The 72,089-nt window shown below is 38.3% G+C and overlaps 2 pseudogenes; both read left to right on the top strand.

Moving 5' to 3' along the window:
- Positions 1-32,998: 32,998 nt before the first annotated feature.
- On the top strand, positions 32,999-40,351 carry LOC144251533 (syntaxin-binding protein 3-like; annotated as a pseudogene).
- Positions 40,352-47,425: 7,074 nt separating this feature from the next.
- On the top strand, positions 47,426-50,524 carry LOC144251532 (mannosyl-oligosaccharide 1,2-alpha-mannosidase IB pseudogene; annotated as a pseudogene).
- Positions 50,525-72,089: the final 21,565 nt, after the last annotated feature.

Raw genomic sequence — 72,089 nt, 5'->3', positions numbered from 1 at the left:
GGATAGGACCCTCCCTGTTGGAGGGGGATATGTCCCTTCTGATGCTGCATCCTGCATCCTGCATTAGCGAGGTGGCCTATTCCTCCCTCTCAGATCTCACCTCCTCTGCCCATCAACTCAGTCCACGTGAAGTGCAGAAGACAGAGGACCCATGTAGGAGTGACCTAGTCACAGTTACTGGAAGGGTTTGGTGCACTCCTTGGATGGTCTTTGAACAAATAACCCCAGGCTGTTTTGCATCTTTGCCTCTGTTCTTCCCACTTCCTGGACTGTCCCTTCCTCTACACCTGTCTTATCTCTAAGGTAAAAAGACCTGGCATCTATAGTCAGTCCCTATTAAATATGAAACATGTATTTTGCTAGAGTACCAAAGTAATATAATTTGGAGAAAGAAAATCTCTATGATTCCTTGTATAATTCTGAAAGAGTTTCTGATGACTGAGTTCTGACTCCACTAATTTTAGATATATGTGGCCTTTTAATATTTAAAATAGAATACTAATGCTAAAATAAATTTTTTTTTCTTAACATGTTCATTTCCTAAGAATTTCTTTAGTTTTGCATTAAAATAAGCACTTTCTATCAAAACACTCTGGATTTATTATACACAGCTTTCCTCACCACTCAACTTGCACAGCTGTATGAGTCCTACTCTAGTAGCTCCTCCTGTGCTCAACCTGGATGTGACTCTGCACTTGCAGTGACAGTTGGGCTTCCATTACTGCTGGTTATTGGCAGTACTTTCCATATTTATTCTCATAATTAATGCCCATTACACATTCATAACACTACAAAGGGAAGCATTCCTTAGCAAACTGTGGTAAACACAAAGAAGAAATACTAAATTTTAATACCATATCAGGAGATTATATGACAAAATACACAATCATTAGATGATTCTTGGGAGTATCCTGAGTATCCAGTGCATGACTTTCATCCTCTATAAACACCAAAAGCTGCAATTACACATGAAAAAATATTGTGAAATCATTTCCAATATTATACTGAGAATGATTAACTCAGAATTTAGTAGCTCACTATGAAACACAATAAAACAATCTTTGATATCTCATAATAAGTTAAATATATAAAACCATCAAGCAGTAAGATCTCACACAACCTTTTAAAAAGACTCATGACAGGCCAAACTACTTTAGTTGGTATTTAATCCTTATTTGTAAATACATTTGTTAAAACCTCCCGCTTGGCCAAACTGCAGCCAATGTTCCCTCCATACCATAGTCCAAGAACCGCATGTCCACCACTGAACCTCAGTGCAGAGAATTCTCCAGAAAGATCTTACACAGACCCGAGATATTAAGAGCATTTTATTTCTCCTTCCATGCCTGTTGACTTTCTGAGGATGTTTAAATATCTGCCACTTCTTGAACCCTTTAAATCCCAAAATACAACCTGGCTCATTAGTTCAATCTAATTATAAAACTCAATGCTTCTATTTTTCTCTTTCCCCCTTACTCATCAGGACAAATTAGTGAGATGATGCTCTCTCAGAAAAAACTCAAAGGCTACAATCCAAATCCCTAACTTATGCTTTAAATTGTGACTGACAAAGTAAAAAAGTGAAACTAGCTCCAGCTTAGACACATTTGTTTTCAGTTAGTTCACATCTCTCAACCTGAAAAATTCTTTAATACAAACAGAAAAAAGTTGTCTTTACCTATGCATGAAAATGAAAACCAACAAATATTTCATTTGTCTTTTAGTCAAACAATTATATTTTGAGTGGTGGTGGAGGGGTACTGGGGATTGAACTCAGTAAGCACTCAAACACTGAAATACATCCACAGCCCTATTTTGGATTTTATTTAGAGACAGGATCTCACTGAGCTGCTTAGCACTCACTTTTGTTGGGACTGGCTTTGAACTCAATACCCTCCTGCCTCAGCCTTCTGAGCTGCTGGGATTATAGGCATGTGCCACCATGTCCAGCTCAAATAATGATCTTAGAGGATAATATTAAACTTTTCTATTGAAAATCAAGCATTTGAGGAAATATGCAAATTATATAATTTTAAAATTAACACATAAGCTGTCTCTATTCTGGGTATACAATAATATTCAAATATTCTGAGTGCCAGAAAGCTAAATGATATATTTGGAATTTTATTGTAGTTTCTCTCAATTTCTCTTTATGTTAATTTACTATCAAAGATGTCTAGATCATTCCTATGCCTGAAAGTGAGGCAAGAGTTCAGCTTTTAAGAAGTCTGGATTCTTAGACATACTAATCAGTTTTGTGAACAAACTAGTCAAGGCAAGATTGGAAAAATAATTTTATTTTCACAGTATTAACTACAACTATAAAAACTTAGTAAAAGAATCAATAATCTTTAAAACTTTTCCAGTCTCCTGGGAGACTGGATGAAAAGAATCTTTATACTTCTATAGTATATCAAGGGTCAGAAAGAACATTTACATTATATAGAGACTTTTTGAAAATATTCAGGTAGTTGGTTTTGAATGTCCTTTTTAATGTCCATTTCGACCCCTCATTTGTACAAGACCAGTCTATTGGTTTAAAGATAGATGTGCCAAAGATAAACCTGCTAACTCCTACATCCTTTATTTATAGATTTATTTTTGGACAAATGTAGAGAAATACTGGACGATCTCAATGAGAAATAAAGCAATGAGAACATTGTCTTGCCCTCTGAATATTTTAATGCATAAGAGATTTTAATACATCATGGTACATATATTGATGAAAGATATAATCATCTAAAAGTGTACTTGGAATGACACAGAAGAACATGAAGACTAGCTTCTTTTAGGGAGTGATGTGTTAGGCTTTGAAATTTAGTTTTGTCTTATTTTTGCTTAACTCAGTCAGAACCAACATCTCTAATAGTCTTCCCAACTGCAAAAGGTCCTTCACTTTTTTCTCATTTTATATCTATCCATCAGCTAATGATTAAGTGTACTTAAAATAGAATGCCATATTTTCATACTTTCCACCAGCTAATAATCACCATCAGGAGAATCAGAGTTTTGCTTACTTTCATATCTATCCTCAATCTGCTGGTTTATGAATTTACTGTCAATGTTAAATGGGCCTGGCATTAAAACACTAACAAAGAAAAACACCAATGGAGATCTTGTCTACCTAACAAAGAGTAAATGTCCTCACCCCAATGAGTTTAACCATGAAACTTTTTACAGAGTTTAACAACAATTTTTGGGCTAAACACAAGTTTCCCGACAAGGATTTAAAAAAATAATTAAATAGAGTTGACAGTTGAAAACCATTTTTGTTCTATTATAAAGGATGGATTTGTTAATTGAAGAGCTACAGAGAATTAAGATTTGTTCTCTCACAAAAATAATTCCTTCAATAAATACTGAGTATTTATTATGAGACAAGAATACCTTCACTAAGAGATCTGGGCAAACATCATTTTAACAAATGGAGAAGTTTAACATGTGAATATTAAATCAGGCCCATCCATAATTCTAATTGTTCTTTTCAGCAGAGAATATGCATGTTGTCCAAGACCTGAGCTTAGTTTCCCTCTTGCCTCTTCTGGACTTTTGTTTCTATTTCTCTTTTCTGTGTGATTTATTTCCAGAAACAACCTTCTATACTTTTTGCTTATGTCTAAACATAACTGGGTATGCCTCTAAATTCCTGTCCCAATAGAGAAATTATTCCTGATATTTACATACTATTTCCTTAAATTTGCTAACCAGATTCCACAACTTGATAAAAGGCAAGTTGACTGTCTGTAGGTCCTGTTGTAACTTTCTGGAACAGATGGTCCGACCCTGTATTTTATACGTGGCCAGTCCATATCACTCAGTTTCAAGGAAGGCCCTAGGCTGTAATAACATGCAATAACTATTACAGATCATGATAAGCTGGGGAGGCTTGAATTCAAAGGAGCTTCACTAATCTGTACCATTTATAGATCAATATTTTTAAATATTTATTTTTTTAGTTGTACACAATACCTTTATTTTGTTTATTTTTATGTGGTGCTGAGTATCAAAAACCTAGGCCTTGCTCATGCTAAGTGAGTGCTCTACCTCTGAGCCACAAAACCAGCCCTAGAGATGAATTTTTAGTAGCCTTTGATTGGTTGCATTCTACATTATTATAAAAAAAAAACTACCAAATAATTAAAATTGTTCAATGAGCCCAGTTTTTCTTCTCCTTTGACTCTATTTCAATTGTGGCCTTCTTCATCGTTGCAGTTTCCAGTGTCCAAGGTCCAGAACCATATACCAGCAGTCCAAAGAACTGACCACTGTACCCCCATACTCTCTCCCCCTTGATTACTGTCTTCATAAGTACCCAAAATTTTTACATTACTTCTCTTTCCTCAACTCCAGCTTCCTAGGAGTGATCAACTACAAAAACTATGAAGTATGAGTGTTATTATTAAGATTGTCAGAACAGTTATTTGGACACAGGTGTGAGGAGAGAGTTACTATTTAGAACTGACCTTATTGGGTAATCCAGATGTTCAGTCTAATGCATACCTCAAGACCATTTTTCAAAATTGCATTTTTAGTGACCAGACCTATAGGAACAGTGGAATCTCTGACCAACCTAGGTTATAGGGTACCTTTTCTGCCACGACTCAGCTAAGCCTGCAGATATTGACACTCAATATGTTGGAGACACTGCCACAGCTATTGCAGAAATCAGCTAGGAATCCAGGCCCAACTTAGATAGCTATTTATGAGAGGGTCCCTGCAGTATGACCATGAAGGACATTACAGCTGAGAACACACCTCAGTTCCTCATGTAACGTGCTTTATTCCAGAGTCTTGATTTTGTTTTCTATTCTTTAATGTGTAATCCACATTTGGGAACATTTTACTGATGCAATATGAAGAATTCTGAAGTCAGTTTCAGAAGCACATCACTATGGAGAAAGAAGATACTGAAAAATGATTATATTTTTCTTAGGTTACATGCTTGAGCAGAAAGACTCAGTGTATCTACAATGGATTCCTGTTTTCATATGAGTAAACATATCTCTTTTAACAGATTGAATTTTTCTTCTCTGAAAGTTTTCCAAATCTCATCAATGCTGACACTATGGTTCTATTGTTTGTAATAATCTTGGCATTCGCTGTGATGTTGTGTCATAAAGAAAATCAATGAGGAGATATTAGCTGCCATGATCAAAATCAAATGTAGGAACTCCTACATTTTCTCTCCACCGAGATAAAGCAGAGAGATGTCAAATGGACACACCCATGCCCGATTTGGCTTTGCCAATTTGAAGCAGAATTTTGTTCTTTAGGAGTTATTTGCTAAAGTGTAATTCCATTTTCAATTGTATATGGTTTTGAAATTATATACTGTGCTAGTTTTACTTGAATATGCCTTTTAGATAAAGTGTAAGGTTTTCCTCTCAGTGCCTTAGTTATGGATTCAGAGTGTAAATCTTAACTATTAAGAAAACACAGAAGGGGGAAATAAATGTAAATGCACTTAAAAATATTAGAAAATGAAAGATCACTTAGATTAGAACGTTAGAAAATTTTGTGATATCTTAAAATTTAATGTGATTAAGGCTGAAGGAGAAACACAGTGAGCAGGAGGTCATTAATTAGCTTTAATGCCTATGTGACCTTTACTATTGTGATCCCTATAGCTTGAATACCAGTAAACATCAGAGTTTCCCAGTAAGAGATGCATATTGGAGATGTAATAAGGCCTTGAAATTTTTATATAATCATGTATGCTCATGAGCATATAAGAAGGAAAGTAAGAGAAATTTTGACTCTTAAGCTTCATATGTTAAAAGTAATAAGCTTTGCTTTAGAGATTTTTTTTTCCTGAAGTTTTCTAACACATTTTAAACACATGAATTATAAAGATATCTCTTTAGCCTGTCAATCATTTGACCTAATGAGTCCAAGAGACAAGAGCAAATTTGAAATTGTGGATCCAATAAACAGTCCAAAGTCCAATTCAAAACTGTTCTTGTTATATTAAATCCAGAGAAGACAGTTTCTGGATTAGTACCATCTAGCAGATCTCTGGAACCTTGACCTCTATTTTCAGATCTCATATTCAGACACCCTGTGTTGTCTTGATGAACACTTTGGCCCTTCACATCCATTCTGCAGCTTCCTCCTCCTCACTTCAATGGTGTGCTCAGGCCCTATGAGAAAGCTGTCAGCAACCACAACCCCCAAGTTTACCAATATCGTGAGAGGAGGAGATTCAAAACCCTTAAAGAAACACAAAAATAGTGTCCAAATTTACATTGTAAACAGTGTGGTGTAATTTGTTTATTTGAAGAGTTCTAGAGTGAGCAATGGTCAGATAAAATGTGCCCTGTGAGTCTTTGTGTTGGCCTAGAATTGGAAATTCCATGAGAGGTCACTTTCTTGGGATCATCCTTAATGATAAAGTTAAAAAAATGGGTAGAGAAAAAAGTTCTGATAAAGATGGAGTAACAGAAACACTCATTTCAGAATTATATTTTGAGAAATTTAATTTGCTCGGAAAAAGAACAAGGCACAAAGATATAAGTCCAAAGTGCTGCCAAAAGGAATATGTTTATCCTGGAAAAAGTAACTGTCAATTACATTGAGGTTTTGGAATATTAAGAATTTGTAGGTGGAGGTTAAAAGAACACTATACAGAGAAATTATCTGAACACAATTAACATAAAGGAAATTGATAAAGCCTTCCCACCTTTAATCACAATAAGGTTGAGTGATTATCCCCTGGCAGTTTCTGGAAGGGTGATAGGACCCATGAACCAGTGAAACAGTTGATACCAAAGAACAAATAAAACTGTAAGATCTATGTTGACCACCTGTAATGCCAGTGACTTGGGAGGCTAATGTGGGAAGATAGAAATGGACTGGAGATGAGCTCAGCAGTATAGCTCCCTGAAGTTCAACCCACAGAACAAGAAAAAAAAGTCAACTACAATAAACTGTGTCATCTCTAGCTATATAATACTGTGCTGGAGCAGGTTGGTAATGGTCTAGTGAGAGCAATACAGGACACACAGCTCTGTCTCCTGTGAGGAAAGCAGGAATATAGCCTGTAGTCCTATTTTGCAGCACTTTGGACAAACTTTTTATTGTTACCACAAATTCAAATTTTCTGGTGTCTCTTGGACTCATCAGGTCAAATGATTGACAGGCTCAAAAGATATCTTTATAATTTGTGTTTAACATGTGCTGGAAAACTTCAGGAAAAACACCCCAAGCAAACCTTATTACCTTTTAAAGTATGAAGCTTAAGAGTCATAATTTCTCTTACTTTTCTTCTTATATGCTCTTTAATTCACATGTGCCCAGAGATAAAAATTCATTTTTCATGTAATTATTATTTTCAGTATCTTCCAAACTTATATACACAAAATGCCACATCATTGTTCCTTAAAATAGAAATCTAATCACCCTAACAATGTTTATTTTTTGAAATTTATTTTTATTAGTTCTAATCAGTTATACATGACAACAGAAAACGTTTTGATTCACTGTACATAAATGGAGCACAACTTTTCATTTCTCTCCTTGTAAAGGATATAGAGTTACATCACATGTGCAGTCATACACCTACATAGTGTAATGATGTTCATGTCATTCCACCATCTTTTCTAGCCCCATGCACACTCCCTTTTCCCCCTCCCCTTGGCCCAATCAAAGTTCCTCCATTTTCCCCTGCATATCCCCCATTATGCATCATTAAAAAAAAAAAAAACTTGGGAACTAACTTAACAAAAGAGGTGAAAAACTTCTACAATGAAAACTACAGAACTAAAGAAAGAATTAGAAGAAAACCTTAGAGATGTAAAGATATATGGGCAGAACTATCAAAATGGTCATACTACCCAAAGGTCTATACAGATTCAATGTGATTCCAATTAAAATCCCAACATCGTTACTGATAGAAATAGAAAAAGCAATCATGAAATTCATCTGGAAAAGTTAGATCCAGAATAGCTAACACAATCCTTAGCAAGAAAAATGAAGCAGGGGGCATCACAATACCAGACCATAAACTATACTACAAACCTGAAATAACAAAAAGAGTATGGTATTGGCAACAAAATAGACATGTAGAACAATGGCACAGAATTGAAGACACAGAGACAAACCCACATAAATATAGTTATTTCATACTATACAAAGGTGCCAAAAACATACATTGGAGAAAAGAAACCATCTTCAATAAATGGTGCCAGGAAAACTAAAAATCCATGTGTAGCAAAATGAAATTCAACCCCTATCTCTCACCATGCACAAAATTCAATTCAAAATGGATCAAAGACATAGGAATTAGACCACAGACCCTGCACCTAATAGAGTAAAAAGCAGGCCCAAATCTTCATCATGTCAGATTAGGCACTGACTTCCTTAACAAGACTCCTAAAGCACAAGAAATAAAATAAAAAAATCAATAAATGGGATGTACTCAAACTAAAAAAAGCTTCTTATTATTAAAAGAAATGATCAATGAGGTAAAGAGAACCTATTTTGGGGAGCACATTTTTGCCACATGCACATCATTTAGAGCACTAATCTCCAGGATATATAAGGGATACAACAAACACCAAAAAAAAATCACATCAGTATGTGGGCTACGGAGCTTAACAGATACTTCTCAGAAGAAGATACACAATAAATAAATACATAAAAATTTCTACATATCTAATAATTAGAGAAATGCAAATCAAAACTACTCTAAGATTTCATCTCACACCAGTCAGAATGGTAGTTATCAAGAACAGGAACAATAAGTATTGGCAAGGATGTAAGGGAAAAGGCACAATTTTACATTGCTGGTGGGACAGCAAATTGGTGCAACCACTCTGAAAAGCAGTATAGAGTTTTTTTAGAAAACTTAGATTGGAACCACCATTTAACCCAGCTATCCTACTCCTTATCTATACCAAAAGGATTAAAAACGGCATACTACAGTGATGCTACCACTTCAATGTTTATAGCTGCACAGTTAATAAAAGCTAAACTGTGGAATCAACCTAGATGCCTTTCAATAGATTAATGGACAAAGAAACTGTGTATATATTAACAATGATTATTTATTGTCTTGACAGTACAAAATATCACATTACGGATATATGCAAATAAAAAATGTCATGAAATTATTTCCAGGAAAATCAAAGGTTCAAATTTGAGTTGGAAACAAAATCTATATTTTTTATTTTAAATTGATATATACATGGTAGAATTTGCTGCCAATAGGACACTCTATAGGTACAGAAAACACTGAGTGCAATTTTAAAAGTAAAGGAGCTTACCAGAAATAAACAAGCAACTTCCAAATGCCTAGTCTATTAGTTAACAGCTATTAATTTCAAGGAGAAGCTATAAACACAGGCATTCATTCACATCTTTATTCAGTGTTTTCTGGAGATCACATCAAGTGACAATACTCCTGGAAGCATTGGAGAAAACATTTTATCATACTGTAAAGCACTGGGCATTACTATTAATAACTCGATTTTTGGTAGTTTTTTTAACTTTATTTACTTTAAATATATTTTTAGCTATAGTTGGACACAATACCTTTATTTTATTTATTTATTTTTAGATGATGCTGAAGATCTAACAGCACCTTGCACATGGTAGGCAAGCATTCTAATGTTGAGCCAAAACCCCAGCCCGTTGGTTGTTTTTTTTTTAATTAGATAAAAATCATATAACTGCATATAATATTTTTTACCTCAGGTTTTATTGAACATAAATGAAGTGGAAGGGAAGGGAGATACTGTAATAAAGTCAGGAAGCCAAAGAACAAAAGGCTTCCATCTACAGAGACTCAAGGGATACACTTCCCCTTCTTTGAATCCATGATTTGGAAATCTCAAATTCCCCACCAGAATTCCCACTATTGTTTCTTTCCAAAGAACCTTGAATCCCACAATTTAATCTCAATTTCTTCCCTCTTTGCTTTCTCCTTTCTGTCTCTCCTCCTCCCTCTTTCAACACCAAGTGAATATTATATGTTATCATATAAATTCCCATAGGTAGGGATTTTTGTCTTTCATTCATGGATGTGTTGTAAGTCCTTAGTATTGAACATGTACAGGTGCTCAATAAACAGTTACTAAACTGAACTGAATGTGCCATTCCTGAGAAGAGGGAGATATATAAGAGAGTTCCAGTTCTTAAGGCAGCCATTATATATCTGAGGAAATAAACAGGGTTATCATATCAACAGATGTGACATATTAGTGGAGCTGTTCACAAAATGTTCTTGGAATATTGAAGGGCAGAAAAATAATTGTACTTCTGAATAGCTGGGAATTATTTCAGAGATAATGCTTTAATCTTGAGTTGGGAAAGTGGAATAGCAGGTACCAAAACATACAAGGCAAGGAAAACCCTTCCTGGCAGAGGAGCCAGGATATACAAGGACATGGAGGATGAGACTGCAACACTGCCTGGGGACTTTTTAGAGATGAGGGTACAGCAGTGTCTGGGCATCACAGCAAAAGTGCAACTATAGGAAACCCTCAAGAATTTCAAACAGGGCATACATTTCTTCAGATTGTGATGCTCAAAGACAGTTTTTATATAGGAGGACGGGGAGGGTTGGAAAGTTTGGAAATCTATGACTTAATTAAGGATCAATAACATTTAGCTAGGCAAGAAATGAGAAGTGCCCATACTAGGACAATGGAGGTATCTTCAAGAGAAAGGTGAATATATGAAGTATTTAAGGACATAATTGATGAGGCTGCATGACTGATTAAAGGATTTGGTTAGAGCTGAAGCAGGAGAATTAGGTGGCCTGTGTGTTTCCCAATTTGGGTAACTGAAAATTGCTGAGATCACAGAAAAAAAACAATAGGTAGATCCTTCAAAACGTAGAAAAAGAACAAAATACCTAATATAAGAATATACCCTCTTACAGTCTATAAATAGTGTTCTTGAAAGTCTCCAACTGATGATTATTTAGGGTATTGATGGAGAAGTGGAGTGGACAGCCAGGAAAACAGTGAGAGATGGAGATAGCATTGGGCTGGATAAACACAATGTGAAGTTATGGCTGGAGATTTAGAGGATGAAGTTAAGATGGAGATATGATATCAGAAGTGAGAGGACATGAATAATGAAGGGAACAGAGATCAATAAATGACTAATTACTGAAAGGACCAAGAAAACCATTATGGAAAGCACAGATATTGAAAAATTTAAGTCCCTATGAAAGCAATATTTGAATGTTATGATCTTTAGATAGAAAATGCTTTTGAGTAAATTTATTTACTTTCAATTTTGAAGTACCAAAGAAAACTCAATCATACCTTTAAATTACTAAATGATACCATAATTGATTTCCACAAATTCATTTGTCTTTCTTTTTTTGCACCACATTTTTATAAAATGAACAGCAAAAGTAGCTTTTCAACATCAATGAATAGATGTACTGGCATGCAACTTATAAATGAGAGATCTTGGGGCCACTGTAAACCCAATTAACCTCACTTCACAACAGCCACTCTGCTTACAAACACACCCAGAGCATCCTCATTCACTTTTCACATGACAAGGAGTAGCAGCTTCACTAGCTTCTAATTTGGAAAGATTAATCACAAGTGAAGACAGGTGACTGAAGGAAAGGATCAACACAGTTCAATACAAATGCAAATATTAATGAGTTTTAGACCTATCACACCAGATCATCAAGAGCACAGAATGGCTGTCTAGGTGCCCCTTAGAAGTTATCAGCAAATCACAAGATACTTCAGGTCTTTATCAGGAGATAAGAAAACTGCTATAGTATGACTGAGCCGGTCATTACTACATCAGAGGGGATTTTGAATCTGAGTTTCTCAACTTTTTCTTCTCCCTTCCACTGCTTCCTCGATAGTCACCACCTGCACACTATGTTAGATTAACATGGTGCTCTTCCTAGCCACTCTGCTCTTAACATCCTTCCAGGATGGAGATGGCTGCATGTACAGCGATGTGATGAGGGAGGGCTCTGCACTCTACACCCTCAGGGGCTTGCTGGGTTTTAGAATGAGCCACAGCTCCAGTTTCCAGCATTTCTCCCAGATGTACACTGAGTGGGACATTAGGGGGCTCAAGGGTTGAAGAAAGTCTTAGGGGTTCAAGCGCAGGTGGGTGGGGGACATACCTGGATCCAGAAAGAGGAAAGCGAAATTAGTTCAGGATTAGAGCCCAGACATGCCATTGATTAATTAACATTTGAAAATCTCTAAAACAGGCAAAAATATCCTTGTCAGCTTAACTTTTCCAAAGGGTACTAGATGTTCTCTCCTTCTTTGTATCAATGCTTAACAAGCTTTTAATGAATTAGGAGTGAGTTATAGCCCACACAGTGGAGTCTGGAGTTCTCTCACTGTCAGGTTCAGAACACAGGAAAAGTGGACCTTACACTATAGTCAGTTTTTCTCTTCACAATGTAGTGATTGACCTTGAAGAGTGGGTTTAAATTGCTCCGACCCAGGTCTATACATAGTAGTTTGAAGTGACAGAATTATTTCTTTGTTAGAAAAGCAGACATCATATCACAGAGCTGTGCTGAACTTGACTAACTGTGTTATTTGGTAGGCCTGCTCAGAGATACAGGTATCTTAACTGGTATTTCATAGGCTTTAAAACTTTTTCTTCAGAATGAAAAATCAATCAAGTAGACTTGATCATCTGAGTAATACTGGCAGAACAAAAAGTCTCTGAGGCAACCCTTATGAATTTATTTTAGGGGGAAATAAATTATGTTGCATAGATTTATTATGCAAATTAATTTTACTCCTAAGGTACATTAGAGCATTTCACAGGCACAGCAGGCACCTGCAAATATTTCATGAAGAAGTAAATTCAATAAATGAATGAATTTCATTAGACTTCTCAAGATGTAAGGATTATGAAAGTGGTGATTTCTCATCCACAGGGGGAAGTCTGGCTCCACAGTACAATATAATTCATATCAGAGGCAGAAATTTGTTTGAAATAAACTCTGTTTTGAGTTAAAAGTAATAAATACATAGTATGATTTTCAATATAATATCAGAAAGTTTAAATGTTTTTATATTATTCAATTAATATTAAAAGTAAGACCGTCCTAGCTATTTTCTATTCTGGTCTGAAAACTCATGTCTTCCAACAAATTTTCCTAACAATAACAACAACAACAATAAAAACTAGGAAACATTCTAATGCAAAAAGAAAAAGAGGAAAAAAGAAAAAAAGAAGCTAAACTCAAATCAGGTTTTACACACACACACACACACACACACACACATATACACATATTCAACACAGATATAGATACATACTCATAAGCATATTTATGTGTATATACACACACAGGTAAAATATATACACATACATATATGTATATGAAACAAACACACATTGGGGGAATTTGTGATTTCAGGCATGAAAACTACTTCTTTATATTAAGTCTACAAAATTCAGTGTTTAATCAATGTTTTCCCAAAATTCAGCCAAACATGGTATGTCTATCATCACCTTGGCCATGACCAGCAAAGTAGTGGTCACATGAAAATCGACCTATTCACCTTGAACCTCTTTTGGACAGATGCATAAGTAGCTTGTGAGAGCTTATAAAGCCATACGCATTTTGAGCATATATTTAATTAATCTGGAGTCAAATGTAAAAATTTTTAAAAAATGTGTAAAGTTAGCAATTATATCTGTTTTTATACAGTGCAAAATATTTAAAGAAGCATCTGGGTGTTTATTTACTTAGATAACTTTATCCAGTTTGAGCACTTAAATCATTTAATTGTAATCCAATGTTCAGCAAGTTTAAGAAGTAAAGAGATAGCATAACCCATGTGCAGAATTTTTGGAAAATTTAATGATGTAAATCGATACATGGGAGGAGAGAAAATTCAAACAGTGAAGATGGGCAGAAACTACTAACATAAGAGAGAAAATAAGTGTCAAGAGAAAAAAAATGCAACCATACTCACAAAATAAATATTCCAGATATAAAGAATCAATACATCATCATCATTGTAAAAGACAAAAGCACATAAATGTTGTGCCTCACACAGGAGTTCTGCAGTGGCACAAGGTTGGCAAGAGAGAAGCACACCCAGCTGGGTATGGTGGCACATACCTATAATCTGGAGGCTGAGACAGGCTGACCACAATTTTTTTTTCTGCATTTCACTCCTCAGGCTCCTCCTCTACTTGTCTCATGAATGCTGGTATTTCACAAAGATCTTTCTTGCCTCAGTTTCTTTAGTCATTCACAGGTTGTATCCCACCTGCCATTTAAGCCCACCACCCCACTTCTCACCCTTCTATATCCTGCCCTGTGCTGCAGGAAGATGCCCTCAGAAATCTCCAGGGGTTTCAGTACCCTCTGGCTTCATGGTATGCTGGGACAGTGGGAAGCCAGAAGTCACAGAGTAGAAGAGAAGGTAGTCATGGTAGGTATTCCCTAGGCTCCTTGCCCACCAAGTCAAGTGCTGGCAGGGTCTGAGTTCCTCCCTGAGGAACACATGTCTACATGTGTGATGGACCTATAGCCATACCCACAGCTCCAGCTTCTCCCTCTTCAAGAAGAAGCCAACTCTCCAGGACCAGAAGTGGTAATGACTCTGCTGGTGCTGCTCCCAGTGTGTTTTCACATCACAGTTGGTTTGTTTAAACCTTGTCCCACTGCAGAACTCCTGTGTGAGGCACAACATTTTTCTTTGCTTTGTTCTTTTACAATGATGATTATGTATTGGTTTTTTATATCTGGTATGTTTATTTTGTGAATATGGTTGCATTTTTCTTCTCTTGACACTTATTTTCTCTCTTCTGTTAGTAGTTTCTGTCCATCTTCACAATCTTTACAAATTGTCTTGCCTTCAAAATTTCTTTCAGTACTTGATTTATGGTTGGCATCTGCTTCCTGCTGGAATCCAGACTAATGCTCCATTTTATTCTCATTCATCTTTAACTCCTACCACATGATAATGATTTTAAGTTACTATCTCCAGATTTCTTTACAATGTTCAAACATGCATTTCCAACTGCCTTCTACATATCCTTAAATAAAACTTAAAATTAGCATGTCCCAAATTGGGTCTGCCTCCCTCATGCACCACTTCTTTCCCCACCTACACCTCCTTTCAACCCATTTCTGAGTCTGTATTTAAAGAACAGACAACCATCCACCCACCTGCACAATCTAGAAGATTTTCAATTACCCCCACCTCCACCATTCCTCTCTCCTTCAGCCAGTAAAAAAATCTTCTTGGTTTTCCTTCCTCTATAGTTCTCAAATGTATCACTGCCTCTACACCAGCATGGTATACTTCAGAGTGAGCCTATGTATGGAGTCTCTGTCATAGTGTCACACTAATTAGGTTGTGAGCAATTTGAGTAAAGAGACAGTTGAGTGAAGGATCAAATGAATGAATGAGTACATGAATGAAAGCGAAACCACAGGTAAAGATGGACACACAAAAAGAAGTTTTACTAGGTGGATATATCAGACTCAAAAGGCTGAGTCTTGCACCACCTGGTCCCAACATTACCCACTCAACCTTAACTGCTAGCACTCCTAAATTACTTACAGTGGAGTTAACATTTCTTCTTCATGCTCCCGTGTCCATCTATTTTTCTGCCTCCAACAATAACACCTATTGCCAAGTTTCCACCATTTCTCAGCTGGATTTCTCCAACACCCCTCAGTTCTCCAAAAGAATCCACTGCTCTGTACAATGCATTTCCCATGCTGCAGACAGTGTGAGTGTTTCTAAATGTCAGTGAGAACATCTTGTGATTGCTGCCACCCTGTACCACCCACTCTTGGGTAGGGTTTCTCAACAGTCCAAGTTCCTGGTATTAGAAGGTTGAAAGTCCTAAATGTGGCCTCCAAATCCCACTATGGTCCCCACTGGCTTCCTCAGTCTGACAGCCCACCCTCCCCTCAAGCCCCAAGAACTTTCAAACTTTCCAGAGGAGTCTCATGCACCACTTCTACTAGTGGGAATATTCTTCCCTAATTTCACACTTCCTACCTTCTGTGATAAGGTCAGACTGCTTTAGGGAATCAGCAAATGATGTAGACATCATTTCAATTATCACTGTGTATTTACTCTCATGATGGGATGGTTAATGTTGGTCCCTAAGTCCCAGAGAGAGACATTTATCTCTTTTTAATTCATGGCTTCATACCTGCTTGTTGAATGAATGCATCACCTGATATGTTCATTTTGACTTCCACATCTTTAAAGATGGTTCCAGTTCCTAAGGACCTTCAGCTCTGCCCAAAATGCAAACCTAGTGTTTCTTACCATGCCCAGCCCAGAAGTCATTTTAAGTTAACAAATAGTCATTAATGAAAGTACGTTCTAGATCCTCTCTTAAGGACAAGGACTACCTGGCTGCCTAAGACCTCAACAGCTCACTGAAGAATGCCTCTTCTGCAAGGAAGAGGAGCCACCATCTTCCTCCCATGGGAGAGGCACAAATGAAGAAATGGCCAAAATCCACAGCAGCACACTGGAGAGATCAATTAGTGTCTCTGGACATTCAAGAGCTTAACAATGGAAGAAACACTTGTATAACATTTTTAAGTTCTTCTTATTTAATATTTCCCAATTTATAAGCAAAAGTTTTGATAATAATTGCTACTTATTGGGCTTCTACTTGGTACCAGTCACTATGATTAAGGTTTTCTATAAATTACTATTTAAATTTACCTCATAGCATTTCTTACTGTACATTTCAGTGACATGATTTTATAACAAAATACCATTCATGTATATAACATGTGGTCATTATTTAAATTGCTTCACTTAATATCACAAAATACTACTCAAAAGCCGAAAACCAAGGTGGTGTGTTTTCTCCATTTGTGTTCTTCATCCACCTCCACATTTCTGTACCAGACCCAGGCTATGTGGTTAATACACACCTCTGGATCAATGGCATCCAGGTGATCTTTAAGGACACATGGTGGAGTTCCAATTATAGTATTTTATACTATTTTATTCCAATTAAAATACTATAAATAAGTTATCATCATCATGAAAAATTTAACTTAACTACGGCTGATTTTTTTAAAGGTAAAATCATAAACACTGCACACCTGCTGTAAAAAAAATGCCTGCCCTAAAAAAAGGACTGAAAAAAACCCTACTTCTAAATAAAATACAAAAATAGGGCTGGGGATGTGGTTCAGTGGTTGAGTGCCCCTGAGTTCAAACCCCAGTACCCCCCCCCCAAAAAAAAATTCTTTAGCCCAGTAAAAAACCTGGCATGAATAGGATGATCTGGCAATGAAGACTTGAGAGTAAAGCACTAGCACAAAACAGAGACATATAGGGATAGGGAACACAGATATGATGCATTCCACAACTGAAGTTCCACACTGTGAGCTGGAATGTCAGAATAAAAGATTAAGAACTCTTAATATTTTCTAAATCATGTTATAATGATCAAATCATGAACGATCAGTAGGCATCTTTAGAAAGCAAGGAAACAATCTATACATAGCGAGTCACATACATGACACATTAAAAAGTGTATAGCTTTTAAAAATTGATATCATTCATAGAGTGTTTTAAAGGAGAATATAATATTTAATTTTAAAAAATGATAAACACTTATTAGCAAAAACATGGAAACATTTATAAAACTAAATACAAATTTATGCCAAGTAATTTTACTCTAACAAAAAGGTCAATAAGATCATTAAAAATGATGCAGTGTAGAGGAAAGAGATTTAAGGTATTTGAATTTTGTAAGAAATTGATCCCCTTTCACACTTTGATGGATAATGTGGACATTGTTAACATTTTTATTGAATGCTAGGATATATGAACAAAACAGATCAGAGGATCCCTGAGTCTGAAAGCTTTAATCATATATAATCTTATCTATTTTTCTACAACTATGTTTCAAAATATTAGGAAGATAAACTAAATAGCTATATATATTTCTGTGATTTTCTGATGCCAAACTTCAGATCCCACTGCATTTATCATCACTAACTGAAAGCAAACTCCAAATGTTGGGACAAGTTGTATTTCCAAATGATCAAATCTATGAAAAGCATAATCCTTCCACTGTCTTTGGAAAATTTCAGTCTTTATGAAAGGCTGGGAAGGAGCTCTTAGTATGGACATAACTGTAGTCAATGGACTGTACTCAAAAGAATTCTCTTGGGAGCTGGGCAACTTAGAAAGTCAGATCCAGTCAAATCAAAAGATTTATTGAGGCAGACATTGGACCATGGACAGCAGAAAGAAGTGTCTCTGTGTTCACAGAGGCAATAAAACACCTGAGATGAGCAATGCAGGACTTTAGACTGCAGTGTGGCTATGCATCTTGCCATTCACTTTCTTCCCTCCTCCTTCATCTCATGCCCTTTTCCATCATACCATCTGTACTTCTAAAATACCATCCCTCCTTCAGGACCTATTTCAGTTGCAACCCCATGCTTACTACACACTGGATTTTCTCTTCCTTCCAATAAACCACCATCCTATAAAATAAATGAGACCTAATGTCAAATCAGCAGCAAGGAAATCAACCACCCAAATGACTGATGATCATGGGCAGTGTGTTCCTTCTCAAAATTGAAACATTGTCCCACTGCAACAACAATAGCACTAGAAATTTCCCCTGAAAAACACTGAGAGTGAAGAAACATGCATGGAAAAAGGTCAGTTCATTTGTTTTTCCAAGAAGCAAATACATTTTAAAGAATTGTACTTTCATGAATTAAAAACTTTCAAAGCTTGAAGGCATTAACAAGAGAATCCTAAGGAAAGCCTTCATATTTCTCCTGAAAATAAGAACAACTCATTTTCTCAAAATCACCAATTGCTTCTAAGACACATAGCATGGCCCAAGAAAGGTGACATTTTTTTGCACAATATTATAGGTCATTTATACAGATGTTGTTCCTTAATCCAAACACTAAAAAGTGGCTGTCCACCAGAGAGGTCTGAAACTTGGGAATCTTGTATCACATTCAATGTATTTTTAATTAAAATATATTTTATATATCATATATCATGCACACAAACTCAACTACAAAGTGATATTCAAACATTAGTAAAAGTCAACCTAAAAATAAATTTTATGCCTCTCTTAAAAACACAGAGGCTCTAGCAACACAGAGTTTGCATTCCTTCTTGCATTTTTAAAGACAGGCTCAAGGATAGTGTTTATCATAGACCTGGATAGGAGTGAAGAAGAAGGGGTGGAGAGTGGTTGGCCAGTGGGTACAAAGCCACAGCCAGACAGAGAAAAAAGACCTTGTTTTCTATTAAACTGCAGAATGGCCAGTATTTCTAAAACTGCAGGGTATAATTCAAAACTGCTAGAAGAGAGGCTTTTGAGGAATTTCAACACAAAGAAATGAAACACGTTGGACTAGGGCTGTACCTCAGTAATAAAGCAAGTGCCTTGCATATGTGAGGCGCTGGGTTTGATCCTCAGCACCACATTAAAAATAAATAAAGACATTTGTGTGTTCATCTACTATATATATATATATATATATATATATATATATATATATATGGAAATGAAACATATTTGAAATGAACATCATCTCACCAAATATCCTCAGTTGATCATGATGTAGTGTATAAATGCACTGTACCCCATAAAGATGCATAATTGTCACCTGAAAATTAAAAAATGTAAGTAAATAAATAAAGGAAGACTCCGATTTGGCAATGTGTAGCCTTCAAAAGGGCATACACTACCTATCTAACCAGAGTCCTCTCCAAGGGGGTAATGTGCCCTTAAGTGTCCCACTGCCCTGCTGCTCCAGGCAAATGTCTTTTAGAACTTCTATTTCAACCCCTAAATGTAGATACATTTTTGCAAACCTTTAGAAAACATTTAGCTAATGTAGCACACATTATAGTCTAGAAAATGCCACTTCATTTCAAATCAAGAAGTAGTGGCATCGAATCTATATAGTTTTTAATTCAGAAATGAATCTTTGGTGAGAAATTAAAATTCTATCAAAAAGGAAAAACTGGGAGTGGGTTGTGGCTCAGTGACAGAGTGCTTGCTTCACACATGTGAGACATTGTGTTCAATTCTCAGCACAACATAAAAATAAAGTAAAATATTGTGTCCATGTAAAACTAAAAAAATACTTTTAAAAAAGGAAAACCTGTTAGATCTGGTTAAGCTCTGGCAAATAGTTATAACAAAATCTGTAGCCTATATTTTTTTTCTTCATCATGTTCATTTGTATAGAGTCTGAAATTTGCTCTATTTTTCCAATTGTCTGTAGTTAAGAGGGAAACCTATGGAACTTAGAATTAATAAATTAATTCTGTGTTGATGTATAAAAATTAAATTAGGAATATCAGAAATAGATGTCTTTAAATACTGAATTATTTCTAATTTGAAATTCCATTCAAAAGATGTGCACATATTTAGAATAAATAAATAAAGTGATATTTTAGTATTCCCCCTCCCCAGGAAGAAAGAGGGTAAAGCATATTCATATATTTCTCTAATTTTTAAATTAAGTTTTTTTAAAAATAAGTTTCAAGTGTGCTTAATACAAAACTTTTATTATAACAGTTGATCTTTCTCTAAATCTTAACCAATTCCATTCATTAATTTTCCCAACTTGCACTTTTTCCCCATGGTAATTTTCCATAACAAAGATTTTTGTAAGTCTCCTTTTCATTCTAGAATCCCTTTCACCTATCAAGCCCATTTGAATTGTTATCCAACTTTATTGGGAAAAAACTTTCATCATCACTATTTACATTTATGTTCAATCTCACAATAACCAGCATACAAAAAGCATCTAAATCAGACCTACAACATAATTACTTTTCAACTAGTAATGTAAGCTTATTTCAATATGGAAACCCCCTCAAAAATACAATGCCTTGGAGCTCCACAGTCATTAATTACAAAAACAATCTCTCTCTCTCTCTCTCTCTCTCTCTCTCTCTATATATATATATATATATATATATATATATATATATATTTCATTGAATGGAGATGAACTATGCAAAGAAAACCTATAGACAGGCTATTTAATGTTAGAAGCATGGGATGGGAACCACTTTTGTTGGAACACACACTGAAGGGGAAGACATGTTCCATATGCATGTGTATCTTGCAATATTGGCTTCCATAACAAGAGGGTGCATCCCATATCAAATCTATCCTATGGTATTTGAAACAGAAAGAATTCATTTTTTAAAAAATTTTGTGGCACAACAATTCTGTCTACATGTACATATTTGTTCTAGATTCCTCATTCTCTCTTTGGAAAAGTACTTACAGATGCATGATCTCTCTCTAAAGCAAATACATAGGCAATGTTTCAAATATATAAAATAGTCATAAATGGTTCACAGAATATAATGATCTCACGATATATAATTATTTGGTCTACATAATTATGAACCACACTTTCTTTCTTTTCAAATAGTAGCCCAGAAAAAAAAGGCTAAAATGGGGCATAGGTTATTTGCCTTTTTGGAATTCAGAAGCCAAGGGAGAAATAAAGGTCTATGCAAAGCACACTGTGAAATAGTCAGTCTGCTTAACAACACAGTTGCTCTGACACATACATTTTTCTCCCAAGGAGACCCATCCATTCACACTGCAAACACGATCAGCAGCATGAGGTAGGCAGCACATATCCTCATGAATTTCCAACAGGTTCATACATTTGCATACTTGTATGCAAATGAAGGTTTGCATGCTTGGCATCTGTTCATTTGTGTGCAATCAATGCCCAAAGTCCTGCTTTCTCTTCATTTCCAATCTGCATGCAGCAAGTGGCACACATGCACAAGCACACAGATCAAGATCACAGCTTCAACATGCACCTAACCAAGTAGACAAGAAGAATCTACTGCTCCAGTCAATTTTCCCCCTCCAAACCTCCACCCTTTAAAAACAACCAGAAATCAGCCTTGCTGTAAGGAGGTTGTGCCTGCAGAGGGTTCCAGAGAGGAGATCAAGTGCAATGCAGTAGCCACAGGTAATCAAGTATAGACTGGCTGGGTGGGTCAAAAAGCGTAACAACACTAAACCTTCATCTGCGTTACTCTAAGAGCCACATTTCCCTCTTCCATCCCTTAAGTGTAATTCAAACAAGCAGCTCCTCCAGGACGTTGACCTGGGTGCTTTCCTAAAGAACATAGAAAATCAAACAAGGACCCCAACTGGCACTCTGCATACAACCATGGACATGCACACAAACACATGTACACAGCTTATGAGCTTCACCAAACCTGATGCTTTTTGCCTTGGATCCCACATGGGACAGAGAGAAAATCTAAGCAAAAGTTTGCTGGGTGAGGTAATCTCATCTATGGCCTGGCCACCTCTTGCCTTATTCATGTCCCATTACAGATACATCCCATTGTTTGTCACCTCTGAATTTCCCACCCTCAGTTGGGGAGCTTCAATCCCACAGCATAAGGCCTTCTTGAGGCTCAAGCCCTACCCCAAGCCTCAAATTAATGGAACAGCCATTTTTGTACCATCTGCAGTTCCTTCTTTTAATTCCTATAGAAAAATTATTTCTTACTAGCACAGAAAAAGTTTTCCTCCTTTAATAAGGAGATAAGCCAAGAAATAGGTCACCTTCTACCACCACCTGCTTCTGAGAGCTGGGTAGTGAGAGCAGTCCTGACCTGGCAGTTTAGCTCCAGGTGGCCTTCCCATGCCAGTTCTCTAAGCTTCCCCCAAATGCCAGGGTTATCAGGTCTACCACATCTTGGTCTTCTGCCTCTTGGCATTAATCAGGAAGCCACTGTCCTTAGGCTCTTGAGTCCCTTGTGAGGTGTCACGCTTCCATGCCTACCTTCTAAGAACCCTGCTGGAATCTTTGTGGAACAAGGAACTGTATGGGAACAGGTATGGCTCTGACTTGCCCCTTGGTGGGTGCCCCTGCCTCCAAGAGTGCTCAGCACATGTGCAGCTGTGGCTTCCTCCAGGCAGCAGCCCAGGCACCTGCACAAATAGCAGTGATCTGGGCTGGGAAGAGCCATTCCCCCCTATGCCCCTGGTTCCCCTGCACGTTCTTGCCATTTCTGGTCAGGCCTCCTCCCACCCATTCCTTTTAACCTTTCCCCTTCTCCTTTCTGTTTTCTTTATTTTGTATTCTCTTTTCCAAAAACAAACCAAAGACACTCCAAGTGGTAGGAGTGTCTCCCCCATCCTAAGAAATCTTCCTCTCTCTGTTAGCTGCAGGCTACTACCCAAACCCCATCCATCTGGTTCCTTATTTCTTGTTTGTTTCAAGGATGAAAAATCATCCCCCACCCCATTTGGTGCAACAGAAACCCACATCTCACCCCTGCCAGGTCTGCCTGAAGGCAGAAAATGACCCCTCAGCAACTACTGCATGATCCATTCACTGTATTCCAACCAGATAATCCATTAGATTTTGGCTATAAAAACTCTCCTGGCAGACCCCTCCCCTCTCTTTCACTCTGCCCTCTCCTCTTATCCTCTCTCTCTCTCTCACACACACACACACACTTTGCTCTCTCTTTCACCCCCACTCTCTCTCTTTTCCAGCTCTTTCTTTTTTCTCTTCCTACCCTGTGAATCTGACACTGCCACAATACAGACCTTTTGGTTTCTCTGAGTGTCCTGGTCACTTTCTTTTCACTCCCTGTGATGGTGGTCATAACTACCACAGACCTGCTCCTCTTCCCCTCCTTCTCCTAGTACTCTAGTAATTCACAAGTTGTCTGATTTGCAAGCCAAACCTGCCTAGCTTCTGTGCATGCCCAGTTGCCCTGCTAGCACCTGGATTGCCAGTCTCCATGGGCCTGCTAGGCTCTGTTTTCTGCCGAGAAGGGGGAGGTGAAAGCCATTCAGGAGATCAAGACCCCAGGAGCAGGGCTCCTGGAGCAGAGTCCCCAGGGACATGGAAAGCCACCAGAGACATAGGATGCTCGCCCAGGGCCACAGCCTTAGGTGCAGAATGAAGCTTCAAGGCGCCTGGAGAGGCCTGGCTCAGTGGCCCAGGGCGGATAGCGAGGGGACAGGGAGGGACTCACTGTTGCTTCCAGAAAGCCGGCTCTAATGCTGATCCCAGAGTTGCCGAGAAGAATGCTCTTCTGGGTCACAGACACACTCTCTAGAGAGGTGAAGGCAGCCAGGTGGAGCCAAAAGTGGTGCACACAGGCGAGTGTGCAGTGGAGTTCATCCAATGGTGCTCCCATGTCACCAGGTGAAATGGTGCAAAAGAGGTAGCAGCCGCTTATCTTGCCTCGCAGCATCAGGAGGATTCGCTGTTGCCCAAGACTTCAGTGAATGCGGTCCATGAGATACCTTCCTGCCCAGTGGGGACCTTTCTTCCACCAAAGGGCACTGCGCACCCGGGGACCCTGGAGCTGTGTGTCACCTAGCAGGGTGTCACAATGTGTGTGTGTGTGTGTGTGTGTGTGTGTGTGTGTGTGTGTGTATAAACTGAATCAGAGGAACTTTTATCTTTTGCCAGATGTTAACAAGAATGAAAAAGAGAATAATGAGATCTATACCGAATTTAAATATATATAGCAAATTTAAAATCGAAAAGCAATAAGCATGAAATCAAATAAATTAGGAAAGAATATTTAGTATGCAAAACTGAGATAAAAATAAATGTGATATTTATTAACCACTGAATAATTAAAGAGTCAAAAGAATAAAAGAAACAAAATTCAAAAAGCTGAATAAATATTAAAAGTTAAAATTATTAAGAAATAATATTCAAAGTTATAAACTAAAATCTTTAGAGCATTAGAGGAAATGAAAAATTTTGGATATAAGTAACACAATTAGAAAAAAGAAAACTCAGATTGAACAAAAGGGAAAGATAAGGAGAAGGGAAAATTCCAGGAAGAAATTAGGGGAATCATAATCAATAAAGAATTGAAGAGTAAAAGAAGGCACCTGTCCCTGAAAATGTTGTCATTTTCAATGTCAAATAAAACTCCAATTTAATTTGTGATGCAAATGTGGCCATTTTCCATACTTGTAAAGATAAACATTATCAAAAATGTTACAATAAATTCATGCCAACTTTTATCACTTTTGCATACTTATTTTCATTTTATTCCGTTTTCCATTACTAGTATTATACCCTTATGTTGCAAGGCTGTACAGTGTGTGACTATTTTTATCCTTTCTTTTATAAGTTGAATATTAAAATTGACATATTTAAAATTAACAATTCAAACGTTTTACTTATTTTACAAATTATAAATGTTGGGGCTGGGATTGTGGCTCGGTGGTAGAGCAGTTGCCTAGCACATGTAAGGCACTGGGTTCAATCCTCAACACCACATAAAAAATAAATAAATAAAATAAAAGTATTGTATCCATCTAAAACTAAAATATTTTTTAAAAAAATGATAAATATTTATTGGAACTAACTTAGATAATGCATTGGGTTATAAAGAAACTAAAAATATATATGTAATTCCACTAACTAGTGACAGAGATAAAATAGTACATTTGGATTAGAATCCTCTTTTTCTAAATTTTAAAGTTGACATACAATTCAACAAAGGAGACAGTGCTCAAATGTACAATTCAAGAATTTTTGTGTATTCATAATGTGCAATCACACCACTATCAATTTTAGAATATTTTCAATCACAACAAAAAGAAACCCCATACCCACTGGTAATCACTCCCCATTGCCTGCCATCTTCAAAATGTGATTCAAGCAACCATCTACTTTCTGTCTGTGGAATTCTCTATTTTGGACATTTTTAAAACTTGTTCTAATTAGTTATATATGATAGTAGAATAATTATAGGATAATACCGTCTCTCTCATTCCATGGTCCTACCCAACCACAAACCCCTCCCCTCTTCTCTCTCCCCTCTGCCAAATCCAAAGTTCCTTCATTCTTCCCTACCGACCTCCATAATGGATCTGTATCTGCTTATCAAAGGAAACATTTCACCTTTGTTTTTTTTTTTTTTTTGGATTTGGCTTATTTTGCTTAGCATGATATCCTCTAGCTCCATCCACTTACCTGCAAATGTCATAATTTAATTTTTCTTTAATATCCTGGACATTGTAATAAATAGAATCAAAATATGTGATCTCTTGTGAAAAGCTTCTTATACTTAGCACATTTTTGATGTTCATTCATGTTGTAGTATGAATTAATACTTGATTTCTTTTTATAGCTTAATAATATTCTATTGTATGCACATGCCATATTTTGTGTATCCATTCATCAGCTGATGGACATTGAAATTTTTTTTCACTTTTAAAAAAATATGGATCATTATTTATTTGTATGTGGTGCTGAAAATCAAGCCCAGTGCTTCAAATATGCTAGGCAAGTGCTCTATCACAAAGCTACAACCCCAACCCCACTTTTTGATAATTATATATAAAGTTATAAATATTCTTGTACACATGTTTTCATGGGCATATCTTTTTTCAGTTCTTTTGACGTGTATGCAAGAGTAGTATTTTGGGGTCTTGAGAGCTGGATCAATAATTCACCATTTTACATTGCTACCAGCAAAGTATAAACATTCTAACTTCTTCACAATTTTTTGCAATAATTGTGTTTTTTTTTCTTTTTAGTATAGAAATTCTAAAGGAGGCTATGCTGTCTGGTGAAGTGGTATTTTCTGTAGTTTTAATTTGCATTTCTCTAATGGTTAGTGAGCATTTTTTCATGTGCTCATTGACCATTTGTATAACTTCTTTAGAGAAATGTCTCAAAGTTCTTCACCCACTTTTTTGTAGTTTATTTTTATTGAATTGAAATAGTACTTTTCTGAATAATAGACTCTTACCAGATATATGATTAGCAAATATTTTCTCCCTTTTCTTGGGTTATCTTTTCACTATATGAACAAAGTCATTTGATGCCAACCACCCCCTTCCCCAAAAGGTTTCACTTTTGATAAATTCCAAGTTTTCTAGTTTTTTTATCATTTATATTTTATGAAGATTTATTTCTTTCTTTTCTCTTGAGAGTTTTAAGGTTTTAGTTCTTATATTTATATTTTTAATCTTTTTTAGTTAAAATTTTGTATATGACATGATGTCAAGGGTCCAAATTCCCTCTTTTGCATGGGAATGTCTAGTTGTACAGCACCATTTGTTGAAAAGACTCTTCTCCTATTCAATGGCTTGAATACCCTTGTTGAAATTAATTGAACATAGAGGTGTATTTATTCTGGCCTTCAATTCAATTCATTGATCTATACATCTATCCTTATGCCTAAACAACCTTGTCATGCTTTATAATAAGTTTTGAAATTGAGAAGTATGACTTTCACCTTTAACCACTCCTTTGTAAACTTTCACTTCAAAAACTTTTAAGTACTCACATTCTCATGTCAACAAATGCTATAACACCAATTTAAATAAAAATGTAAAATCCCACATGGTGAGTTTTGTTACCATAAAATGCAATTAATCTTTGCCCCTGCATTATTTGGAAAATTTTTTGTTGATATTAATATTGCATTAATTTCCATACAGTAATTACATCCAATTTTGTTAACATTATAAATACTGGGGCAATAATATTTTTTTATATATTTTGTTAAGCTCCATTTGAAAAATATCCTTAGACAGATTATTCTAACTCAAGATTTATCAATCGTAGTATATCAATATTTTATGACAATTGATTCACATCATATATGTGTATGTATGTACATGTATTATTTCAAACACATATTGTAACAATTTTTTTTGCTGCTCCAAAACCATACTTCTTTTAGAATTAGTTATTATGTTTTTTTTAAATAATGACATCTATTTTTTGAGAGTTTTACCTTTATTACATAGTTAATATTCTGTTTCAAGTATTTTAAAAAATTTGTTCTAATTAGCTATACATGAAAATAGAATACATTTACACTACTTCAGTGATTAAAAACAGTGCCTCATTTTTGTTTTAATTACCTTTGTAAGATTACTACAGATGTTCTAATCTATGGAATGCTACAATTGTATTTTATTTTTAGTAAATTGCTTTTTTATGAGAATTATCCAATTTTCTGTTAAGGTTTTTAATCCAGGTCTTCAGTCCAGATAGTAAAAACTTTTATTAAAGTGTAATATTGCAAATTAAAACTAAAATCAGATATCAACCCATATCTGAAGATGATTATTATCAAAAAGACAAGAAATAACTGTGGTGAGAATGTGGAGAAAATGGACACCTTGTACATTCTTGCTGGTAATGTAAATTAGTACAGCTAGTATGAAAAACATTATGGATATTTCTCAAATAATTATAGATTATATAGTTACTATATTATGATTCAGCAATTCCACTTCTGCATGTATGTTTAAAGGAAAAGTAATCAGTATGTCAGAAAGACACCTGCATTACTGTGTTTATTGCAGCACTACTCATAGTAGCCAAGACATAAAATCACATAACTGTCCATCAATGGACAGATAGGTAAACAAAACGGAGTACATGTGCCATGGTATACTATGCAGCCTTAAAAAACAAAGAAATCCTGTCATTTGTGATAACATGAATGAACTCAAAGGATATTGTGCAAGTGAAAGAAACTGATCATGAATAATTAAATACTGCATTATCTCACTTATAGGTTGGAAACTAAAGTAATTGAATCCATAGAAATAAAGAGTAGAATAGTGGTTACCTGAGGTATGAGTTGAAGGTGTTGGATCAGGGAGATGTTTTTCAAAAGAGATAAGATTTCAGTTAGACATGAAGAAGAAATATCAGAGATCTCTTGTACACATGGTGACCATAATAAATAATGATGTATTGTACACTAGAATATTGCTTAAAGAGTAGGTTTAAATGTTTTTGACACAAGAAAATAAGTATACAAAGCAATGGGCATATTAATTAACTTGATTTCATCATTACACAATGAATGCTTATATCAGAACATGCTGTTCAATAAAAATAGATACAATTTTTATCTGTTAATTAAAAATTAAAATTATAATTTTTAATTTTAAAAAATGAAATGTAATATAATATTAACTGTTTTATATAATTTTGCTGTAAACAATTTTCTGCCACTTCTGCCTCAATTCTTTCTAAGGTACTTGAATTGAATAGCAGTCAAAGCATCATGCTGGGTTTAGAATAATGTATTTTTGAAAAAAAAAATGAAAATAGGAACAATGCTGATTGTAGATCCATCAAAACTGGCCTTTTATGCAGACTCATACATTTCTGGTGGGACTGAAAATTGGTGTAGCCAATGGAGAAAGTAACAGGTTATTCTTAGAGAACTGGGAATGGATTCACCATTTGACCCAGCTATCCCACTCCTCCGTCTATACTGAAAGGAGTTAAAATCAGCACACTATAGTAACTCAGCCACATCAATGTTTATAGCAGCCCAATACACAATAACCAGATTGAAGAACCAACCTAGATACCCTTCAGTATATGAATGGATAAAGAAAATGTGGTATACATACTCAATGAAATATTACTTAGCATTAAAAGAGAATAAAATCATGGCATTTTCAGGTAAATGGATAGAGTTGGAGAAAATCCAAAAATAAATGTGGAATGTTTTCTCTGATATAAGGATACAGATTCATAATGGGGATGGGGGGACATGGGAGGAATAGATGAACTTTAGATAGGGCAAACAGGAGAAGGAGGAAGGAAGGGGGCATGGTGATAGGAAAGATGGTGGAATGAGATGGACTTCAAATACCCTAAGTACAGGTATGAAAACGCAAATGTTATGACTCTACTTTGTGTACAACCAGAGACATGAAAAATTGTGTTCTATTTGTGTAATATAAATTGAATTGCATTGTCAAAATTAGAATAAATATTTTTAAAAAGTGGCCTTTTATTCATTTTGGGAGATATCTTTATTATTTCATATATTTACTTTGAAAAATAACACTTATTTAGTGTAATATTTTAAAGGTACTAGAGGATAACAAGTGAAAATCCCTCCTATGCAATCAGTTTCCACTTTATAATACCAGTTTCCTCCATCCCAACATAGATCATCCATCATCTGTCCAATCAATATTTCTGTAATTCCTGCTCTGTATAGAGGCAAAATACAGTGGTTCAGAGAGCATTGAATCCCACTTCTGACACCTGATAGCCCCTGGCAGGGGGTCAATCCCCAGCAGTCTCATCTGTGAAGTAGGTATAGCGACAGTTGCCTCAGGAATGACAGAGAGGAAATATATAAGGTGGTTGGTAGAGACTCACGTCCCATGGCTACTGCTGTGAACAAGACCACCTGGGGCCATCCTCAAGAACTCTGCTCCAGAGTCCCTCAGGATTTGCATCTTGGTTCCCCCTTCTCATTTCCCCATTTTGAATTGGGCTACTTCTCTTGCTGCTGACCTAGAATCCTATGTCACCACTTCCCACCTAGGGGCCCATCCAGAGGTCAGGCCCCTCCAGCACCCATGAGAAAATGTCACTGCTTCATACCATCTTTGAGAGTTTTCACCCAAATTCTCAAACTTTGCATTCACCAGAATTATCTTGTTAGGTGCAATAAAAACCAATTGGGTTTTTGCCTAATGTTCTGGACCAGTGGTGTTTAGCCAGGGGAGAGAAAAGGAATAATTGTTTACCTCTTTCATGAAGACAAAAATCAGTTTCCACAATCCCAGAAGCTACCATATAGTGAGGCAGGAAATAGAAGTTTGATACTTCAGACCCTTTTTTTTTTCTAGTGACAGGAGCTAGAAGTCTATAAACCAAAGTATCCCAATAATAAAATGTTATTACTTGGTATTTCCTAAGAAGCTGTCAAGACCAATTCAAGGTCAAAGTATCATTTTGGAAGCCAGACTAGACAATAGATTGATCCCCTAGGGCAGGTACAAAGTTTTATACTTTGTGGGCTGGTTATTCATAGCTGGGAGGTCTGTAAAGCCCAGTGGAAAAGAGAACAGACCTGGCCCATGCCCAGGATCTACCACTTCCTAACTGTGAACCATGAGTGAGTGACTAAACCTTTCTGACCTTCAGTTACCTCACCTGTAAAATGGGGCCACAACTTTCTGCATCCCAAGTATGGGAACCAGTGTGTGGTCACTTAACAAGTTAGCTGTCATTAATCACAGAACACAATTGTCAGTGGGGCAAGGCAAGGATTAAATTGGGCAACATTCTACTGTTTAAAGAAACTCCTCTAATATATACAAGGACTAAAGCAGAGAGGAGCTTATTCCTCAGCAGAACCAGAAATGAGGGCAATTGTCATATCAAGATTTTTCTTAAACCTTAGCTATCAGCATTTTTGGAGGAAAATCTGCTGGCACAGCTGCTATCTACATGGATTCCTTAATGATTGGGATGTCAGGATGTTGGGCTCTGCTAGGGTCCAATAACCAGCTGGGCTTGTGAATGTGAATAATTCAGATTTTTCTTTGTGATCTTTCAAACTTCCGCAGTCTTGTTCCCCAGGTCATGACATATTATGAAAAAGGTGTGATTCCATTAATGGTTGGACCACTCGTTGGCCATATGCTCTTAAAAGACAGAAAAAACAAAATAAATAATAAAATAAGATTCTTTGGAGGTGACTACTTATTCCCATTCTGTGTATGGTTGTTTCAAACTATCTTTTTTTAAAAAAAATGCTTGAATTAGTTATACAAAAACTTAAAATTTAATCAATAATGATTCAGATGTCCTCTGCCACCTAGGGTAATATGCAAATTGATGTTGCCCTCATTTTCATCATTGATATTTTTATAGCAGCTTGTGGGACTTGATAGCTTGTGAAATTAATACAGTCATTACCAAGGCAATTTGATGGGTAATGATCCATTATTGTCTTTATTTCAATGATACTAATTATCCTGGTGGCCCTGGCTGATAGCAAGTGTTATATCTGAAAAACAAGTGAACAGTTGCAACACAGGGTTAGTGCCAGTGGCATGTGCTGATTTTCATCTTTCTGTTGAGAGATGGCTTATAATACGATTGGCAAAATGATCTCTTTTACTGAAAATATGTTTCAGATAATGGAGAATTGATTGAGATCCTTGGTTCTACCTGTAATCAAACTGCAGTTGAACCTCAAGTTGCAGATATTTGTATCCTAATTAGTGAGGAAATGAAGCTTGAGGTCAACACTGAGAAATTGGTGTGAGGGAGACAACTGAGGTCCCAGGTTCAAGTCTAAACTCTGTTGCTCACTGATGTGTGAATTTGAGTCAATTACATGACAAATTCTTTCCAGGGTTGTTGGGAAGGCGAAAATGGGTCATGGGTGGAAAGTCTTGTGAATGTAGAAGCCATGCAGGTGTCAGTTACATTCAGTAACAACAGTGGACTTATCTGGAGTAACACAGAAGGAAAAGAATCATGGCATTTCCCCTCACTAGGGGAGGATCATGGGTGAATGCCCCTGAGCTTTAGTTTCTCCCTCTGTGACATTGCAGAATCACAGTAGCTATGGTACAGGGGATCATGCATGTGAAGTCCCCCAAATATTACTGAATGAATGTCAGGCATTAGCTGATAAATTCACCAATGAAGACAGAGCTTTCCAGAGCCTCCTGAGAAATGGACACTTGAAAGATTTCAAGACACATCTGACCAAGAAAACTACTTGACTGTTCTTAGAAATAAACAGCATAGGTTCATCTGAAAAGGAACTTGTCCCCCGCTGCCTCTGACCCAGACCCCATGTATACAGCATCTTTCCTTTGCCTGTGGGGAGCTGAGGAACCAGAATCACTGACTACCCATACTGTCTTGAGTAGATATGTCCCCAGATTATCAAGTTCTCTCAGAAGAATCATTTAGCAAAAACCTCCAGCACTCTTGGCCTTCATACTTGGGTCACAGGCAGCCTGGGTTTCTGGGTTTCCTTGGTCCTGTTCCCTGAAGCCTATTAGAGGCAACTCTATGGGGAGCCAAGAATCCCTTGAACACAGTGTTATGAAGGCCACCATCCATTATTTATGAGCCACAGCCTGGTGGTGAGTGTCAAGCTATTTTCCACTAGATATTCCAGTCACTGTCATATGGGGAGCTAGCTCAGATTCACCCTTCCCAGGGCTAGGAGAGTGGCCCTCACCTCCCCTTTCCTGGTGAGGCATGGGAATCTGTACTTACCACATTGCCTGGGTGAGCCTGGTGCACAGATATTATGCACATCTGTCCTGGAAGTGGTTCCCAAACTAAGATATACATAATCCATCCGCCCTGGGTTAAGTTGCAGATTCAGATTAGTAGGATCAGAGATTATGCACATCTAACAAGCTTCTATGCCTTCCCAAGCTTCTGGTGCCTGGACAACACTGAGAATAGTGCCCAGGACTATACGAAGGGAAAGAGGAGCTATTGGAAAAAAAATTGTTTGATACGTCAGACTCTTAATAAAGGATACTACCAACAGATATTGGGGAAGGAAGTAGATGAGCTGGTGTCTGAGTTGCAAGCACCTCTCACCCCAGTCACCATGATGGAGTCCAGGAGTCACCTGCAGCCTTTCTCTCTCCCAGGTCTTCCTTCAAGGCAGATGTGGTCTCCAGGCTATAGAAGCATTGAAAGAAGCTGGATCTCAGAATATCATTCTCTCCCAGGCAACTTGCAAGAGCTTCTTATCTCACCAGGAGTTCAAGAATCTGAAGGTACTGCTCAGTGTTGACTTGCAAACGCTGATCCTCCAGATGTGGGATGAGCAGGAAGTGCCATCCATCTCCCTGGACAATGCTTAAGCTACTGGCTCAAGGACCACTTAAGCAGTGTGATGATGCTTTGCAAGTAATGTTCTGAAGGATATTTTGATTATTTCTCAGGCATATTTGAAGTGGCAGCCTTGATCTAGGTATACACAATGTCATCCATGCCTTACTGAGCCTATTCATGATCTCAACCTATCCCCTATCTGAGGAAATCATTCTCCAGGGTGAACAGACAGGATATAGGTAGGTCCCAGCTAGAGGTCTTTGGGATGCAAGCTCCAGTTAATTCTACAGATGTGAGTCATCCTGGGTCACAGCTTCAGTGATCTCTGGAATCTGGATTTCCTCTCTGCCACCTGCATAATGGAGAGAAAACAGCATGGCTGTATTTTCAGGACAAACAAGGCCTGTGTTCAAATCCTGCCTCTTTCTCTTACTAACTGGGAAAGGAGAGACACAGAGTAAGGGATTTAGTAAGGAAGGAAGCACATGGCAAATGCTCAAAAAAATCTACCTACTGTGACCTTGACATTGTTATTATGAATGCTACTACCAGAATTCAGTTTCCCCATTACATGCACCACCAGTTCATATGAACTTGTGAACTCAACTATATGCACATGACAAAGGCAGGAAAAGGAGAAAACATAAATAACTGAGATATTGTGAACAACTCCATTGATCCACAACACTTTCAAATATATGTTGCCTTGGGATGATTTGGAAAAGAGATTTGGATTAGGGCCATTTTCTCCTTTCCCAGGGCCACTCCCTGCTTCCTTTCCTTTCTTTCTCTCAGCTGTGTAGGGAGGGACCTCCTCGTGTCCTCTCCATCCCTGGCAGACTCACTGCATAGCTGCCCAGTGCATCCAGAAGAACTTGACCATATTCCTGGCAGTCAAGGACTGGCCATGGTGACAGCTCTTTGATTCCCTTCAGCCACTGCTGAGTGCCACCATCGGGAATGAGCAGCTTCAAGCCAAAGAGGTCAGTCCACGTAGAAGCAGAAGGGTGGATGTTTCTCCCTGTACCCCATCTGGCACCCAGAACCTGGTGTCTTAATGCTGAGCAGTTTTGACCTGGAAATGCTCCTCCAAGCAGCCCTCAATGCCTCCTTCTGGGTACCTCCATTGACACAGGCCATCCTCCAACTTCACTATCTAGGTATGCACAAGCACATGCACACACACACACACACACACACACACACACACTTTGTCCTTTCTTTTGTAAAAAGTGAATACTATGCCAGTTGAGCATCAGCATTCTGAAAATCTCAACAGGTAAAATAAAAGCAAATATTCCCAAATCTGAAAATCTCTGAAATCCAGAGCACTCTGGCCCCTTTTGTTTTGGATAAGGATGCTAAACCTATATATTCTCCTTACCACCTTACATTTTTCACTTAAATATATATTCTGAAACTGCAAGCAGTGGTGCATGCCTGTAATCCCAGTGGCTAGGAGGATGAAGCAGGAGGATCTCAAGTTCAAACCAGCCTCAGCAAAAGTGAGGCACAAAGCAACTCAATGAGATCCTATCTGTGAATAAAATACAAAATAAGGGTGGGGATGTGTCTCAGTGGTTGGGTGCCACTGAGTTCAATCCCTGGTACCAATATATACCTAAATGTGTGTGTATATGTGTGTGTTTATATATATATATATATATATATATATATATATATATATATATATATATATATATAATATTTATGTGTGTGTATATATATATATATATATATATATATATATACATGTTTCAAATCAGTCTTATTCATTTTCCTCTGTACAGTGACATGACTCTCTCTGTGTGGATGTAGTTTATTTCCCCTAGCCTTCAGTGAGCATGTGAGCTTCTCCCAATGGTGGCATCATAGGTTAGGGCAGGGGAACTGGCAGAAGAGTGCTCTACCTTGGAGAATGAAGCACTGAGCACATGTCCACAGCAGCCTGTCCCATCTCAGGGTGAACAACGGACCCCTTCTGGGGATTGACACACATCTCCTAGACTGGGATGCTTTGGCCAGACTGATATAAGAAGATAAGTGGACTTTTTAAAATTTGTTTATTTTTATGTGGTGCTGAGGATTGAACCCAGGGCTTTGCATGTGCTAGGCGGGTGCTGTACCACTGATCCAAAACCCCAGGCCAGATGTGGACTTTTCGAAATGGTGAAAAATAAGTCCTTTGGAACTGAGCATTTAGGCATCATTACGACATGCTGGCTGGTCACCACACCATTCCCCAACCATTCTGTTTTAGATATATTAATTAATTAATCAATTAATTAATCATTTATTTTGAAGTGCTGTGGTTTAAACCCAGGACTTGCACATGCTAAATTTTATTTTTAATTGATAAATAATAACTCCACCTATTTATGGAGCATGAGGTAGTGTTTTCATGTAAATATTAAGAGTGATGAAATGAGACTAATTCATCACCTCATATACTCAACTTTTGAGGGTATGGTGAAAACATTTAAAATCTACTCTTTTAGCAATTTTGAAACATATAAAACATTCTGGTTTATTTGCAAGAGATCACTAAGCCATATTTCTGACTGCCATTTTAATCCTCTGAACAAGAGTGGGATGTGAGTTTCTGGCCTGGAATGGTTTCTGTTAAAGTGTCTGTTTTTGCAGGGGGAGCTAACAATGCTGAAACAGAAGCTAGAAAAATCAGAAAAGTTGAGGACTGAGCTCCAGCAGAACACAAGTGGGTCAGAGAGCCAGGTGTCTATGTACATGCCATCTCACAAGTCCCTTTGCGGGGCTCCATAGGTGTGGAATCAGCTGAAGGGAAGAGTGACTACCTGCCTCATGCTCTGCTTCTTGCTTCACACACCCTGGGAATGATATGTAAGGCATGTGCCACTGTCATGTCCATTTCACAGAGGAGAAAACTGAGGCTCTGTGAAATTGTGTAAAACTAATTTAAAAGTGAGATTCATGCCAACCTCATCTGCTCTAAAGGAAGAATTTCTTAAATGAGTCACAGAAGCACAAATCACAAGGGAAAATGACAATCTGAGTACCCTAAAGTTAAGAAATTCCATTGATCAAGACATAAAGACACAATATGTACTTGGAGTAAAAATGGGCAGCTCATAAAACTGTTAAAGAGAAACCACAAAATGTAAATAACTTCCTCATATCAATTTGAAAACAAACATTCCAATAGGAAAAAAATGGTTCAAAAATATAAATAAGAATAACCTTGGAGTTGTGTAGGAGGCTCTTATTTCAAAAGTTCATGTGGTCACCAACTCATATGGCCAATAAAGTCATGAAAAGATGTTAATTTAACTAGCAAGCAGGAAAGGCAAATGATCACAAAACTAGGTACCAGGTCACATTTCAGACTGGCAAAACCAAAAAGTCCGATGTAGCCAAATGTTGCCCAAGATGCACAGCAGCATGAACTCTCTGCACTACCAAGGGGAATCACACTCAGTCTCACTGCTCTTAACCAATTTGGCATTGTCTATGGAAGATGAAGATGTTCATAGCTGATGGCCAGAAATCTCAATTCTATGGATATGTGCTAGAGAATACCACCCATGTGTCTACGAAAAGCCAGAGAGTTCATAGCAGAAGCATGTGCAGATCAAAGGGATGTAATGCCCAGGTGGGAGTTTGTTAATAGGAGGATGGGTGGGACACAGATATTTACTTTAAAAATGAGTTCCCCAGAGGGAGAGTGTGTGAAGAGATTCTAAGCTATGGCCCCCACATTAAATCCAGTTCATTTCCTGCTTTTTTGCAGATAAAATTTATTAGAGCCCATTTATTAACTTCTAGAATAAGGGCACCTTCCTGCTAGCCTGATTGGGCTGAGTGGCTGCAACTGGAAACCATATGGCCTGCAAAAAACTAAAGATTTACTAGTCCTCTCTTTCTTTTCTTTTCTTTTCTTTTCTTTTCTTTTCTTTTCTTTTCTTTTCTTTTCTTTTCTTTTCTTTTCTTTTCTTTTCTTTCCTTTCCTTTCCTTTCCTTTCCTTTCCTTTCCTTTTCTTTTCTTTTCTTTCCTTTCCTTTCCTTTCCTTTCTTTTCTTTTCTTTTATTTCCTTCCTTTCTTCCTACCTTCCTTCCTTCCTTCCTTCCTTCTTTTTGGTACCAGGGATTGAAATCATGGGTGATTAATCACTGAGCCACACCCCAACACTTTTTCATATTTATTTTGATACAGGGTCTCACTGAGTTGCTTAGCGCTTTTATAAAGTGTTGAGGCTGGCGTTGAACTCTCAATCCTTGTGCCTCAGCCTCCTAAGCTGCTAGGTTTATAGGTATGTGCCATGGCACCCAGCTCTACTAGTTGGATATTTACAGAAAAATTTCCTGATCGTTAGAGAGTCATCAACATGAATTGCCCTTGCAAATATGATATGAAAGGAAAGATTAAACTATAGAGGAATATTTAAAATATTACAGCCTGGATATTTAAATTTGTACATTACTGTTTTAATCCATTTTGTGCTGCTATACCAAAATGCCATAGACTAGGTAATTTGTAGAAAATTGAAGTTTACTTGGTTCATGGTTCTGAAGGCTAGGTGGTCCAAGATCAAGTGGTCGTATCTGACAATGGCCTCTTTCTGTCATCATCCCCTGCTGAAATGCAACACCCAATGAGAGGGCTGGTATAAAAGAGGAAGAGGGACCGTCTTCACTTTCATGAAAAACTGGTTGTAACCACATTAATCCATCTATGAGGCCTGCATTGTCATTCCCTCTGCAAGGTCATACTTCTTAGCACTGCTACACTAAGGATCAAGTCTCCAACACAATAACATGGGAGGGAACACATTCAAACCATAAAAATTACTATATATTTGTTATATGGCTATATAGCTGATGGTGTAAAAAGACTGATGGGAAAAATAAAACTAAATCCAGTGCAGTGGGGCATTGGGAAGATGGCACCACTGGTGACCAAGAGGGGGCTAAAGAGCATGGTGTGGCAGAGTTGTCACTTGATCTTGTCACTTCCTTTGATATGCAAAAGCTTCTTAATTTAAGGGATAAAAGCAACAGTGTTTGATGACTGCAAGAAAGAAGGTGAATGGAAGATAATGCTTTTAGATGAATTTACCACTAGGCTTTTGGCATCATGTTGCAAAATGACAGATCTTCTAGAAGAAAGTATAACTGTTGTGGAGAATATTTATAAGAATCGTGAACCTGTCAGACAAATGAAAGCTCTTTATTTTATCATACCAACATCAAAATCTGTAGATTGTTTCTTACGAGATTTTTCAAGTAAATCAGAGAACAAATACAAAGCAGCATATTTATACTTCACTGACTTTTGCCCTGATAGTCTCTTTAATAAAATTAAGACATCTTGTCCCCCCAAGTCAATAAGAAGATGTAAAGAAATAAATATTTCCTTCATTCCACATGAATCTCAGGTGTATACTCTTGATGTACCAGATACATTCTATTACTGTTATAGTCCAGACCCTGGCAATGCCAATGGAAAAGATGCCATTATGGAAGCAATGGCTGAGCAGATAGTTACAGTATGTGCCACTTTGGATGAAAATCCTGGAGTAAGATATAAAAGTAAGCCTCTAGATAATTCCAGTAAACTTGCACAGCTGGTTGAAAAAAAAAAACTTGAAGACTACTACAAGATTGATGAAAAGAGACTAATAAAGGGTAAAACTCATTCCCAGCTCTTAATAATTGATTGTGGCTTTGATCCTGTGTCCACTGTCCTGCATGAACTGACCTTTCAGGCAATGGCATATGATCTACTACCAATTGAGAATGATACATACAAATACAAAACAGATGGAAAAGAAAAGGAGGCAATCCTTGAAGAAGATGATGATCTCTGGGTGAAAATTCGACATCGGCATATTGCAGTTGTACTAGAGGAAATTCCAAAGCTTATGAAGGAAATTTCATCAACAAAGAAAGCAACAGAAGGAAAGACATCACTTAGTGCTCTTACCCAGCTGATGAAAAAGATGCCCCATTTCCGTAAACAGATTACTAAGCAAGTTTTTCATCTTAATTTAGCAGAAGATTGCATGAATAAGTTCAAGCTTAATATAGAAAAGCTCTGTAAAACTGAACAGGACCTGGCACTTGGAACTGATGCAGAAGGACAGAAGGTGAAAGATGTTATGAGAGTACTTCTTCCAGTTCTACTCAACAAAAATCATGATAATTGTGATAAAATAAGAGCAACCCTACTTTATATCTTCAGTACTAATGGAACTATGGAAGAAAATTTGGACAGGTTGATCCAGAATGTAAAGATAGAAAATGAGAGTGACATGATTTGTAACTGGAGTTACCTTGGTGTTCCCATTGTTTCCCAATCTCAACAAGGCAAACCATTAAGAAAGGATCGGTCTGCAGAAGAAACTTTTCAACTTTCTCGATGGGCACCTTTTATCAAAGATATTATGGAGGATGCCATTGATAATAGATTAGATCAAAGGAGTGGCCGTATTGTTCTCAGTGTCCAGCAGTTTGGAATGGCTCTGGAGCTGTAAGTGCTCACTAGAAACCTAGAACCAATTATTTAGAACTGGACCGAAAAAAATGGATCAAAGCTGATTATTTTTGTAATTGGAGGAATTACATATTCTGATATGCTTATGTGCTTATGAAGTTTCTCAGGCACATAAATGCTGTGAATTTATTATTGGTTCTACACATATTTTAACACCCAAAAAGCTGTTGGATGATATAAAGATGCTGAATAAACCCAAGGATAAAGTCTCCTTTACTAAAGAAGAGTAGCTTCAGGGGAAGTGGTTTAGAGGTTTTTTAATTAACATGTTCAATTAAAAATAAAAAAAGAAAATGTTACTATCATGTAATTTAAACAATGTAAATATTTTATGGAACAATGACTTTCAAATACATTTCTTAAAGGACTGTTTATGATTATGTATTGTTGGATTTGTCACCTTTAATAATTTAAATATTGTTGCTGCTTTATAGGTGATAAGATATTAAAATGCTTTCTAAACTTTTGTTTTAACCTCTGGGACAGAATTTAATTTCTTAAAGAATTTTCACAGCCCCTTGTGTATATATATATTAATCATTTATTAAATACTTATCTATCTTATGCTGAAGTATAGTTTTGGGGGGAAAATGATTTTTAAATGAAGATATAAAAGTAAAAACTGTAAATGTGTATATATGATAGAATTATTTCCTATTAGTGCAGTTTTTCTTTCAACTGAAATTCACAGTTTTATTTGTAAAATAATTGAGTCATTGAGTGATTTCATAGTGAACTGTCTTGCTAGATACTTCTAAAAAACACAATTTTATGTAATTTTGAAATGATGTATGTTTAAACTAGAAAACCAAAAATAATCATGAATATTCTAAGAAAAAATAAAATATATAGTTACAAAAAAAAATCCAGTGCAGTGGTTTCCTGGGTACCGAAAGGGCCATGTGATCGGAGGTCATGTGTTTGTGTGCATGATTGCAATGCTTCTATTTCCCCTTTTTGTTTGAGTGTTATGTTCATGAACTGCAGATGTATGAAAGAACTACAAAGTTCTGGCCCCCAAGAAATGCTCTAAAAATCAAAGGCAAACTCCAATTACATGGTGTGCCCCTAGTAAGCTCTGGGTAGAACAAAGAAGAGCTGTTTGGGCTGGGGTTGTGGATCAGTGGTAGAGCACTCACCTTGCACATTCAAGGCCCTGTGTTTGATCCTCAGCACCACATAAAAATAAATAAAAACGAGCTGTTTGAGGCAAAGCTGATGTTTCAACTAGAATTTTCTGTCTATAACTAGAGTGAGGTGAGGGAAACACTTGTCTGAGGGACACAGTTTAAAGGGTTACCAAAAATATAAGCAAGGTAATTGATATTTTAGTGCAATATCTTTAAATTGCAAATGAATGCAAAAATCCATGATGAGCAAATTATTGACATTTTAAATAAATGTAGAATTTGTGGCTCAGGATTAGGATCAGGAGGATGTGGTGCCCTGTGTGACTTTATTTAATAAAGTTTTGAAGTTTTCATTATTGTGGAAGTTTTTGCACTCATTTAAAATAAATATTGCATTAAAAATATTCACATTTTCTGAGTGTCTTAGAACTTCAGAAAATTCTGCACAATGAAGAGTCTACTTAGCTCATCCAAGGTCCATTTCTGTTTCTTCATAAAGCCAACAACATCTTATAGAGTTCAGATGAATTACAAATGGAACCCACTTATCCATCCACTCAACAAATATACGTGAGTTTCTCCTATGTGTTAGATATTGTGTGAGACAACATGGATGAAGCTAGGAACAAGGTTAAATCTCTGCCCTAACAAACTCTAGAGGCAAATAGACAGAGACAGAACAAATGTCAACTAGCATTAGATTGTGAATTGCTATGAAGATAAAGCAAGGGAGCTGACCATAATGGGAGAGCAAATGAGCAGCTTCGTCTAGGAAGGCTTCCATTGAAGGGGATGTTCCATTATAGATCTGCATGATTTGATGTAGCCATTTATGTTCATATCTGGAAGATAGAATAGAAATAGTGAGTCAAAGATCCTGAGGCATCCTGGGATAGTATTTGTTACCTCAGTGGAAACTATAGTCTTCTCTACCTGTGAGTCCCTGACTTATTATTATTGATATGATTGCTTGGTTTGGATGAAGGAAAATGGAACCTGGAACTGGATTTATGGTACAGCCAACAGAATTTTCTTGTGAACAGCAAACATTGGATCAAGATATGTGATGTCAAGTTCTGGAAGGAGCTATCTCTGGCACCTCTTTATCCTCCCTGGGGGATTGTAACCATGTTCCCTGTACAGATTTCTTGACTTCCCTTGCAACCCCCCATAGCCACATCAACCATGTCCAGCCATGCAGTGGCTCCTGGAAAAAATGGCCACATCCATGCAGAGGGTTAAGAGAAGCTAGGCTGAGATGCTGCATCCTGAGCCTGTCACTCTCATGGAGAACACTGCCATGAGGAGGAGAGATGTCACACATATTCATCATAATCAGTGGTGTCTGTAGAGAGCTGAACTTGCTGGTAGTAGTGGCAATGTGTAGAGTGGGGACATGGGAAATCAGAGTAGGAAGGATGGCTTTGAATCTTGGTGACTTCCTTATAGAAATTTCCTCCTCCAAGTTGACATTTGATGTGGTAATCTATCACAAGCTATCAGGTCAGACATGGGGATTTGCAGTGCATTGGCTGCCTGCCGGGGAGATTTGGAGGGAGGAGAAAAACCTTCTTAGCATTCAGGGGAACAGATTTGGGGAAACTTGAAGAAGGAACAAAGGAAGTTCAGGGTCTAGGACCTGAATGGAACAATTAAGTGTTGGTGCCTGCAGAATGCTCTGCCCAGGTTCTTGGCACCTTCATTTGTGTCATAGGGTGGCAAAAAATATGTATGGGGCTTTAAACAAATGAGATAAACTTTCAAAGCCAAAAATATCAAAGGATAATAAGTTCCAGGAGAGTCACCGATCCTGGCCTGCATTCACCAGATCTCTGGGAGAGGGAGATGGAGTCAGATGGTGGATGAAGCTCAGAGGACAGCAGGGTGGTTATGAGGAAGCACTAGAAGTCAGACAGCCTGGGCTGGACACCCTCTACTCTGATCCTTAGCATATCATCTCACCTTTTGTTGCCTCTGTTTGTATTCTGTACAAAGATGATGATCAAGAACCCTTCTTGGAAGGTACAGGATGGTCTGAAAAGGAAACAGAATTTGTAAAGTGCTGAACATAAGCTCTTTGTTGTGTGCAGGGTCACCAAAATCAGATTTCTGTGCAGAAAAGTACAAGCCAATAATAAAAGGTCACTGTTTACTGCTGTCTGCAAGGAAGATGGTGTGTAGGTTTGAGAGTTCTTTTTTAAATTAAAAAAATAAATTTTTGATTCCTAATAATTGTTCATATTGATGGGAACAGTGTGACTTGTAAATACATGTATGCAGTGTAATGATCAGATACAAGCCATTATCACATCCATCACCTCCAACATTTGTCATTGCTTTGTGTTAGGCATGTTCAAACTCCTCTCCATGAACTATTTTAAAGTATATAGTTAACTATTGTCAATCATAGTTACCTTATTGTCCGATACAATATTAGAAATTATTCCTCCTGTCCATCTGTACTCTGGTACATGTTAATCCTCTTCTCTCTGTCCCCATGTCCTCCACCCCCTCCCCAGGCTGCAGTATGGATTCAATAATTCTTGAATATAAGAGTGTAGGACAGAAGCAAGTCAAGGTGTGGCACCCCTGTGGCTTACTTGTCTTTCTTCCCAACTCAACTGTGAGATCCCTGGTGCACCATAGAAGGCCACAGGATGTCTTTCATATTCATGAATGACCAGCAACAGTGACAGCTTCAGGAAAACATTTGTGTCAGCATTTAACTTCCATCAAATCCCAGTCACCACAGCCATTCCAGGTGGTAGAAGAGACCCACATGCAGGATGCCTTCAACTTTGTACAAAATGTACAGCAAATTCATTCCTCCCTGTCCCTCTTTCTCTCAGAGGTTCTTGGAGTCATTGTCCCTAAGCAGAAAAAGCATTTCTACTGCTTTGGCCAAACTCTGGAGGTTTTCACAATGATGTCTAGTGAATTGGTATTTGAGGAATGTGCAAAGACACTTTTGGATTGGTGAACCAGCCTCTCCCCTTCATTAATTTGTTTTCATTCTGCATTCACCTAACAATCCTGGGAATGATGCCCAACCCTCACCTCCATGGACAAAAGCCCCTGACCCCACAGCATTTGGGGAGGAAGAGGGATTAGTGGGGACCTCAGCACATCAGGGACCACCTGTCTCTCTGAAAGATGTTCTGTCATTTTCTTTACTCAACAAGACTAATAGTCCTGTAGGCTCCAGGCTTTGGGTTCTGTGAAACTCAAAATTAATGTATTAAATTTATCATGTGTTCCCCTTGCACAGGCCATGTAGCACAAATTAAATTTCACAGTAATTGGCTAAGGTGGAAAGAAACCACCAATCCCTGTGTTGGAGATCAATGCTGACTTTAGGGACAAGGTGGTGGAGGTTAGTTAGGGGTGTGATCCTGGGTGTACCTGGGTTGCACTGGGCTGAATTGTGTGGCCATGGCTAAACAGGCTTCCCCCATAACAAGTACTTTTTCACATCCATTAGCCTAATCTAATAATTTGAAGCCCAGTGTGAGCCCAAAATTAGGAGGAGCCTCCTCAAGTTGGATGGTGATAATTTCTAAACTAGTTGTTCAGAAGATCACCCTGGAGCAGGGTGAAATGTGGGTTCCTGGACTCTGCTTCAGAGACAGATTTTGAGGAATCTGAGGGTCCTGAAATTTGCATTTCACAAACACCTTAGGTAATTGCAACCCAAGTACCTCCCTAGTGCATTTTATTCATTTATTTCTGGGGTACTAGGGATTTAAGCCAGGAGTGCTTTACCACAGAGCCATATACTTATCGTTTAAAAAAAAAAAACTTTTTTAGAAACAGAATCTTGCTGAGTTGTTCAGGGTCTTGATTTTGAAAGTTGCTGAGACTGGGTTTTGATCCTTCTGCCTGAGGATCCCAATCCTCCCAAGTCAGATTACAGGTGTACATCCCACACCTAGTTCCCTATTGCATTTTAAAGACAGTTAAAGAAAGGTCTAAGGGTGCTTCATTTAACAGGCAAAAGGAAGGACCCTGGGAGAATCCCTCTATTATTAGCTAACTGGTGGCCTTTACTTGGATCTGAGAGATCTGGGTTCAAACCTCATCTACATGATATATGAGTTCGCAATTCTTTCCCCAAGCTTCCCCTCTTCTATGTTTCTATTGAAATCTGCATGTTGAGCTGAGCAGAAGCTGAGGTGCTGAATAAGATGGGAAATGATGAGATGAGGAGGGAATGGAGGACATGGGGTGAATAAAACAGCCCCCAATTTTGTTGCACAACCTCTTTTTCCTGACTCTTTTTGAAAATTAGCACATTTTGTTTGCTGATTACAAAAGTGGTTAAAAATTTTGACAATATGAAAACATTACAGATAAGTTGGAGTTCCCTGTGAGCCCATTCCTGTAGGAAAAATATGAAATCCCCATGGAGAGTCTGGGAGTATTTTGTTCTGTGCAAACACAAACAAATGCAGGATCACTTGGAACATTCTATTTGGCAGCCTTGGATAATTGACCTTGGGGATTTTTTTTCAGAAAGAACATGCAGATGTGCATCTTCCTTCTTTGTGGGTCTACTGACTGACTTCGAGCCAGACTGACCGATGATGGTATCAATAGGGACAAGCTCAGAAAAGCAGAGCTGTTCCGTGATTCTGGGATCATATGGCTTCTGTCTGTAAAACAACCCAGTCAGCCTTGAGTACCATTCATGATACAGGGGTTGATGGGATGGAGGATCTGGGACATTTTACAACAATTTCTAGGGCATAGCTTCAGCAAACCAGGGGGAATTAAGACCTTATCTAACTCAATGCATTTTGCTCTTCAGGTGACCAAGGCCTGAGAGGCGAGACTGTCCAAGGTCACACAACATGTTTTTCATTGCATCTGGACTTCAACCCAGTATCCTGCCTCTCTTATTTATTTTTTCATTCTCTGTCTTTTGCCTTTACTTTTTGTGAATATTTAAAGGGCATTATGTAATGTGTTAGTATATATATTTGATGTACACAGCAAAATGATTAAAAATGTTACACAAATTAATAGACTCATCATTTCATACAGTTGTTTCTTTTCTTCTTGTGGTGAGAGTACTAACATCTGCTTTCTAGGTCAATGAGCTGCCCCAGGACATTGGCAGTTGCCTTCTGAGGGCTTCTCAATCTCCCCCTCATCTACAGGGCCACTGTTTATCTTCTTGGCAATAAACTGTCAATCAGTATGCATTTTGGTGGCATAAACTTGAAACTTTAAGCCTGCATTTAGAACAATAATACCACTGAAGCCCTGATCCATTGGGCATTTAAAATTGGTCAGTTCATTGTAAAACAATAACAAAAATAAAAGCAAAATTCAAGTTAGTATTACTGGGAATTTGTTAAAAATGTATATTTTTAAACTTAAAACACATACAGCTTCTTACCCTGAGTTACCTGGGTACTGGGTAGGAGTGCATCCTTTTGCATATAAACTTCTGATTCAAGTTCTGCTCTTTTCTCTCTTAATCCATACCCTTAATATATTACCAATATAATTTCCAGCCTTGACTTTTTTTTATTTTTGTATTTTGGGTACTACATCAGGGGCTGGGACTTAGAGAAAACAGGCACAGGCTTCACAGTCACATTCAACAACAATGATAAGCACTGTATAATGCAAAACATATTATCTTCTACCTTTGTTTTGGACCATTTTCTGTTGATATAATAAAATAGCTGAGGCAGGATTCTTTACAGAGGAAATAAGTTTATTTAACTCACAGATTCTCCCCATCATCCTTGGGGGATGATCTTCTGTCCTGCTGGTTAAGAAGAGCATTCTTTAAAGTAGCTATTTTTATTGAGAGTTATTATGTGACAGTCACTGTATAATGCAACAAATATGAAAGATGAAACATTCTGGCTCTGTGAACAAGACACTCTTCTATTCCTAGGACTATTTTAAATATGAATTTTTAAAAAGGTGAAACCTCTGCAGTTACATCTTTTTAATTTCAAGCTTGATTCCATCTTAGTGTACCTGTGACTTCTGGTTAAACAAACAAACAAATAAACAACAACAACAAAAAAAAACCTGTGGATGGCAAGTTGGTCCATGTCCCCTCACCCGCTCCTCCGCCCGACTGCTCTAAGGCTTGTGCCCCAGGGGTGTCAGCCCCGCGGTGGTTCTGCTCTCTGGGCCTATGGAGACTGGGGAATGGGCCCAGGCTGCAGCCCCGCATGCGTGGGAGCACCGCCTCCCCCGCGGCAGACAGGGAAAACCGCTGGGAGGTACAGGAGGCAGCGCAGAGGAGGTCCCCAGTGGGGGCCGGTGGCAGGGCTGGAAGAAGCCAGAGCCGACCTCTGCAAGCTGAGGCGGGGCAGCTCCCTCGGCCTGAGACCTCCACCTCCCCAAGGCGCAGCGAAGAATGAGCAGGCGCCTGTCCCAGGCTCTGGGTCAGGCTTCCTCCCAAGCAGCGTAGGCGCTGGGGTCGGTCTCTGTGGCGGGGCAGGGCACCTTCAGCGGTGACCAGGCTTGGGTGCAGGTGCCTGGTCTACTGAACTGGCCGCTGGGAGAAGGAGGAGGAGGAGGAGGAGGAGGAGGAGGAGGAGGAGGACCCTTGTGGGGGCGGTTGCCAGGCCTCCCCTCCCCCGCACACGTCAGGGCGCTGAGTGGCCTCCAGAAGAGGAAGTTCCGCTCCCTAACTAACAGTGCAGCTGCAGATCCCAGGAGTCAGGTATTTGAGGCATGATTGCCCTGTGGGTGGACAGTGGAGGGTGCAGCATAGGCGCCAGGCGTCTGCGGGGTGGGTGGTGAGGTGCGGGTGATTGTCGGCTCCAACCTCCTTGCTTCACCCACTGCAGCTGCCTCAGCCTTCCTGAGAGGTGGGAGACCTTCCACCCTTTTGGGAAACTTTTGAGGAGACCTGCATTTCCCCAGACACTTGCCCCCTTTTCCCCACCACCACGAATGTTAAGAGACAGTTGAATAGAGACATCGAGGAGATTAAGTGGACCTTCTACAACTTCTTGGACTTCGCCATCCTCCTGGTGGGGGAGGGAGACCACATTTGATCATCTCACTGGGGTGCGGAAATGGAAGAACCCACCTTGCAGTTTTTCTGCAGTGTGGTTTGAGGGATCTACTCCCAGGAATGAAAAGAAGACTTGTAACAACTTGATGAAGTATATAAAGCCTAATGGCAGGAAGATATCACAGGACATAAAACTAGCAATCATTTGGAAGGCCACCCAGGTTTCCAGATGTAATTGGGCGAGCATGAAAGAGATACTTTTTAAAAAACACAACACTCCTGTGAGAGGAAAAAATTGTGTTTATCCTATTTGTCAAGATTTTGAAAACGGTTCAATGTCTAGTACATTTGTTATAAGATGAGAACTTTATAAAATGTTTTGTCCAAGAGCCTAAAGGATGACTACCCCCAGCCCTGCTGCCCCTGTTGGGATGCTGGATTCCACCTCTGAACCTGAGGCCACCCTCCTTCCCACATCACAAGCTACCTTGAGACTTTCTAAGAAGTTTATCCTTCTCCTTATTCTTAGTGCCTTCAACACCATATGTTCTGGGCAATTTCTTCCTTCCAGACTCTTCAAAATACAAACACTTTGATCTGGGTTTAGAAGATGTATTAATTCTTCATATAGATGCCTGCAAAGGGGCTAAAACTCCTGGAGTCTTCCTGATCCATGGACCTGATGAACATAGACACAGAGGAAAATAAGACCACCATCTGAGAAATAAGATGCAACCAGATTATGAGAAGGCCCTGCAAGAAGCAAAAGAAAAATTAAAGAAGTCAAAAGAGGAAATACAGGGGTTGGGGATGTGACTCAAATGGTTGTGCTCTCACCTGTCATGTAGGCACTGGGTTCAATCCTCAGCACCACATAAAAATAAATAAGTGAAATAAAGTTATTGTGTTCCACTACAACTAAAAAATAAATATTAAAAGAGAGAGCAAACCTCTGCCACCAGTCCCTATTCTAAATCTTGTAGGAATAAGTGGTGGAGGACTAATAGACAGTGACATAAGAAAAAGGGGAAAAATTAAAGAGATGATGAAAAATGCCTGGGATAATTATAGGACATATGAATGGGGTCATAATGAACTCAGACCTACTGCAAGGAAAGGACACTATACCAACATATTTGGAAGTTCACAGTTGAGTGCTACCATAGTAGATGCTTTGGATACCCTTTATATCATGGGACTTCATGATGAATTTCTTGTTGGACAAAGATGAATCGAAGACAACCTTGATTTCAGTGTGAATTCAGAGGTGTCTGTCTGAAGTTAACATTTGATTTATTGGACACCTGCTTGCAGCATATTACCTTTCAGGAGAAGAGATATTCAAGATTAAAGCGGTAGAGTTGGCTGAGAAATTCCCAACTTCTTTTAACACACCTACTGGGATTCCCTGGGGAAGGGTGAATCTGAAAACTGGAGTAGGGAGAAACTGGGGTTGGGCATTTGCAGGTAGCAGCATTCTGGCTGAGTTTCATACATTACATATGGAATTTGTCCACCTCAGCTACTTGACAGGGGACCTGATTTACTATAAAAAAAGGTCGTGCATATTGAGAAAGTACTTTAGCAAATGGATCATCCAAATGGCATTTATCCAAATTATTTGAACCCAAAAACAGGGCACTGGGATAAGTATTATACATTAGTTGGTGGTATGGAGGACAGTATCTATGAATATAGATGGTTGATATCAGATAAAACGGATCATGAGGCAAGAAAGATGTATGATGATGCTATTGGGGCTATAGAGAAACACCTTATTAAGAAGTCCCAGAGTGGTCTTATCTTTATTGAATTATGCAAGAATGGACACTTGGAAAAGAAGATGGGACATTTGGCTTGCTTTGATGGGGGAATGTTTGCATTCAAGTTTGATGGTGCAGTGGAGGCTGTGGCTGTCCAGCAGGCTGAAAAGTATTATATCCTCCAGCCAGATGTAATTTAAACCTGTTGGTACCTAGGGATATTTACTCATGATTCAAGATAGAGTCAGTGGAGCTGGGAAGCAGCACTGGCTATTGAAAAGTACTGCTGGATCAGTGGTGGAGTTTTCTGGAGTCAAAAATATATATTCCTCTACTCCTACAAAAGATGATGTATAGCAGAACTTCTTTCTTTCTGAAACATTAAAATATTTCTATCTGCTCTTTTCCAGTGATGACCTTTTACCTTTAGATCACTGGGTGGTTAACAGAGAAGCTCACTCTCTGCCTGTGTTATATTTAGTTAACATCACACTTTCAAGTAATCCTGCTGTTCCATGAAAGCAGGTACAGAAGGAATATACTTATGTTTTGTTTACATGAACCACTACAGAAACTAGTCTGGAGAAGTGGCTTTTGAAAATCCAGACCTCTAAGTCAACATGACAGGGTGAAACCTCCCTGTAAGGCTTTTCAACTTGTAGATATATCAGATTTGAAATTATTCCATTTTATACCTGACCAAAATATGTTCTGGTACCTGTAGGACAGAGAACAGATGTGCTTTGATTCTTAATGAGGTAGTCACACAAGAAGCACTGTCTGTTACTGTTGTATTGCTAGAGCAATCCAAGAACATAGGGCACCTTGCAGGAATTAGATATGACTTTTGGAACCAATTATATAATTTTTTTTCCTCTCACAGTGGAGAAGCTTTTAAATTAGATATTACACATTGGTTATTCCTATTTCTCTATTTAAATAATAGAATAAAATAAGATAAACAAAAACAAAAGAACAGTGTAACTACTTCAGTAGCAAGAAGACTCAAAAATGAAACAGAAGTACCTATCCCTGTCTGAATTTTGAAGTTCCCCATTGGATGAACAGACTGGCAGTCATTTCAATCGCAATGAAATTTCTTGGTTACACTTTATTTTTCCTGGGGTATGATCTCACAAAGAATACTCTTCAAGTATTTTTTCTCTATCTGATATCATTGAAATTGCTATTTATCAGGCTCTACTTAAGAGCCTGGGTGTAGGATTTTGTGCATGTAATTCAGTCTAGTGTTGGTGGCATGACCAAAAGAGAAGGAAGTGCCAGTTTGTTGCTTTACCACATGTTCTTAGAGAAATCCTTGGTTTTGTTGGTAAGATGGTATTCTTCCAAACCAACATAAGTACCAATTAAGTTTTATCCACTTTAATCTCATAATAAATTTAATAGAGTCAGGCAGCTTACAACTTTATGTGGCTTGATAAAATTCACTATTGGTACCTAGGGAGATTTACTCATGATTTACCATGCAGCTCTGAGTTTGCCATGATAAGCTAAGTTACTTTTAAAATTTAGAAAGCAAACCCCAAACACAGTGAAACTTCCTTAAACATTCTATTAGGAATGGGAATAGGGGATCCTTTATTATTTCATCAGATGAGTGAGCTGTTCACAAATATTTTGTTTTTTAGTTTTCCAAGATATAGACTCCAAAGGGTTAATCAGAATAACTTCAAAATAATTTTGGTGAAAAGAATGTGATTAATTATATTACACTGAAATTGGTTATATCTAAAACTTTTCTTTTACTGTTAATAGATTTTGCATTGATTTAAACAAAACTATTTCTTTATATTTTGGCAAAAGAAACTTAAATTTTATCAAGAATTATATAGTATGTTACTATATAATGATTATAATTTTTTGTCCCTTGAATTTCTGTGACAGTGAAAGATACTTTTTTCCTCTTGATTTAATATATTTTCCACTGACATTAATAAAAGTTGAAAACAATATAACTAGTATTTACTCTGAATTTAAATATTTTATGAAACAAGTTTGTACAGGAAGCTCACCTTGGAATTCTGAAAGCTTATTCCCTTATTTAGTCGTTTGATTTTTTAATCCTCTAATTAGCATGTAGTAGATTTAAGTTGAGAAAATATTTAATAAATTAATTAAACATTTTAAAAAATATTTATTTATTTTTTAGTTGTAGTTGGACTCAATATCTTTATTTATTTATTTTTTATGTGGTGCTGAGGATCACGCCCAGGGTCTCACACGTGCTAGGCTAGTGCAATACTGCTGAACCACAACCCCAGCCCAAATAATTAAACTTTTTCTAAGGTGGATCATTTTATACCACAATCATCAGACAATCCTCATAGTTCAGTCAATGATCCATAAATGATAGCCACCCCAAAGTTGTTTAGTGTACATAGAAAATAAAGATGTAGAGCCAGGTGTATTAAATTTCTAAGAGGGTTAAATTTCAGTATCATTACTATTTGAAAATTTAAAATTCTTGCAAAGGGTAGATGACTGTAACTTTAGAAGAGAAAGGGAATATTTGATTCTCAGAAAAAAAAATAGCTTTCCTCCTAAAAGTAGCACAAGCCCACTTATGAGTGACTGAAGAATAGTAAAAAATTTGAGTTGGAAAAAACCAAGAGTATCTGTGCAGATAGCAGTAATGTCCCCTGACCATCCTTCTACCTCTCTTTCTAGAATAGTGCAGAGTAAAGGGGCTTTATTGACTCACAAGGTACTCCTTACCAGAGGAGACAGAACTCCTAACCCAAGTGCTCTATATTACTTGGATGACTGGAGCTTAAGAGTAGTCAAGGAAGTGTACAAGCAGAGCCAGTTCCAATTTGAGAGGGACCATTGAAGAGTCTTCTTCACCACTCCCTACCGTCTTTGTGATGATAAGTCTAGAGATTATAACAGTGCTTTTCCTTCTCTGAATACTGAAGGCAATTAAAGTTAGATACAAATGACTGGTCAGTGTCATCTTTTGTTTTTGTTAAAGACTTTGTAAATAACTTTCACTGAGATCAATCTTCATCCAATATTTTGCTTAGTTTCCAATAGTGTTCTTTACTGTCTTCTGTCCTTAATTTTCCTTTGTATTTTGTAGATTTTATTACTCAGATTTGGAACTCATTGATTTATAAGACCTCCTGCAAGGAGCCCAGAAAAAACCTCAAAGAGCTGAATCTTCACTTTGTGTCCATGGCACATTGTACAAAACAGCTAGATGGATTGGTACATAAAAGAAGAAATGAAACAGAGATATCAGACACCTTCTACATTTATTTCTCTTAATATTAGAATCAAAAGTTTTGGTTCATAAAAGACTTTTTGTTTTGTTTTATTGTTTTTTATCCAACCCATGTGAAGTTGTTAAAACAAAGGGAATGGGCTCTAACCAAAAAGAAGTCTCATTGCAGAAAAATAAGTCCCCAGTCACAGGGTTGTTACTTTCTTGGTGGTTGCACATGTAATGTCTAGCACCAACACATTCCTGTCTTTGAGCACCTGTGTCACTATGTAAAACTTATAAACCTCTCACTTTCTCCATTCTCCTTTGCCAAAGTCTTTGTCAAAATTCCAAATTTGTTGATAAAAGCTTACACTTCCCATTCTCATTATAAAAAAAAACTGTGATGCCTCAGTTTCCCCTTCTTCAAATGGCAGAAGTTATGATAAGTAGAAATTGTGGCCCCATTTGTTTGCTGCAGACACTGACAATGTTTGCTGTTGTATCAACATTGTTATGAGAAATCATGGGGTCACTTCCTTTCTTCATATCAACCAATGGGAAAGAAGCACTCCTGTCTCCTTTTTATAATAAAAAAGCTGTATGAGGTCCTGCCATGAGGTGAGGGGACTTCTCCCTTCTCCAGTGATAGATGCATTCAGTAGTGCCAGGATTTTCTGGGCATGCCCTTTTTATTCATTCACCTGAGGACATCTCATGGTTGGATGGCATGGTGACATTGTTGTCAGCTTGCCACTCTGCCTCCTAATTCTCACAGCCTAATGGAGTCAGGTGAGGAGGATAGCCACTGTGTCAGCATCTATAAAATGCCAACATAGTGTCTTTAGTGTCCCCAGAGAACTTATGCTCTTCAAATGTCCGGTACATTCAGAGGTACAGAATTCAGGTGGTCACAGAGAGGATGCAAGGTGTGCTGGATTTCTTCTGCACTCATTTCCTGCACACATCCTGGACATTCCTGGGGCAGACATTTCCCAGGAAGATTAGCACAGAGAAGTTTAAGTGTCTCTAATTTGGGAGACCCACCAAGGCAAGTTCCCCAAGAGACTCTCAGCACCAGCTGCATCTGACCTAGATGCATGTCAAAATGACATTTTCCAGGTTGGTTTCCTCTGGAAAGACTAGGGAGTTGATAAAATGAGAAGACATGCTGAGCTCAAGAGCAAAGCACTCCCAATACCAACTATACTAACTAGGCTCTCAGCTTTGAATACTCATTTCAGGAAGGCAACCCACAAAGATTTTGTTTTACATTATGAAAGTAATACATAGTCATTGTATAAACTTTCTAAATAGAGGAAAGTTGAAAGAAGCAATACAACACTTTATTAATACTGCCACAGTGGCCCCACACCCACCTCTGTGGATCAAGCTGGAGTATTAATTATAAAAAATAAACTCTTTCTTTATGCATGCCTAAATATTTAAAGAGAATCATTGAAGATATTCACCCAGAACTGAACTGAACAATGTGGGGGTTACAGGAGGATTTTGGTTGGGAATTAATTTTGAGAAATTTGAAAAATAAATGGGAGATCAGATAAATCGAGGGAAAAATTGACATGATAATAAAAGACTGAATCATACACCCTGATTGACAGGGACACCCATGGGTAGGGGAGTCATAGGATAAAATGATTCTTGAAGGATGGAAAACAGTATCCTCACAGGCCCACTTTGCCACCCGGCCATGCCCTCTGAGCACCTTGTAGAGGGAGCCCATGGGAGCAGGGGTGTAGAAATGCCTTCTGCTGCCAGGCTGCTTGCTACCCTCATAATTTTTCCTGATAGATGACAGAACTTCTTTTCCACAATGATATTATGTAGCTTGTTGGGAAATTGAATAAGTTTTAATTTCTGAAAATCATATCATCCTCCTTTAACATAGAGATATAGAAATCTTTAGTAGGTTTCCTTCTTCTAAAGACCATGATCCTACCATCCATTTATCCATCCACATACCTGTTCATCTGACCTATTATTCATTTATCTCTCCATTATTAATAATTTATGTATTTATTTATCTATTTGTCAATCCATTTATCAATCTATCTATTCACATATCTATCCATCCATCCATGTATGTATGTTAAGGACTCACAGCTTCTCCACCCTTAAGGTTTATGGAATTTCTTTGGAAAAAGAAATATGAGTCCACTTAAAAAGGCAACTGAACAGTGTAAGGCAACGGGTCTTAGAATAATGCGTCGTCAAGCACTTTAGACAGTTGGAGGTGGTCAGAACAGACTGTCTAGAGGAAGTAATTTATAAACTTGCATACTAAACAGATTCCTAACTCGATGTCCAAGATTGAGGTTACAGGGCTCCATGAATACTATGATATTGCATCCAAAAAGACAAGAAAGTAAAAGAGAGGCTACCCTGGACTCATCATCACCTGGCCTTCTATCCTGGTCTCTCCGACTCTGTTAAATAGCAGATGAGTGACAGATGAGCTTCAACTGTGCTCAGATGGAGAAAAAGTTTCTCAGAAAGCATCTCCAGCAGTGTGAAGAGATGCCGGATTTAGATCTGACATCCAGGAAAGAACTGGAGCTGAAATTAAGAGGGGAGTTCATAGGCTGGGAAACACAGGTGTTAGGGAGTGGGTAGATGAGTGATCCATGTGTTGGGGAGGGAGGAGAAGAGGAGAAAGAAACCACCAGCCATTTAATGGTTTTCTACTTCTGCAGCTGTTACAAATTATGGAAACTGTGAGACATGAAAGCCATTTTTTTTCTAACTGTGGGTCTTTTGTTCAAGTACAGACTGCTTTATGGTATTTAGAGAATACACATTAACTCAGAATTTTCTGAATTCCATTTCTACCTGATCCTTGTAAAAAACACATTACCTTATGGGCCTTAGATTCTCTTCTTATAGAAGAATATACTTCTAAAATAATCATATTATCTACTCCCATTTCCTCTCTTCTGTTGTTACCTCCATGTCTCATCTAGACTAGAACAACAACTATAGCATTTCTCTTGACTAAAACACTCAGGGTCACTCCAGGTGAACTGGGCTGCTTGAAATAATCATAAAAGAGACAGATATACCTTTTCTTTAGGTACTGTGACAGCTCCTCTGACCTTAAGGGTCCACAGAAAGAGAGAGAGCACATGTTTCTCCCTTTTATTGGGGAGAAGCCATTAAAATGAGCCAAGAGGTAAGGTTTCAGGGGGTTGAGTCTAGCTTCATAATGTCTGCTGTCAGCAGGTTGACTGACATCTAGGAAGGCCACACTCAAAGGCAGAGCAAGAGAAGGGGAAACACAAAGGGCACTTCCATGGAACATTCTATACCAAACAGGACAATGAGGTAGTATTACAAAGGAATAGGTGAGTATAGGTCCTGAAGACATGCCTTCTACTTTCTTGGATAACACCCAAGTCACCATGAAATGTAGTGGTCCATCAGAGCCTCTTGCTTCAAGAAGGAAGGCATGGGTACTTCAGAGTGGCTCACCACAATCAACCTACTAACTAGTTTCTTTCCTCCAGTCTCTCTCCTCCACCCACTTCCATGATGCAGCCCAGAGATCTTCAGGAATCTCTTTCAGATTGTACCCGAATAACATGCTATGGGACTCTCGAGGTGGATTTTCTTTTTTCTCTTATTTTGTAAAAATAATCCAAATTTACAGTAAGAGAGCTTATCTCCAGCAATTTCCTCTGCTCCCTCCAACATAATTCTACATGTTCTGCATTGTGGAATTTAAAAAAAAAAAACTCTTCATTGATAGTGATGTCTCTGTGTATTTAGCTGTTTTATTGCGAGTTTATCTTCAGTAGGAGATTTTTTTTGAGACTTTTTATTGTTTTTGCTGGGAGTCCTTTGATCGTGGGGCATGGGAGAATTCTACTAGAAGAAACACTTTTGTCCTTTCTTCTGAAGAATTCCCTGAAATGACATTGTATTTGCACTGGCCTCAGATTTTTGTGAGATATGAAAAAAACTGTTGATCTCTAAGCCCACTAGGCCTAGAACTACAGTTTTGATTTCTTATGAAATGAGTTTCTTCCCCACCTGGAGCTAGAGTAGAAGCAAGCTTTCTTACCACCTGCCACTCCAGTGGGTAGGACTTTTCTTGTCCCTTCTCCATGAGGCAGAGCTCTTTGCAGATCCTGGCTGTCCAAGAATCTCCATGCAGTGTTTCTCACCTTCCATGGGTCCACAGGCTTCCCTCCTGTTTCTGGAAATTAAAGCAGAATTACCTGTGCTTGGAGGATGTTCCTGTTTGCCATATAGTATATCAGATTATTGTTCTGACTTTGTGCCTTCTGTATTTCCAGTATCCTGAAATTTCCATTTCTTGAGAACAAAATAGGTATGACAGATACAATGTAGTCTTACTTCTCTATACTATAGTCTTATCCAAACTTTCTGAATGAGCATACAGACAGCATAACTCCTGTACCTGTCTCCCATTGTCCGTGGTTATCTCTGGTCTACATTCTAATAGTCTACACTCTTAACTAATGGCATGCTGGTCAATGCCTCAAGCAGCCTGGACTTGTAGCCTTGCCAATTTCCATAGTGTAAATACTTCTACCTTCACCATTTTCAAATGGCTATTGTGGTGTCACTGGACATGGAATTTGGAAGACACATGCAGAATTGTCTCTTGCCGGCATAACTGGACTCTGGTTTGGCTATTACTACCTGTTCTTAAAGTTGTCAACTTAAGTGCCACTCTTTGAAAGTCTTCACTAATGCAGATTTTAGTCCCTGAATTATTTTCCTAAACCTAAGCCTTATTGTGCTGTATTGTAATTATCCATTTATTTCCCAGACTCTACATTGGATGGAAAAGCCAAGGTAGTAGAGATTTTAATAGGAACCTGTCTTACTGTTATATCCACAATCACCCAGCAGAGTTTGGCAAGAGAGGTCAGATGGGATTTCATGATCTACAGAAATGAAACTCCCTGTTCTCCCTGGTGGTGTGATAGTTTTAATGGTCATTCCCAAGATGGACATATTACTATGATTCTCAACAGATATCCTAAACTGTGGACACACAGAGAGCCGAGTGCTGAGAGACCCCAGCCATAAAATGAGAGGGATGCCTTCATCATCCCCAGTTTTTTTCCAGCTGTAATGTTCAACTCTGGCTTCTTGCTCCTGTTTTGAGGGTCTCAGCTCTCTGATGGTAGGGTTTGGCCTCTGGAATTGGTACTGCAAGAACAATTCCATCTCTTTGGGACTTTCTTTCTACCCCTTGGACAGAAGCTCTCATTTCAGGGACTTAAAAATCTCCCATGATGCACCCCACCAATAGTCCTCTATTTCTTTACATCTGTGTTTCTTTCTCTCCAAAGGAACCTGTCTCACACAGCCCCCACTTCTGGTCCCACTTCTGGGCAGAAGCATCTTCTAATGCTAACATGCCCTGGTAGGCCTTACATTTCCAGGTGGAGTAGCATTTCAGTAGGAGCCAATGGAAGAGCAGAAGTCTCAGGCTAAGTGTGGAAATCCAGGAAGAAAGATAGTTGAGAGGAGAGATCCGGATGTCAGTCACCTACCTTGAGGATCTCTGAGATGCTCCAGCACATTGTAGATGCAGCTGCCAGCTTAGTTTGCTGGACCAGGATGCTCTGGTGTCCACATACTCTTCATTTCTCATCTGCACCCTGCCTTCTAAGTTCAGATGGGCCTAAAATGGTCCCACAGGGAATGGGGTTCCAGTTGCCATGGTTGACTCATGGATCACAATGCTCAGTTCAAGGCTGATAGGACTCTTGGGGAATTCTGTTGCTAGGCTTGCTGACTGCCACAGCCTGGACTTCAGGCCTACCCTGGATGGTGTGAAGGGGGTGGGCAAGTCTGTCTGGCCTTAGGGTAGGATTTGTTTATGTGTTCTAGAAGCTGGGGTCTGGAGAAGACTTTTGTTTGCATCAAGTGGCCTATTTACTCATTGGCTTCTCTTCAATGTCACTCATTGACTCCCTTTGGCTTTCTTCACCTGTTCAAGGGCATGGACAGGTATATGGGGGGTTAGTAAGAAACTAGTGTATCTGGGTTTAAGCTCACTACCACTACTTTAGGATTCAAGACCTAATCACTCTCTGAACCTCAGGCTCCTCCTCTGGGAAAGGGTATCTTACAATATATCTTTCTGTATTGTTGGAAGGACTCTGGGTGCCCCACTACATGGCCTGACACATGGTACTCATGGAACCTCACTATCCTCCTCTCACCATATTTTCAGGGAGAGCAAATAGCACTTCTGGAATGATGTCATCAACAGCCAATCAGAAAGCTCCTGGGCTGGTCCAACAGGAGGACTCACTTATGTAATGTAATTGTCTTTCTCCCCCTACCCCTCAGGCAATGACTCTGGTTTGTGTTTGATTTATATCTTTTGGGTTGCATTGTTCCGAGAAACGTGTATTTGATAATGCATGCATTTTTTTTAAATTTTAAAGTATGCTATTTTGTTATATATCTCTGTTTCTTACTTTTTTCAATCAACGCTGTGATAAATGTGCCCATATCATTAGGTCTCCACCCAAGCTGTTCATTCTCTCTTGTGCATAGCTCTCTATGATGTATACTCACCATATGCTCCATGGAGGGATTTCCAGAACGCCTCCAAGTTCCTGTCACCACCAAATGGCACTATCAGGAACATTTTCAGACCAGCCCTTATGGACCCGAGTGAGGTGTTCTTTGGAAGTGCATGCAGGGTCCATTTTAATTTGACTAAGTTTCATCAGGTTGTTCACCAGAAAGCCAGCTTCCCGTGACACTCCCAGCAGCAGTGTGTAAGTCCCAATTCCACCTGCCGCGGCCTGCTGTGGCTTTCAGACTTCGAAGCCATTTCTTCTCTATTATTCTATTTTCACAGTTTTAAAGCTATTTTGTTACATATCTCTATTTTCTTCTATTTTCTGCTTCTTTCCATGCTGTTTTCTGCTTTAACTGCCCCACCTGCTCTACGTCTCCCTGTCCTTACCTTTTCTCTAATCTTCCTCTCTAGAAACCTTTCCCAGGGGTTTGCCCTAGTCATGGTTTCTTTTGCTTCTATACCAGAGCATTAATTAGCCCCTTATCTTTCTGTTTTACCTTTAAGCACTATGATTGGTCCCTTGGATTATCCAATCTGGCACAATTCTGGGATGTAGATTCTCCCCTTGGACCACCTCTTAAGACAGTCATTGGCTCAGACCTCTATTTCTGGTTCCCCCAGATGTCTCCAGGATGCTAAGGGTCATATGGAATTAAACCTATTGGCTCCTTGGGTTAAGGAATATCTGCAATGAGCTTTTACCATAAAGGGGGCCATGCATATGACAGGCATTCATTTATATGGACTACCTGGTATGCACATTGGTTTCATATTTTATTAAATTCGCCAAATTGACCAATTTTGATGTGAGGTAGCTGCAATTATGCAAGAAGAGTACCAATCTCATACATTATTTTATATGTAAACACAGTGGGAATCTTTTAGTTGTCCCCGTAGGTCCTGTGTTAGGACTGTGATCACTGTGATAAAATACCTGAGAAAAATCATCATAAAGAAGGAAAGGTTTTTTGTTGGCTCATGGTTTCTGAGGGGTCTGTCTATGGTCACTTGGTCCCATCACTTTGGGCCTATGATGAAGCAAAACATCATGGTGGGGAGCAAATGGCCCAACAGAGCTACTCACCTCATCAAAGCTGGGAGGAGAAAAAGCAAAGGGCCTTACCTGTCAAGGACGCACCTCCAGAGGCCTCCTTCCTCTAACTAGGTCACACCTCTGAAAGTTTCTAGCATCACCCAATAGTGCCACCAGCTGGGGACTGAGCCTTAGGAGGCATTTCAGATCTAAATAATAATAGGTCTCTCTCTCTTCCTTCTTGCATTATTTCCTCCAGCCCATAAGCATGCTATTGAGCAAAACCTGTCCTAATGCAAAGGATGTGTTATTTCCCTGCCTAGAACATTCTCCCCAACTCCTTTTTGGCCTGAACAAAGCAAACTCATTCTTCTCCCACCAAATTTCACTTCTCCAGGAAGATCTTTTCTGATATCTATTCTGGGTAAATTCTCCTGCCAGATGTTCCCATTCCCTATCATCACACACTGTGTTATACTTAAATGTTATTTTGCTACAAAATATGAGCAACCTAAGGATGTGATTGTGCTTATCCCATCCACTGCTGTGTTTCCGTTGTCCAGCCAAGCACTTTGCATCTAGTACGTGCTCAAAAAACATTTGAGTAATTTTGTTGAATAATGGAGAGGCAATGTGTCCAGGAGGCTGAGTTTAAATCCCAGTCCAGTTATGAGTTCTAGGAGGAAACCATCATTCCTGATCTACCTTATGGTTTTTACATGTGAAAAAAATTCAGATATAAGGATGTACAAAAATATGGCAAGATTATTATCTGGGTAAAGATCATTAGGTAGCTCTGCTCCTATTTAGAGGAATGTAAATACCAACTGCTTGAATAGGAGGATAAAATAATGCTCTCATCCTAATATAATTTCATAAATCAAAGATTGTCATCAGCAGGTTGCTAGATATGTAAGGGAGCCTGGAGTGTGTCCAGTCTAGATATTTTGTTTTGCCTGGAAAGGGAATTGACTGGGAATCAATTTATATGACTAGCCCAAAGTCACAGAGCCATCTAGCAACAGGGTTCTGGTCCTACCCTTCACACACCTGAGGCATGTGCCCTGGTGGGAGGATGCAGCCCAGAAGCAGCCTCCTCTTTGGCTCCTCCCACGCCGACCTTTGTTTGAGTCCAGCTTCCCACAAGCCATTATTTCTTAGAATCATAGAATCATCAAATTCTCTTGTGTTTTTCCCCTTTTTTCCCCTCCATGCCTCTACCTGACCCAGTTCTTTTCACTGACCCATGAAGAAGTAGCAAAGAGAGAAGTGCACATCCCCGCTCAAGCTTTCCTGTGCTGTGATTTCAGTGTGCAACCTCCCCCACCAAGGTCAGCCAGTGGCGAAGTTATCTGGGGGACCAGATGCTAGATTTCTGATTCCTTAGCAGAGCCAAGTTGTTCTCAATACACACAGTTTCCCAGGAAGAAGAGTCCACTGTATTTACATTTTTTCTAGTTGCTACAGGAATTAGAGGGAGTTGCAAAAATAATCCTAAGAAGGGGTCCTTTGTGTCCAACTGTTTTAAAACAAGATTTTTCATAAGTGTTGACTCCCCAGAATGAAGCACAGAAGTGCAAAAGTTCAGCCTGAGTCTTGCCCACTCCTTTGCTTGAGACCTTCCAAGAGACTCACAAGGCTTTTCTTTTCCAGGGCCCATGTGGCCATAAATTGCAATGGACATTAATTTATGAAAACAAATGACACCAGCCTACTCCACGACATTTTGAAATGGGAGAATTAAGCAGGGCAATAAAACAGGAATAAAAGAAAAAACATTCCGACCCCATAGCTGCCCTGGCTATGTCCCAAATGACACCAGGACCCTGAGTATCCCTATTCCAACCCCCTCCACTCTTGCAAAGTTAGAGTTATTTGATCAAAGGTGAAAAATTAGCTCTTTGTCACAGAGCGTGGCAGGAAATTAAACACATCCAATGCTTTCTCCATGGAACTAGAATCACCATTCCATCTGCAGAATTTACATCAGTGGTCACAACGTAGGCAGAGAAAAGGAATCAGATCATCAGCACTGGTGGCTCAGTCCATTCTCTCCAGGATTTACAGGGCTTAATGAATTCCCCTGGGTATTCGCTGAGATTTGGGGGAGCTCCTAAGAACATCAAGAGGGTGGTTTATAGGCGTGTAGAAGTAGAGACAATTCTAATATCCTTATGGTGGTACTTTCATTCTCCAGCATTGAGGAGACAAGCTATCAATACATAGTACCACCTCCAATTCCATGGGAGAGATGTGGAGGGATGGAGCTGGACAATGTGTCTGTGATTTAAGGCAATGTAGTGGGATCTCTCTTGGTCTCCATTTTTTTGGTTGCTTGGACCTGATACATCTGAGTTTTTCAGATGCGAATACAAAGAGTGGAAAGAGACACATAGCCCTACAACAGTATCTCCTGAGGTCATCAATTGGCACCAATTTACAACTCATTTTCATTTTTTAGGCTACACTTAACATACAAAATTTTAGATGGTGGCTTAAAAGGAGAGGCTATAATTTCTTCCCTTTAGTCCCTATCCCATCAAATGAAAGGACACAAGACCGAAATAGGATCAAAGGACCAGTCAATTTATTGGTGAAGTACATACTTCATCATTCCTTAAAAGTAGGGCTTTTAATAAATAAATAAATTTATTTTTAAAAAGTAGGGCTTCTAGAAAATTTTTGGAGAATAGAAAATAAACTTCAATCTTAATAGGCATTTTATTTCACCTACTAAAATCTTGGTCTTAATACACCTTTTTGGACAACTGATCTGTGAGCTATCTGCCTAGCTTCCTTTATTGTAGCTGCAAGGAATCACCTGCCTTGCCCCACACCCTGGCACAGCTGGACAACAGAGGAAAGGTGGCTGTGCTCCCCGATCGCCTCCAAAGATGAGCTGGCTCAGGGGAGTTAGCCACAGGGAGTTTACTATGAGGGAGAAGAAGGCACAAGACAATGAGCAGGCAATTCCCCCAAGAGAACACAGAGCCAAGGAACTAGAAAACAATACCATGTGTGAACGGTGGACAGCATTTAACATGTCACCCCACCCTCTATTAAATGTGATTCAGTGAAAGCCCCAGCAGTCAGCTTAGTGATTCCCCTGCTTCAGGGGGGGATCTACCAAGCAGGTTGAGAAAGGGTGGAAGTCTCATGTTCTTTTCTCTCTAAGAGTGCAGTTGTTCCTCATCTCCATTATCAGGAAGGGTTTCCTGACTAGGGAGCTGAGGAAAGGGAAACATAACCAGTATTAGAAATTTTGGCAAGATCTTTCCTTGGAAGTTTGAAGACCACAGAGAACCACATCGTTCTTCACTTAGGGAAAGAGACATCCCAAGTGGGACAGGATCCTTAATGTTCTCTCTTAGGGTGTTTCCATCCTGGAAATGGAATAAAACCATCTTCCTGGTGAGATATCTGATGGATCCCATTCAACAGCCTTCTCAGTTGGTCCCAAGAGATAGTTCCAAAGAGAACACCTCTGGCTACAGGAAGCCGAGTCCTCCGAGGTCATCTACTGGAAGGGGAAGCAATGGTCCGAAGCCTACAAGCAGGGTTCTCATCACTGATGTAAAGCTAGGCCTTTCTCTTAGACCTTCCTGAGTCTGACATGAGAGAAGCTAAAAGCTGTGAATCATTCGCTCCAAGGCAGCATTGGAAGAGGTGATGAAAGCTCAGAGGACCCAAGAGGGAGGAAAAGTCCAGGAAAAGATTTCCAGAGATAAAGAGAACAATTCCTTAGTGAGGCAGCTTGGAGAAAACACTCTCAGGGAGGCACGTCTTCAGTCTGTCTTTAACAGATGTTGACTAACTCGCTGTCGGGCTGGAGCCAGCTGCCGCTGACTGAGGAATATTTTCCATCACAGATCCTTTGTGGTGAAAAAGAATAAAACTGAAAATGGATGGCACCAGATTGGGTCCATGATTTATTCGTTGAATCTTGTCACCAGAATCAAAGAAACCCATTCAGGGAGGCTAGGGCAAAGGAAAAAGCAAAGAAATATATTTGATATGAATCAGCTATTTGGGGTCCATCTGGGAAGTTTCTTTATAATCTAAAAGGAAGAAAATAATACTTCAGTGATCACTTGTAGTAAACTTTCATGAACTTCATTTGAGTTGGGGATATAGCTCGGTGGTAGGGTTCAGGTTTAGCATTGTGCAAGGCCCTGGGTTCAATCCCCAGCACCACATCACCTGCATGTGAGTGAGTGTGTGTACACATGCGCACACACACACACACACACACACACACACACACAGAAGAAAGAAAAGAAAAAATAACTTAATTTACTAAGAATATAGAGCAGTACATCCTAAGGATGGAACTCTCTCAGCAACTCAAAAGTGATTGAATCCCTAGGATGGGAAGCTTTCCTCACAGGTCCTTGGACCCATTAGCCTGCCTCTAAGGACTGTGGCCAGGCCAAACATGGAAGTTCCCTGTCCTCATTATATGACTTGCTCCTGTACTTTGCAGTATTTGGAAGTAGCATGCTCTGAGGATGGACCTTTGGGGAAATTTTATTCCACCTTTCTGCTCCTCAGATGCCTTTCTTTTCTTTCCTGCTTCAGGATTTCGTGTTGGCTGTCCTTAGGCCTAAAACACTCTGGCACCAGCTATTCACCTGTCAGATTCCTTCTTACTCCTCTGGTGTGGAGTAGAATGCCACTTCCTCCCTCACAGCCTCATCTCAAGTAAAGACAATCTCCTATCATGTTCTATTCCATTTCTCTATTTATTTACAAAATAATAATGATCAGGCTATCAAATTTTGATGGTATCAGATTATCAGAGAAGAATTCTAAATGGAAAATTGGAAAGGGTTTTGAGCTAAATGAAAATCAAAATTTGTGGCATGGTACTAAATATATAACTCCAAATATTTATACTAGGAAATAAAATGAATACCTTAAATCAATTATTTCACCATCTGCCTTAAGAAAATGGAGAGAGAGAGAGAGAGAGAGAGAGAGAGAGAGAGAGAAGCAAATAAAAACCAAAGCAAAATTTAAAAGGACATGATAGAGAACAAAGTAGAAATCAGTGAAATGAAAAAGGGTAAAACAATAGAAAAATAGCAATGAAATGACAGGAGTTCTTTAAAAACATCGATAAAGTTAACCTCTAATTACAATGATGAAAAAAAAAAAACAGAGAGAGAAATAAAGGACACAAATAATCAATATTTAGAATGAGAGGGGCAACACTATAAATCCCACATGTGAAAAGGACAGTAGGGAAACATTAGGTCAACTGTATGCTAATAACTGGACAACCTAATCCCTTAAAAGACACAAAGTGTAAAAGCTCACTCTAGATGAAATAGGCACCAATAACATGAACAGCTCTGCATCTAATAAAGCTAAAACTCTTCCTACAAAGAAAACTCTAGAATTACTTGGCTTCATTGGAGAATTTAAAAAAAAAACATAATACCAATTCTAGGCAAAGAACTACAGAAAGTTGGAAAGGAGGGAATATTTTTCCCTCTGTGAATACAGTATTACTCTAATGCAAAAAGCATACAAAGACTTTATAGGATAAGAAAGTCACATATTAGCAACTATCATGAACATAGATGTAAAACTTCTAGACAAAACTTTGCAAACCAAGTTCCATAATATACATAAAGAATATGATACAAGTAAGGTTTACCCCAGGAAGGCAAGTTTGGCTTTATATTTGGCCATAAGTTAATGTAATTGACTCTAGTGGCATACTTTAAAAAACAAAAACCATGTGATCATTTTCAAAAATTTTGAAAAAAATATCCATTAGCCATTACTGACTAAAAAAATTAATTTAAATCTAAAAGCCACATACCTTCAGCAAACTGGGAATAGAAAAGAACTATCTTGATAGTACTTAGTGATGAGAGAAAATGTTCTTCCCCCTGAGTTCAGAAGATGGCATCTGCTTTAACAGATTCTGTTCTACATTGAAATGCTGGAAAATTAGGCAGGAAATACATTTTTTAAAAAAAAATTCATAATTTTTTAGAAAAGTGAAATCTTTCTTTACAGACAAAATGATTGTCCAGATAGAAAATCAGATAAAATCTGTAAAAACCCATTGGATTTCTGTATTTTAGCAAAGCACTTGGAAAGTGATATTTTAAATATTATTTATAAAAATATAAAATATGAAATGTGTGTGGAAATTTGACAAAAGATGTGAAAGGTCTATGACTTAAAAACTAGAAAACATTACTAAGAGAAATTTGAAAATACCTATATAAATGGAAACATATAACATGTTCATGACATAGTATATTTGTGCTATTAAGATATCGATTTTCTCCTGATTGAGCTATACATTAATTGCAATCTAAATAAAAATTCCAGCATATTTTTGGTGTCATTTGACAAGCTGGTTCTAAAATTCATGAGAAAATTCAAAAGACTAAGAGCAATCAACATATTTGAAAAAAAATATCAATGCCTAACACTGAGTTCAAAACATTATTATAAAAGTTAGAAAAATCTGGTGAGGATGTAGCAGGAAAGGTATACTTACATATTGCTGGTGGGATTGCAAATTGGCGCAATCACTCTGTAAAGCAGTATGGAAATTCCTTAGAAAAGTTGGAATGGAACCACCATTTGATCCAGCTATCCCTCTCCTGGGTCCATACACAAAGGACTTAAAATCAGCATACTATAGTAATGCAGCCACATCAATGTTTATAGCAGCTCAATTCACAATAGCTAAACTGTGGAAGCAATCTAGATACCCTTCAACAGATGAATGGATAAAGAAACTGTGGTACATATACACAATGAAATATTACTCAGCATTAAAAGAGAATAAATTATGGCATTTGCAGGGAAATGGATGGAGCTGGAGAATATCCTGCTAAGTAAAGTAAGCTAATCCCAAAATAATAAAGGCTGAATGTTCTCTCTGATAAGTAGATGCTGATCCATAATTGGGGGGAGGGGATGGGAAAAATGGAGGAACTTTCATTGGGCAAAGGGAAGGAAAGAAAGGGGAGGAGGTATGGGGGCAGGAAAGATGGTGGAATGTGATGGACATTATTATCCTAGGTACATGTATGACTGTATATATGGTGTTATGCTACATCATATACAATCAGAGAAATGAAAAAATTTGCTGCAATTGTATACAATGAATCAAAATGCATTCTGCTGTCATATATACCTAATTAAAATAAATAAATTTATTTTATAAAAAACTACAGAAATCAAGACAACAAACAAATCAGTGGAATGAAGACTACAAAATCAGACCCATGCATATATGAAAATCTTGTGGTTTTGTTTTGTTAACCAAGATACAAAAGTGATTCAATGTAGAAAGGATAGGTTTTCAAAAAGTGGATATCCTTGCCAAAGGATGATCTTCAATCAATATCTTATACCATAATCAAAAATTAACTCAAAATATATAATGTAAAATGTAAGCTATAAAAATTGAGGAGACGACATAGGAACTTGGATTAGACAACACCTAAAGCATAATCTCTAAAAGGAAAAGTTTACACATTGAACTTTATCAACATTAGAAACTTCTCCTCTTCAAATGTCACTGTAAAGAGAATTAAAAGACAAAATGTAGCCTGGGAGATAGTTTTGCAAGAATATACTGATAAAAGGAGTTTTATCCAGAATTAATAAAGAACTCTCAAAATTAAATAAGAAGAAAAAGCAAACCCAATAAAAATGGGCAAAATATTTAAACAGGTATTCACTAAAGAAAATATATGATTGGTAAATAAGCACATGGGAAGATGATCAATAACAGTAAATTCAACTACAATGAGAACCCACTACAGATTTATTGAAATGGCTAACATTAAATGCACGACCCATACCAATTGTTGCCAAGGATATGGAGCAATTGGAATTCTCATATATTGCTGATGGGTTTGACTTTAAAAAACAATTTGGCAAATTTCTTTAAAAAATTAAATGTGTACTTATTATACAATCCAGCAATTCCATGCTCAGGTAAAATAACAACTTAGAACTGGGAACACAAAGAATCAGGAATATGAATATTTAGAGCAGCTTGACATAATTGTCCAAAACCGCAAACTATCCAAATGTCTTTCAACAGGTGAATCATTAAACAAGATGTGGCATATCTTATACACACAATCATATTCTACTCTGTAATGAAAAGGGGTAATTTCTTTTTGTATTAAAAGAATCCAAAATGCAGGTGAATCTCAAAATAATTATGTTAAATTATACAAACCAGATCCTGCCAAAAAAAAAAAAAAAGTAAAACCTAGACAGAATATCCAGTGCTCTGCCCTTACCAGCCAAAAAAACTTAGAAATGATTTTTTTAGGAGTAAGTTATACCTAAAATAAGAAACAATTGATCAGAATCAGTACCACTGGATTATGCTTTCAGACACCAGTTTATTCTCTGGTATGCATTTTGTGTCATGCACTTTTTTATTTGCCATATCTAGGGTCACTGCCATTTCTTTGGACATCTCGCCCTCCCCATCAACATGACCACTACAAAGCAACCTTGAGAGTGGACTTAGAATTCACTGTTAGATATGTGCCTGGGCAGCTCAGTCATTCCTCAAACAACCCCGGGCTTGTAACTCTGATGCCTCTAGCTGGAAGAGGGGAAATCTTGGTCATCTAAAGGTGACCCAACAAAGTAGGTAAAATTCCCAACTTCTACTTGGAATAGTGTGGCTAGAAATCTGTCTCAACCCCTCGCCAGCAAGGGAAACACGACACAGGATTCTTCTGTCAGCAGTTTATTCAGGACCCTTGAAGCATGATAAGAAAACAGGAACAGAGAGCGAGCGGTCGGTCTGCCCCAGCTTAAGTACCCAGCCCCGCCAATGAATTAGCACCACGTGGAGAAGTCTAATAGGTACAGCGCAGCGGAAGCAGGCCAGAGCCCAGCCCCACAGCCTTACAAGGAGTTGTTTACTTCTAACAACTCTAACCGCTAACAAAGCGGAAGCAGAGACCAGCGCCATATTCAGGGTGCGGTCGCCGGCTCCCAACAGAAATCCCTAGAATCCACAGAAACATGGCCTAGTCCTACATGCTGACTATTTCAAGTGTCCCTGTGTCTTCTGCGCTGTCACATCTTCTCCGGTGTTCCTGAGTTGCAAGGGCTGCAAACCCACTGGTACTGTGATGTTTCCCAGAACCAGCTTCCTGACAGGTGTTCTTTTCACCTCTCCAGCCCAGGCAACTGCTCTTAGGTTACATATTCCTGAAGTGGTCATTACTGGTCGGGATCTGTCTCCTGGATCCTCTCCCAGGAGTCTCCAGTCTCCATCACTTCCTTCCTGCCCTCAACTCCTGCCTCAAACTGTGAGTGGGAAAGTAGGATTGGAATTCTTGGTGGAGACCCATCAACTTGAATACAGCAGCTGGTGAGCCCCTCAGAGACACCCCTGAAGAAACAGATTCTAGACAATCTTATGACATGTCAATGGCGCCAACTTGGCAGTTTTTATTGCAGCCATCCTCTTCATGAAGAAAGTGGTGACTGGAGAGGCACAAAGACATTTGGAAAGCAGTTTGGAGATTCCTTGGAAAACTGGGTATGGAACCACCATTTGGCCCAGCTATCCCACATCTCAGTTTATACCCAAAGGACTTAAAAACAACATACAATAGTAATGCAGCCTCATCAATGTTTAAACAACATAATTCACAATAGCAAAATTGTGCAACTAACCTAGATGCCCTTCAGTAGATGAATGGATAAAGAGAATGTGGTATATATACACAATAGAATATCATTCAGCATTAAAAGAGAATAAAATCATGGAATTTACAGATAAATGGATGGAGTTTGAGAATATTATGCTAAGTGAAATAAGCCAATCCCAAAAACTCAAATGCCGAATGTTTTCTCTGATATGAGGATGCTGTTCCATAATGGGGATGGGGGCAGAGGATTGTCCAAGAAATAGATGAACATTAGATAGGGAAAAGGGGACGGAGAGGAAGGGAGGGGGCATGGGTGTAGCAAAGACGGTGGAATGAGATGAACATTATTAGCCTAAGTACAAATGGTGTGACTTTACTTTGTGTACAACCAGACATGAAAAATTGTGCTCTACATGTGTACTATAATTTGAAGTACATTCTTCTGTCATATATAATAAATTATAATAAATAAATAAATAAAAACACATGCAAAAAAGGAACAAGGGAGATGGGCTGGGGTTGTGGCTCAGTGGTAGAGTGCTTGCCTTAAATGTTGAGGCACTGGGTTCAATTCTCAGCATCATATATAAATAAAATAAAGGTACATTGACAACTAAAAAAAATATTTTAAAAAAAGAACAAGGAAAATGGCTGAGGAAGCCAGGAAGCCAACTTCTCCTCTCCTGCCATCCTGGACTGTTGAGTTGCAGACCAACAGTTTTGAGAAAGTTTAGTCATGCCTCCCCAGCTGTGCCCACCACTGGATGCCTTCTGGGATACCACTTCCAAATATTTGAAAATTTTTGAGAGATTATTTTTTTGTGGAAATAGAGCCAAAAGTTTCAGGGAATTATACAAGTTTCTAAGAAGCTGGAACCAAAGAAAGGGCTCAGTGTGAGTGGAAAGGAATATTTTAAACAAATCTGATACTAAGATTGCAGCTGTATTTAAAAGTGATTAACAGCATTTAAGAATTTGTGAGAAAGATACCAAGGGGTAGAAAAGTATTTTAAAGATGAAACAGAGATTAAGCTCCTGACATGTTAATAGAAGACTAGTCTGTTTTGATGGAAGTCTTCTCTTTTTAATTTTTCCTCCTCTTTTAAACATTATCCTATATTGAAATAATGATTATATTAATTTTGATTATGTTCATGCCATGGTAATCCACTCCCATTAACCTTTCAGACAGCAGTGGTGTAGCAGTCTCAATCATGGGTCCAAGATTTCATTTACCACTTGTTGACAGAAGCTCAAATAGAGGCTCATCTAAGAGTGATGTCCAAAGGTCCTGAGGACCTGCACAAAGTTACCAAAGCAACTCACCACTTCTTCTTCCTCACTTTCCTCTTGCCCATCTATGCTTCAACTTGCACCTCTCTTCCCTTGACAGAGAGGCAGAACCCCTCCCTTAGCATGAAGTGAGCACAGTTCTAAAAATGGACTCCGTCCCTTTTCCTCTAATTCCTTTGTCTCCAGGCACATAATTATTCCTATTGTGTAAGATTCGTGCTGTCATGTGCATTGGACCAGACATTCCTAGACGTACTATATTCTGGATCTTT

The sequence above is a fragment of the Urocitellus parryii genome, unplaced genomic scaffold (genome assembly GCF_045843805.1).
Source record: "Urocitellus parryii isolate mUroPar1 unplaced genomic scaffold, mUroPar1.hap1 Scaffold_101, whole genome shotgun sequence".
Classification (NCBI taxonomy): Eukaryota; Metazoa; Chordata; class Mammalia; order Rodentia; family Sciuridae; genus Urocitellus; species Urocitellus parryii.
Note: the sequence above shows the minus strand (reverse complement) of the source record. Positions and strands in the feature narration are given on the sequence as shown.